The following is a 72,089-nucleotide window of genomic DNA, read 5'->3' as shown; positions in this document are numbered from 1 at the left end:
AATGGAGTTAGTAGTAGGCAAGGTTGCTGAATAGAAAAATCAATTTAAAAAGTATTCCCACAAACCAACAAAAAATTAAAAACTTAAAAGATATCATTTATGACAGCATCAAAAACACAAAGATACAAGAAAGATTAACAAAATATATGTATACAGTATTTCTATGAAGAAAATTAAAAGACTTTATTCAAAGATACAATGGAAAGACAACATTAACTCACCAAAAAATGTACTATTGTAAAGAATTTGTTCACAGATAAAATACAATCCCAATCAAAATCCTAACAATTTTGTTTTGTTGAAATTCTAAAATTTGTAAAGAAGTGCAAAGAAATGATCACAGCCAAAATCTTGAAGAACAAGGTATAAAAAGACTCATTTTACCAAATATCAAGACTTTTAAAAGCTTTAGTAATAAAGACAGTGTGTTACTGATATATGGGCAAATTGATCAATAGAATAAAAGAGAGCCCAGAAATAGATTCATGTAAATATGAACATTTCATAGATAACAGAAATGGCATGTTCAACCAATTGAGAAAGATGACTTTTCAAGAAGCAAGGGGAAAAAAAAGAACCTGGATACTTACCCTCACCCACAAAACAAAATTCAGTTTGAGTGGAAGACAAAACTACACATATTTTAGAACACATTACAGAAGATATTCATGACCTAAGGAGAGGGAATTATTTTTTAAATAAGACACAAAAACACCAAAAGTAGAGAAGATGGATACGTTTCACTAGGAGCAGAAAGATAAATAACTGTGAGAAGATATTTGAAATAGTTATAACCAAATGATTAAGTAGTCTCAGTATAAGAAGGAATTTTATTAACCAAAAAAAGTCAATAAAATTGTTAAAAATGGGGAAATGATTTAAACAGCAACTTTTCAAAAAGGGGAAATCCAAATGTTAGATAAATTTGTAGAAAAAAATAATTAACCTCATGGAAATGCAAATTAAGCAACAATGAGGTACCATTACAAGCCTAGATTTTCCAAAGTTTTAAAGTCTAACAATACCAAATGCGGAACCTTTTAATGCTGCTGGTGAAAGCACGGATTGACATAATTACTTTGGAAAAGTTAGGTATTACCTAGTAAATTTGAAGATATACATATCCTATGACCCACCAATTCCATTGCTGGATGTATTCTCCAGAGATCATACACACGTACAACCTGACATATATACAAGGATATTCATAGTGGCTTTGTTCAAAATAGCAAAAAAGGTGAAATGCTCCAAATGCCTTCACGGAAGAAATACATAACAGTGGTAATATTAATAGTAAACACAGTAACAAAAACTATAGTCATATGCATCGTCATGGATGGTACTAACTGTTCAGCAAGTCACAAAGAAGTGACATTTCTATTTATTAAATTTTATTAATGTTTACTTCTACCTGTTCTGACTATTTTTAAGGAATGAAGACATCAGTACTACTCAAAGTGTGGTCCCATATTGATCCATATTGATCAGCTGTCATTGGCTGATGGAGAGGTAAGCATATAAAGTGAGTAAACATTCATAAACATTTAGAAATGCTGATAGTAATCTGACAGTGCCAATACATTCAAGTACATGACTTTGTATTTATGAAAGTATCAGTTTATGATGGTTTAGAAATTATGTTTATAAGCGTGAGAAGTAGTATACTTAACTGGTAAAAATACAAAGAAAAGATTATTTGCATTACAAGCAGAATATTGGTTCTCTCTCTTGGGGTGATTCAGGAAACTGACCAGGAAAGGATACATAGGAGCTTTTTAAGGTATTGGCAATGTTACATTTCTTAACCTGAGCATTGGATATATGAGTATCTGTTTTATAACTTTATTTCTCATTAAATTGTACATGCTAAATGCTCTCTTCTATATGATAGATTTCACAAATGTAAAAGTGTTAAAAATTTGTTATAGAAAGTACAATACCAATTTCTTTAAACAATACACAAGTATCTATAAAAATAACTGAAATACACCAAAAAGAATGATGAAATTCTGGGTAGACTTTGTTCTTTGAACCATTATTAATCAAATTCTTATGCTGCTGCCTTTTCAAGACAGTAGTGATCATTAGGAATCATCCAGCACTAATAAGCATATGCCAGACCAGTGTCACTTTTGTATCTGCATTTCAGGAAGGAAGCTGATTCCTAATGATAAAAATAGGGTAACATCCTTGTATTTTCCTCCAGAATTTGGAAACTCCTGAGATGGAGAAGTTACTCAGGAGATCAAACATCACCTTTATTGTTAACAAAATTAAAGAATATGTGTTTCAACCTGTAGCAAGAGGGACGGGTTAATACCCATATCCCTAAACTGGAGATTAAACCACTCAATTGCTGGCATAATCACATAACCAGGGCTTCCGCTGTGGGGAGATGATGTAAAACTCCCTGAGAAATAAGTCTTTTGACCTATATATTCTCTTCTTCCTCTAGCACCCTGTAAATACCTTAGACCCTTAGAGTCCACTCTGCTTCATTACCTGTGTAACATCAGTTGCTCATACAGTTATCCTATCTACACCATCTAGGTTATGTTCCTGGAGGTCAGACTGTCTTATTCATTTTTTTTTTTTTTTTTTTGAGACCAAGTCCTGCTCTGTTGCCCAGGCTGGACTACAGTGGTGCAATCTTGGCTCACTGCAACCTCTGCCTCCCAGGTTCAAGTGATTCTCCTGCCTCAGCCTCCCGAGTAGCTGGAATTACAGGCATGCGCCACCATGCCCCACTACTTTTTGTATTTTTAGTAGAGACGGGGTTTCACCATGTTGGCCAGGCTGGTCTTGAACGCCTGACCTCAGGTGATCCGCCCACCCGGACCTCCAACAGTCCTGGGATTACAGGCATGAGCCATTGTGTCCAGCTGGTCTTATTCATTTTTGAAACTTCTAGCAGACCGTCATGTGCATGACAGACATTCAAACACTGTATTTGTGTCATGTATTGTTCATGTAAGAGCCACATGAATAGAAGCCATAGTAAGGACTTTAGGAACTAAAGAAAGATCAAGAGACCAGAATTAGACTAATGATAAAAAATATAATTACTAAATGCTTGTATATGCTAGGCACTGATCCTCGGTGTTTAATAAACATCTCATTTCATTCTCATTATACCAGATGGCATCACCTTAGCAGCAGATGGAAAACAGAAATATATAGTTAATAAAATCCAAAGTCACACAACCATGACTTGAACTTGGCTGTGACTTCAAAGCCAAAGCACTGAACTGCTACTGAGCTGTAGTGAATTCAAGATAGCTAAGCCTTCAGAGAACTATCCTTAATTGGTTTTTTGTAAGGCAATATTTCATAGTGCTTGAGAAAGAGGGCTCTGGGGCCAGACTGCTACGGTTCATATTCAAACTGTGCCAATTACTGTGTGATATGAGATTTCTTAACCCCTCTATGCCTCAGTTTCCTCATCTGTAAAATGGAAATAATACATTTCATGGAAACATTGCAAAGATTAAATGTGTCAATATAAATACTCAGCACAGCACCTAGCACAAGGTAAACATTCAATAAATGTTAACCTATATTTACAGTTATTTCCCTGTTGTTTTTGGAGAATTGTGCCCAGGAACCAGACTGTCCCCTCTGACTACCTTAAGAAAAACATTGATACAACTGGGTATTATACAACCTAAAGTTAATTTACTTAAAAATTAAGACCCCTTTAGAGCAAATGATGATTTAACTGCTTTTCACCTACACAAACTTTCAGTAAGGAATGCAAAGAGAAGGTTACCAATTAGGCAGTACAGACGTGGTATTTCTCTTTCACCTTCTTTCTTGGACAGTCCCTCAGATATTTTAATAAAATACCAAATAAATAATCACTCTCATTACAGAACTGTACTCCACGCTTTAAGTTTATAAGGAGCTATAGAAAGATTTAAATCCTGACAGAAACAAGTGAAGTCAGTTTGTTGAAAGATTTTTTTTTTATTCTACAAGAAACTGATAGGTGCAATCCTGTTAAAGAAGTTTCTTTTCAAAAGTAAATGAAAAACCCCTCTGAATTCTTTATATATTAATTTAATTTTTTGAAAACAAGAGTCATAGGGCCTGCTTTGTCCTATTTAACTACAAATGTTACACATTTACAAACTGAAACAAAAATGCATAGTACAGAGATTTAAATGAAATTTTCGAAAGAATAAATTTGCTTTTCAGTCCACTGTATTTTCAAAGTTGATTATCACCAAGCTTGGATGAAAGCTGTGAACCACAAACCATTTGTTTCTTTAATAGAAAAAAGAATGTGTAGATTATTAGCAAAGTAATACCTTAAAATGTATCTTCACACAGTTGAAATTTTAGTATAAACTTGTATATCAAGTTGCTTTCCATTATTTATTGTACTTTAAAAATATATACAACTATGATGTTCAAATATGTATTCTGAGCCAATATGTCCAAACATAAATATTTGGGAAATTCAAACTGCTGCAGCAAGTTAGGAAAGGATTAAGGAAAGATGATGAGCTACAAATTATGTAGTTGGAGGAAGAAAAAAATGTTACTTAACATTTATGTCTGGATAGGTATGTATTTTCTAATTTACATATACATATCCAGTTGAGTATAGACAACCATCAAAATGTAACCAGTTACACAGAGACTAGACTAAGCTCACACTATTTTCTATAACAGGTAACAGCAGTGATTTCAAAAATTTTAATATCTCAATAGTTTCACCAAAAATTATTTGTGGTAATATTCTAATATTCTGAAGTTTTTAGAGGCACAGATTAAATGAGTGCACTATCTATGCCAAACTCAGCAAGATCTATACCTTACTGTTTAATTATGGTATAAGTATCTGAACACAATAGCACAGAGAGGCAACCAGAAAAGGACATTTTACATATGCCCATGCTGATCAATCACATTAACATCAGTGCTTAAAACTTTCAAATTTAAATATAAAGGGACACTTATAAAGCCGCAAGACAACCTCAGTACAAAAACCCAAATTGATAAATCTGCAAAATCTTAAACTTCTTAATCCATTGATAAATATTAAGGAGTAGTTAGTTGGTCTTCAAACATCTTAAAAAATTAAAGGGTTGAAAACATGTTCACTCTTTGCTATACTGCGGCATCTGAAATTACCAAGTATGACAACTTGAATTTGTTTTGCTCTTCCATGCAAGGAGTATATATATGCATTTTAAGATAGCTTAGAATTAAGAGTTAACTTCTAGTCAGTATTGGTAAGTGACTAGGATGGCTATCCAATCAGTATTCCATGGTATCACATATCAAAGTCTCTACAATATGACAGTCTTGTCTTGTTCAGAACTCATCACTTTTGGGTAGGGAAGAGAGGCATGGCAGAAAAGCAGTTGCAATTAAAAAAAAAAAAAAAAAAAAAACAGCAGAAAAGCTTTAAATATCTACATAATTTTGAATCATCTTGTATTCTATCAGATGATACTTGGAATAAAATCTTATTTCAATCAGCTCAATCTATACAAGTTATAAGGTGCAAACACAATGTAAACCCTATAGTCTATAGAATATGCACTATTTAATACTCATTAAATAAGGAACAGTCAATGAAGATTACCAAATAGGAAACACATAGCATTCTAAATTTTTTAATCACTTTAGGGTAGCTAACCAGAAACTACAGAAATAAAATATGCAAGACAAAAAAAAAGAAAAGAAAAAAAGAAAAAAGAAAAAAGGAAAGCAACTAACTTTTCAGTGCATCACACCCATGAGGACAAAATGTACGGCACTTATGTGATACTAATACTAACAATTGTTAATTTCAGCTGGGAATGACTCACAGACATTCAAGTCATGTAAGGGCAAGAGCCAGCCAATTAAACTGTTAAAATTAAACATATCACCTTTTTTCTTTGTAAAAGCACTGAAAATGTAATGAGTACGGGTAACTCACTAAAAATTTTCCTATTTCATTTGCCCCCATTGTAGTGTCTTAAATTATTCTGTAATATTTCTACCTGTTACAAACAGTCTGATATTTAAGGCCTGTATAAACTCTTTTATGCTACTGAAACATACTGTTTTGTGTGTGCTACAAATGCCTTTATGAAAAAATAGCATAGCTGGTTATAAATCATAAACTCCAAAAACAAAAGTCTGACATTTTCTAAGCTAGTGAGAAACACATTTTACTATGATGTATCAATATTAACTAACATTCCTATGGTAGACTTTTTTTTCCTCCATAAAATTCAACAGTGCAGAATAGGGCTTGGGCTACATTTGGTTTTCTTATTAACAATTAAAAGGCAATTTTCTTCCTCTTTAACACATGTAGACATTAAATCTAAGGTTTTTAAAATATCAACTACCTATAAGAAAGTAGTTTTAAATGGTTAAAAGGAATCAAAATACCAAGGTTTAGTGTGCGAAGAGTAGATATAAACAACCCAGAACAGAGTAGATCATTGGTGTTGAATATTTAACATGAATAGCCCAAAATGAGTTCCAAAGTTTTTCCACCTTTACAAATAAAAAATGGTGTCCTTTCCACAGTTTGGGGATATGCATTGTACATCCCTCCCAACAAGTGTATGAGTAAGGTTTTAAAAATGTTGCCAATATTAAGTTCTTCAGTACCTAAAATTAATTAGAGGACAGCAATATTACAGTGGCAATGGTGCATCAATTCTCAAAACGTAGTTATGATCCAACACGAGTTGTGGTGGTTCTTTTATCTGAGAAAAAACTTTTCAGAAGAAATACCTGCCCTATGCTAACCACCAGAAGAATGAGGGCTTCTCCTACTGACCAATAGGCCACTCTTGTATTTAGATCCTCTGCTCGGCTTCGGCCTTGAGCTTCTCTTAATCGGAAATGAGTCTGATAATCGATGACAGACTTCAGAGCTTCGTGAATTGAAACACAGGCAGATTCCATCTGCAGAGAAATATTTTCAGTCAGTATGTGTAATACTTTCTGTAGACTTCATCTATCATATTCAGCTTTTCTTTCAATTTGATCTCAATTCCTCTTTTGACTAACGTGCTACTAACCTGGCATTCATTCATACATTTATGCCAGTTGTCCTTGCAATGAAATCCCCCTGCTCATTTTCACTAGGACAACTGTTAAGGCTAGAGATCTCATGAAGCAGCTGTTTTCCCCAACTGAGATGTCACAGCCATGGCATCAGTAAGGGGGCAGATGGAACACTAAGCTAACAATAGCAGAAATACTTATCAGCTAAGGTTGGTGACTACAGAATTTCCAGCCCAAGTTCTTTAAACAAGAATTAGGAGGAAGACAATGGCAGTGAGCTCATCAATAATAAGAATATAAATCAAAGCCCAAATATCTATAAAAATAAAGCACAGTACAAAAAAAAAAAAGGCCGAATTAGTCAGTTATTTCAACTGTTTAAAACAGCTACAACATCAAAATCGTTAGGTAACTTTTAAATCTGAAAGGGATATATAAGAATAGGAATGACTTTTTTTTTTTTTTTTACATTTATCTATTTGTTAAATCAGCCTTTTCCCTCATGCCAGTCAACTAAACCAATGTATGTTCCCAACAGGATGCAAGTTTCAGTTTCACTGTATAATCACTTTGTGAGCCTTTAGCTGAGAACAGCTTGCCTTTTTATACATTTATTATACTGTCTGTTTTGAGAAAGGTTAAGCGACTAGTTTTTTTGTATACCATGGTTTAATATTTTTCTACTGCTGCAAACTTAATCCTAGTGGTAAAATATGTTTTATTATTATTTTATGCAACAAACCTGTATTTAATAACAAATCTAAGTTTGTTTTAATTTTAGTTAAGGAATATAGACGTTAGAAAATAATATTTAATAAAGTTCTGCCAAAATAAGTATGAAAGGAATAATTATTAAAATATTCTATTAAAAGTGCTTTTAAAAAATGTAAGAAATTATGAAGCCAACAAACTGCATTAACCTATTAGAAGAGTCAGACGTTTTGTTGTCCTTGCTTTGTTTGGGCCCCTAGGAATGAAAAATTTGCTTGGCTCACTGCAACTTCCACCTCCCAGGTTCAAGCAATTCTCCAGCCTCAGCCTCCTGAGTAGCTGGGATTGGAGGCATACTCCACCACACCCAACTAATTTTTGTATTTTTATTACAAATGGGGTTTCACCATGTTGGTCAGGCTGGTCTCGAACTCCTGACTTCATGATCCGCCCGCCTCGGCCTCCCAAAGTGCTGAGATTACAGGCGTGAGCCACCACGCCTGGCCTGAGATGTGATTTTTAAAAAACTTTTACAGTGAAAACTTCCATACATATTCAAAAGTATTGAGAAAAGTATAATGAACCTCCACGATGTCAATAAAGATTAACATATGGCTAATCTTGCTTCATCTACATTACCCATGTATTTTCCCCGATTATTTTTAAAGCAAATCTCAGATATTTTATCACTTCAGCTACAAATACTTTTATACTTTATTTCTAAAAGGTAATACTTTTTAAAAACATAACCCCAATAGTATTATAACACATGAAATAATTTAAAACAGTTCCTTAAAGTCAGGAAATAGTGTTCAAATTTCCCCTATTGTTTCAAAATTGGTTTTCAAATGAGAATCCAAGTAAGGTTAACACAATCACTTGGCTGATATAAGTCTTCGTTAATCTTTCGGCTTTTGTCCTTGTTTTTTTCTTTTTTCCTTGCCATCTACCCCTATCCTGTGGCATTTCCCACTTACTGGATTTTGCTGATTGCATTCCCATGGTATTCCTTTATCCTCTGTATTTCTTGTAAACGGGCATTTAGAGCTAGAGACTTGATGGGATTCAGATGCAATGTTCTGGGTGGGAACGCCTAGTAGTCAGTGTTGTGTACTTCTTACTGCAAATTATTCATAAGGCACATAATGTCTAGTTGTCTCTCCATTTGTGAAAGATCATTCACTCTGATCTACTAAGTATTAAGTTCCCCACCAGCCTTTTACTTAATGGTTTTAGTAGTGACTGGTGATCACTGCCTACTCTAAATCTATCATTTTATCAATGGGTAAAAAATGGTGAGAGTAAAACTCTTATCATTTATTCTGCATTACTAGCCAGTAATTTTATTCTGAACTTACTAGCTGGTAATTTGCCATTTTAAAATATGAAAAGTTGCTTTATAACTATCCCTATTATATGAGACATTATCTTTTTGAAAGTAGAAAAATAAGACTAAGAAAAATAAAAAATGTAGCGTGGATAAAGAAGGGTATGATACTAACTGCTTTATTATCATTCATTTCTTGTATTTAACCACTTAGGTTTTTAGAACAAGCCACCTTATACAAGTTAAAATTTATGAAGCAATGGACACAGGTTAAGGTAACGGCCCCAAAGAAATATCATTTTACAAAGCAAAATGTCTTTCACACAGGACCTTAAAATAAAGAGAACATTTCTAAAATTAAGAGTATTTGAATTTATCTTGCTAATTCTTACAACAGGTTTATGAATTAAGGCTTTTACACATTCTTAAAGCTGTCTCTTTCACCATGACTTTGGCCAAGAGACTAAATAGAAATTGGGAATGCTAAAATACCGGTTTAAGATTTTTAACAAATAAGTGGTAAATAATTCTTTTTCATGCCTAATTGAGTAACTTTTAGATATGATCTAAGCCCATACAGGTTGAGTATCCCTTATCCAAAATGTTTGGGACCAGAATTGTTTGGAAGTTCAGATTTTGGAATATCTATGTATACATAATGAGGTATTTTTGTGATGGAACCCAGGTCTAGACATGAAATTCATTTATGTTTCATATACACCTTATACATGTAGCCTTAAGGCAATTGTATATGATATGTTCAATGATGTGTCATGAGATCAGATGTACAATCTTCCACTTGTGGCATCAGGTTGGAGCTAAAAAAGCTTTGAATTTTGAAGCATTTTGGATTTTGCTGTATTTGAACTAGAAATAAAGCAGTCCTCATCACCTAAGCAATAGCTGTTCACTGGGTTTGAATTTTTTACGCTTTCTCTATTTCTCCAAAATAAATCCGAATTTAGCTTTTGTAACTATTTTTGTGAGATGACTTACCATTAATCTTCAATATTTCACCTAAAGTTACAGCACAAGTTACTGTTACAGTAGCTTAAGTAACACTAAGTAATGGTATAAAGGCTATCATGTGGTATTATTTCTCTACTAATGTAGGCATCATTTTGCTTCCAGTTATACCAGCCTGAGTATGACAGCAACATTCCTTCAGGGATTAAAGAAAATGCTTCAGAAGATTGGAACACTGCTCAGCCTTCCCAAACTTCTTTTACCACTGATGTTTCTACCTTAGTGATCTTCCTCCTATTTTAATGCTTCTTTTTCTTTACACTTAAAAGTTCATAAAATCTTTCAACATTATTTTTCACTATAAAAGTTTGAAGTTCTCTGTGAAATGCCTACTATGTAAGATTAAGATAGATTTTAAAGATTGTTAGTCTCGAAACTCCATGCTCATCAGTTAGTGCATGATATTAAATTATGCTTTTTTCCTCCTTTTAAATATACCAACATTATATTGCTGATTTTTTTATTTACCTGTGTAAGAGCACTGACTCGGTTCTCACTAGGAAACAAAGGTGGGTCTTCTCCAACTTGAAAATCAAAATATACAGTTTTATGTGTGAAAGTAGAAAATTCATTGCTGAAGCAAAATTTGTATGTCCCATTTTTGGAGGCTGTGAAGGTAAAACTATCATACTGTTTCTTCATCTCTTTGTATAACACTTTACCATCAGGATCTTCTAATCGACAGTCTACATCATAGTGACCACCAGTAATCACCTGTAAGAGATTAAAAAAAAAAATTACTTTGAAAAGTTTGAAAAATTAATCAGATTTAATCAGATTTCCTAATAAAATGACAATAAGGAAATGGGCAAAGGACTTTTACTATCACAGACAATTTTACATTTTTTAATTTTCACCAGTGGATGGAAGTTGGGAGGAGATTTTACTTCAACTAAACTTTACAGAAACTGAACAAGTTTCCTCCAACTTTTATTCACTTTGAACTAACCAGACAACTCTGCTAATTAATGTAGATCTATTAGATCACTTAATTCTCCCAGCAACCCTACAAAAGACTTTCTTCCTTCCATTTGACAGACTGAAAAACTGATGTTAAATATGCGACCCATTTAAGAGTATTCATCCAGTTAAGTGGGAAAGGCAGAACTTGAACTCCAAAGTCATATTCTTAAGCTTACTGTCTGCAATATTTTCCTTCTGAAAATTTTCTCACCCACTTTCCTATTAGCATCATCCAAGCACACACACAGTGAAGTAATAAGGTAGGCCAGTTCTTAGGATTACACCCCATTCATACTTCTATCATAGAACTTAAGTTCATTTTACTGCCAAATTACAAGTGGATAGTGTTTATTAAGTTTTTTTATAGTCAGTTATATGGAATTTGATATATATTTTGTTTTGAACTACACAAGTTGAGTAATGGAGTGGGCTATTCTAAAAGTATATAATCATTTACAACCTTGTTTTCAGGAGACACATAACTGATTAAACAAAATATTGTTGAAACACTTGTGATTAAAGCAAAAATGAGTAACATAAAGGACAACAAGTCTGTTTATTTAGAAAGCCAGTACTTAAGGGCAAACATACTGAATGGAAGGCTGGAGGTAGTTCTGAACAGAACTGTAGAACTACTTTCAAGGGCTTATGCTTAATCAGTTACACTTCCAGCCATTTGGGTTGTACGAAGAGAGGAGGCAGAGATTTTTCCTGCGGTAACTGGATAAGTATTTTAAGAGACAAAAGGGGGAAAGGATTAAAGAGAAAGGCTTCCTTACATGAGAAAGAACTGAGTAAGAAGAAAGAGGGAGTGGAGAGAGGTGAAGAAACAGAGGAAACGTATACACTTGTGAAAGAGATGATTAGGAAGAGACATTGGGTTGAATGAAGGGTTAGTGATTGGGTAGCACAAGACTGTTATTTTCAACCTTGAACCCTCTGGGTTAGCATACTGACATTCTAGGTCAGTAGAACAGAGTTCAAACTGTGGATTTAAAAGAAGGATCTGTGACCTGTGTGACCTTTTCTCACTTAAGAGAGAAGATACTAACTGAACTATGTTACAGATGATTTTGATAATCAAATGAAAATAATTATACACTTAGGAAACTGTAAAAATATATAAATGTTAATATACAGATAAAATGTTTTGATATAAAAGTGTCTTATCAATTGGGGATTTACCAATCCCCATCCTCACCGAAAAGTAACTTTTTCTCCAGGTGAAAATAATAACTTCATTTTGCTATACTGAATTATTCATACCTGACCATTGTATTTTGAATAATCAAACACATACATACAAACTGAATAGGACCAGAACTTATCATCACCCCACTTCTCTTCCATCAAACTTAAAACAAGTAATCTTGTTAAGTATCCCTTTAAACCTGTCCAATCACCTACTATTGAAACTGAGGATCATCCCGAACTAAGTGTCCCTATCTATCCATACCATCACACCAATCTCTCAATCTTTTTGCCCCTCTCAAATTCACCACATTCCTAAACCACAATCCAGACAGGACTATTGCCACAACTTCCTCAAAGGTCTTCCCAGTACCCAGTATCTTCTCCCTCTAACTCAGGGTTTCTCAACCTTGGCACTATTCCCATTTTGAGCTGAATCATTCTGTGTTGTAGGACCCTCTACTGTACTGTAAGCAGCATACCTGGTCTCTACCTACTAGATGCAGGCAGCTGCCCTTCTAACATGATGCCAAATGTCTCCTGGGACGGAGGGGTGCCAATCTCCCCATCTTTCCTCATTCCCCATTGAGCAATCACTTAAAAACTTTTTGATAATTACCTGTGGCCTGCAGAAAAATCAAAATCTGTTAACAATGGTATACTATTCACTGTTCTTCCTCCCAGGTAGCTTCAGAACCTCTTTTATTCACAGCCTTACTCGTTCTATGTTCCCAAAATACCAGACTACCAGAAATTCTCTGAACAAGTCTTTGCTTTACATCTGCACTGACGGTGCAGTTCAACAGGGTTTGCTAAAGAAGAATCACAGGGATCAAAATGACAGTGTTTGCAAATCTACAGTTTATTACTGTATGTTATAATATCATAAATCTACAGTTTTTAATATTATATGACTATATATGTCTATGTAAGCTCTCTGAGGTCAGAGTCAGTCTCTGGGAGGTAGTATAATAAAGTGGTTAAGAATTTAACTTAGGACCGAAAAGAGTCCCAAAAGGAAAAGAACATAAAACATCCCAGCCAAAGGCTGTCTCACAGCAAGAGGTCTGAAAAGGTCAGGGGTGGGCTCCTTTGTCTTCCCTCTGTTAGATCTGTGGCCAGGCACATACTCTCTCAGATCTGGAACCACCCAAGTGTGCAAACAAAACACCCTGGAACCAAGGAACACAAAATGGAGTCTTGACCACATTTTTAAATATTTCGCTGGTCACAAAGGCATATTCCTGCTATGGAGCTAGTCTCAACAACAGAGCTCTGCGTTGGGGGTGTGGTCTCACCAAGACCAAGAGCAAATCTTCCATCTCACTGTTACCAATAAATAATGTTGACAAACTGGTACAAACTGCCCCCAAAGCCCTTGGACTCACAGTCACAAAACTATATATTAATAATTTTGTGACTATTAATATATGTAACTATAGTCACAAAACTATTATTATTCAGTGTATTTCAATGTCATGCACAAATGTTGGCAATGTAGCTCAGGCTAATTTCAGGCCTGCTGGAACTGTCATGAACGTACCTGCCTAGGGCCCCTTCTTCTCTCCTCTGCTCCCTTGTAGAGCAACGGCTACTTATCTTGCAGACTCAGCTCTAACATCAGCTCCTGAGCTAAATTTCCCGATGATCCTTCTGTCTTCTGCCAGCATTATACCTAGTGTGTACCTTTATTGTTGCATTTAACATTTTGTGACTATATATGTCTATACAAGCTCTCTGAGGTCAAAGTCAATCTCTGGAAGGTAGTATAATAAAATACTTCAAATTCAATTAAATTGGAAGTGTGGATTAGAGAGTTGACACTGGGTACTATAGAATATAAATGATTTTCTTTAAGGGAATATTTTTAAGGAAGAAAGTTCAATAGGCCTTCAATATGAGAACGGAAAGAAATGCTAGAGGGAGCATTTCTGGAATTCATACATTTTAACATCCGGTCTTAACATCTCTCACTCCAGGTTTATTAGAGGCAAGTCAAATGCTGGGCATCAGCTCCCTGGAAGCGATTTTTGAATTAGCCTAAGAACAGGGAAACACGGACAGGAAAGTGCCATCCCTCAACTGAAACCCCCAACCCTGGAGCCGCGAGTTGGGGCCCAGGGACTGCTGGGCCCCTGATACCTGGAACTCCAGGGTGCACTTGGTGCCCTGAGCGATGTCCTCGTAGAAGCACTGCTTGGCGTTGTCAGGAAGCTCGAAGGTGATCTCAGAGGCGCCTCCGGGTCCAGGCACCAGCAGCAGTAGTGCGAGCAGCCTGCAGCCCCAACGGCCCGCGGCGGCCGCCCAGCGCTGCGCGGACCCCAGCCGCGGCATCCCGAGAAGTCGGCGGCGGCCTCAACCGAGCTGCAAGACGCAGGGTCAGGTCTGCGCGGACTCACCGCGCGCAGCAGGCCTCAGCGCAGGCCGCCCCGCAAAGATACACAGCAGAGCAGGTTCGCGCCTGTGGGAGACTCGGGATCAGAGCTACCCTCCGGGTTCCTATAAGGGGCGCAGAGGGGCGCACCTGGAGAGGTGAAAGAGAAGCGGAAAAGGACTATGAGGGTCGGAAGTGGGGATTAGCCCTTGGGGGGGAAGGGGCGGAGCCTGAGACACCGGCTCCCGTGACCCGGATGTGTTCTCCTCCGGGGACAGGCGTTGGAGTGCGTACGTGGAAGCCCGCGAGGCGTTGGCTCTTCTTCCGTCGCAGCCTGGGACGAGGGGCGGAGCCAGAGTCGTGAGCGGAGAGGGGCGAGGCCAGGAAAAGGGGAGTGGCGGCCGCGGTGGTTACAGGCTATTGGCGAGGGTAATTACGCTCCACTCACTCGCTTTTTTTTTTTTTTTTTTTTTTGAGACAAGAGTCTTGCCCTGTCACTCATGGTGGAGTGCAGTGGCGCGATCTGGGTTCACTGCAACCTTCGCTGGGAACTTAGCGCTGGGGAGCATCGAGGGAGTGGTAAAGGGCTCATTTTGCTCTAGGGTGCTAATCTTTGGTGGTAGAGAGCTTTGCAATTTGCAGAGGTTTCTCATAAGTAATAATAAATATTTGGACAGGAGCTGGACATGGAGTGCGAATTCTAAGAGCAGACTGCAGGAGTGCTTAATCCCTGTTTTGCCACGTACTGGATGTGACGTCCGGCCACTTGCTTAAACTCTCTGTCTCAGTCTGTGTCTGTAGAATGGAGGTAATAACACCTACCATAGAGAATTATTACAAAGTTTCAATATTTGGAAAAAGTACTTAGAAGTGGTTGGTACATAGCAAGCACTAGATGAATTTTTGTTACATAAATTAAACGTCTTCGAGCACGCCTTATTATCAAGCACTGTGCTGAGCACATTACATATATTATGTCATTCCATCCTTCAAACAACCTCATAAGATAGGTATTATTACGCCTTTTCACTGATGAGAAAATTGAGGATCAAAAACATTGAGTAACTGCCTATGATCACACCACTGATGTGTGTTGAAGTGCTTAAAAATAATAGTATTAATAAGTAATATTAATAATAACAGCTAACAGGTGATGATTCTTACAGTGCATTATACATTTTCTCATACATTATACACACGAATTAGATATTCTTCCTTTTTAAATGATTAGATGAGGGTCTAGTCAGCAGAAGATGAGTAGAGGGTTTTATGAAAAGGAAATAGAGGCAGAGAGAAAGCAGGCAGACAGGGAAGTGAGAGGGTGAGAGTAGGGGTGGGTGGGTAGTGGGGTATGAAGGGAAGAAGATGCAGGGCTGCTGTGCAGTCCTCCAGCCGCCTGAAGTGCCCAAAGTCTCCACAGTGGGGAAATGAGGGAAGAAGATTTGAAGTCAAGGTTCTTAGTTATTGGATAGGGATCTGGGGAAGGTTGAGCCTTCCTGAGAAATGGGCCAGAAACCGAAGCATTATTTGTCTTGGTGAGTGGGAAGAAATCTGAATTCGAAAAGAGAAAACATGGGTTCTATTTACTAATTATGTGACTGGGAACAAGTAACATTGATCTTTTAAATAAACCTCAATTTCTTCATACATCAAATGGCAATATAAACAGACACAAAAGGATGAATAAGATTAAAATCACAATGCAATACATTACATACCACTAGATAGGCAAAAATTTTAAGTGTAACAATAACAGATATTGGTCAACTTACAGAGCCACAAAACCTCTTACACACTGCTAGTGAAAAAGCAAATTTGTTAATTAAGTTGGAAAACAGTGTGCTATTATCTAATAAAGTAGAATATATGTATACAAATACACAACACACACACCTATATTCAGTGTGTGTGTGCATATATATAGCCTGGAATATATAGCCACCGCCTGGAAATTTCACTTTACATGTATTTATAGAGTATATGCTTTAGAGCAGTGGTTCTCAAGTGTTGCTCTGAAGACCCCCCGAGGCCTCTTGAAACCCTTTCAGAGGGTATGTAATGATCTGTGTGAAGCTGGATTTTCATTATATATTTCAACCAAAACAGCACAACAGAGTGAATATCAAAGGAAATGAGCACCCAGCTTCTTCTATAAATCTAGATTATGAAAGATTTATAAAAATAAGGTCACTCTTCTTGCTAAATTTTTATTTGGAAAATATTTTTATTAAAAGATGTGTTATTTATGTAAATCTGTGCAGTGAGTTGAATTGTGTCCCCCTAAAAAACACATGTTCAAAGTTTCAAACCCTCCACCCTGTGAATATGATTTTATTTGGAAATAGGGCTTTCGCAGATGTAATTAAGTTAAGGACCTCAAGATGAGGTCATCCTGGGATTTAGGGTGGGCCCTAGATCTAAAAACTGTTATTTTTATGGTATGGTTTGGCTGTGTCTCCACCCAAATCTCATCTTGAATTGTAGTTCCCATAATCCCCACATGTCATGGAAGGGACCCGGTGGGAGGTAATTGAATCATGGGGGCAGGTTTTTCCCATTTGTTTATGTTTCCCATAAAACAGTATTCGTGTTTATAATGCACTATTCATGTTTATAAACATATAATGCACGTATAATGCATTATTCATGTTTATAAACATTGTTCCTGTTTATAACAGGTAGTTAGCTACATGAGATCTGATGGTTTTATAAAGGGCAGTTCCCCTGAACACGCTGTCTTGCCTGCTGCCATGTAAGATGTGCTTTTGCTCCGCCTTCGCCTTCCACCATGATTGTGAGGCCTCCCCAGTCATGTGGAACTGTCAATTCATTTAACTTATTTTTCTTTATAAATTACCCTGCCTTGGGTATTTCTTCATAGCAGTATGAACATGGACTAATACCCCTTATAAGAGAAGGGACGATTTCAGATGCACAGACACAAAGATACAGGGGGCAGAGTGGGGGGAAGGGAATGGCATATTGAAGACAAAGATACAGATTGGAATGATCTATTCCCAAGTCAAGGAACATCAAGGATTGCCCATAGCTATGGGAAACTAGGAGAATGGCTTGGAACAGCTTCTCCTTCAGAGTTTCCAGAAGGAATCAACCTTGGCAATACTTTACTTGCAGACTTCTGGACTCTACAGTTCTGAGAGAAAAAATTTCTGTTGTTTCAAGCCATCACATTTGTAGTAATTTGTAACGGGATCCTTAGGAAACTAATGCAACATGTAATGGGTTTATTGTTTATTTTAAATGAATTATCAAATATTTTAAATGTCTCAGATCTCAATAACCTTTATTGGACATTTTTTAATTTTAAAATTTTTATTTAATCTTTAATTTTTACGATTCTGAGGCCCAGCTGGGAACATGATGGCTCACACCTATAATCCTAGCACTTTAGAAGCCTGAGGTGGGAAGATTGCTTGAGCCCAGGCATTCAAGACCAGCCAGGGAAACATAGTGATACCTCTTCTCCATAATAAGTTTTTTAAAATTAGCCGGGCATGGTGGCACATGCCTATAGTCCCAGCTACTTGGAAGGCTAAGGCAGGAGGATCACCTGAACCTAGGAGTTTGAGGCTGTAGTGAGCTATGATCACACCACTGCACTTCAGCCTCAGTGACAAAACCAGATCCTGTCTTAAAAAAAAGAAAAAATTCTGAGACTAAAAAGTATGAGAATCACTACTTTCAAGAAACTCATGCACAGGTATACCAGAATACGTATACGAGACTACTGAAAGCCAAAGCCTAGTAACAGTCTCAACTGGAAATACCCCAGATATCTATAAATGTAGGTATATGTAGGTATATTCAAAAATGAGACATAACATAGCAATGAGAATGAACATATTATAGCTACACAGCACAACATTGCAGAATCTTACAAGCATGATGCCAAAGAAAGTGACAGAAAAAAAATCAGCATATAAAGGCTGACAACAAGCAAAACTGAACAATCCCATTTTCCCTAATATGTGGCGAAGCTATACAAAAAAGCAAAGGAACGATTATCTCAATAGTCAGGAGAGCGGGGAAGGATGGAGTAATAAGTGAGAGGCAACACAGAGTGGGAAAAGTGGGGGCTTCCATGCTGCTGGTGATGCTCTTTTTCTTGACATAGGTGGTGGTTACGTGTATGGTCACTTTGTATTTACTTATTATTATATGGTTTATGTACTTTTCTGCATGTATGTTATATTTCACAGCAAAAGAAGGAAGATTTAATATACTGGATGTATCAGTAGTTAGTCATTATTGTGAGAAAAACACATCAAAACTTGTAGCTTAAAACAATCTGCATTTATAGTTTACCGCACATTACAGCGCAGGTCAGCTGAGTGGGTCTAGTCTCACCTGGGCTCACTCATCCTCAGTGGTCCGCTGGGGATTGGACAGACAACTTTGCTGATCTTGGCTGGGTTCATTCGTATTTTGGCAGGACAACTGGCTATAGGCTGGTCTAGGATGGTGTTGGCTGGGAAAACTGAACTCTTCTCCATGTAAGAGTCTCTCATCCTCTAATGGGCTAGCCTGGGATTATTCATGTGATGATCCCAGGATTTCAGGAGAGAGACTGTAAAAGGCCCCTTGAGGGCTAGGCTCAGTACTAAGCCCTGTCACTTCTGTCTCATTCTATTAACCAGAAGTCACAAGGTCAGCCCAGATTCCAAGGATAAGGAAGAGTTATGTCTGTCAGGGTTTCACTAGAGAAGCAGAATCACTGGAAGGCTAAATAAATAAATAAACAAGTACAGAGATATCTTTGGGTACACATATATTATACGGTGTGTGGGAGGCTGTTGCTTCTGTGTCTGGTGCTAGAGCCTGAAGTCTGAAGATAATTACCATAGTCAAGAAGGAAAGATGGATGTGAAGTGGAAAAATAAAGAGAAACTAGAGCCTGTGAGAATGGGCCACAAGTACAGCCATTTCTCACTGCCTCCAAGCCCCGACCTTTCAGCAATAGGTGAACTGCAGGAAAAGCTGTCTTTCTTCTTCATGGAACTGAACATATACCTGGCCTGGGAGTCAGAAGACTTCAGGCATAAAAAAGAATATCACTGCTGCTTCCTTACCTCAGATAACACTGACCTTTATCTATGCAAGGAATAGAATTCTAGGAAACAGTAGCTCTGAATTAGCTAATTTAATACAATACAAATCCACCACAGACACTTTGCAAAGGTGAGTATGGGGCCAGGGAAGAATTGTGTTCATTTTTGCGCTGAATTCACTCTGCCAGATAAAGACAGAAAACGAACTAAACAAGATTCTTGTCCTTGGAGGGTTCATAATCTAGAAAATATGAATTTAATTTTGTTCCAGATTTTTAGTGTTTTTCCTTTACTTCCCTGGATTATTATAAGGATCAGAAAGAACATATATGTGAGAAAGCTTTATAAAATACACACATTAATATAATGTTTATGTAAAGTACACACTTTTACTAAGAACTACAAAGTGTTACAAGGAAAAAATAACCCATAATTTGGTCAGTTTACAGTGAAAACACAGCAATGGGAATTTTGACCCAAATGTAATCTTTGAGACTAGATTGTCTCATATCCCCTACTAATATATAGACTTGGGCAAATTAGCTAACCTTTCTAGTACAGTCTCTTAATCTATAGAACGGGATAATTGTAGGTGGCTGAAAGGATATTGAATGAGATAATGAGGAAATGTCTGTACAGCACACAGCAGAGTGCTTGAAATACAACAGGGACTCTAATTATTCCACAAAGGGCCATTATTGAAACAACAACTCTCATTTTATTCCTATAGATATGGGGTTTCCTATTATTTCTGTATGTTAGAATATTAGATTAGGTTAAATAACACTATAACTAACATAAATATAAGATAGAGAAGTTTCAGAGGACAAGGTTTAGGTGGAGGAAAGGACCATAGCCATGACCTCCTTGGTGTCAGCATCAGATGCACATAAGTGAAACTCTGAGATAAAGCATTTGCCGCCCAGAGATGGAGATCCCCTATTTAGGCAGCTCCTGACATAAGGGAGTGAAGACTAAAAATGTCAGCATATTTACTATTACACCTAGAGCTTACACTCATCATTATCTGAATCTGAGATATTCCTGAAAACATTTTGGATAGCAATTTTGGGAAGAGTCAGCCTATATTCTATTTCCTATTATTTAAATAGGAAAAATAATAATCTATTCCATATTCATATAAAAATATCTAACCAGTTGTTCTAAATATCACCAGCAATATTCTTCAACTTATACAGCAACTCACATATATCTTCATAATATAGTCATGTGCTGCATAACTATACTTCAGTCAACAACAGACTGAATATATAACAGTGATTCCGTAAGATTATTTTTTTCAGGTTTTAAACATAACCTTTATTTTTTTAAAAGTTAATGTGTGCATTATAGGAAACTGAAAACATGAGAAGGAACAAAGTCACCCACAATCACAAGCAGTTTTCTAAGATTATAATACTGTATTTTTACTGTACCTTTTCTATGCTTAAATACACAAATACTTGCCATTGTGTTACAGTTGCCTGCAGTATTCACTGCAGTCACATGCTGTACAAGTTGGTAGCCCAGAAGCAATAGGCTACACCACAGAGCCTAGGTGTGTAGTAGGTTGTACCATCTGGGTTTGTGTAAGTATATTCTGATGTTCACACAACTATGAAATCGCCTAATGATACTTTTTTAAAAAAAGTCTGTCATTAAGCAATGCATGACAGTATAAGCATTTAAAGCACTAATTATCTAATTTCCTCAACACATAATGAGCTCATCAATGGTATGTTCATATGCAGCACTCAAGGATACTCTACAGTATCAGATATAAATTATGTTTTCCTTCTACATTGCAAAGAACATGCACTGTAATGTAAATAAACAAGGACACACTATGTTAAAGATACATCATAACACTTAGCAAAATAACTTGATAAAACAAGGCAATTAAGAAATACTTGTTCTCGATCAGCCTGGTCAACATGGTGAAACCCCCTCTCTACAAAAAAAATATAAAAAATTAGCCAGGCATGGTGGCACATTGTGGCTGAGTAGCTGGGACCTACTTAGGAGGCTGAGAGGGAAGGATCACTTTAGCCTAGGAAGTGAAGGTTGCAGCAGTGAGCCGAGATTGCACTACTGCACTTGAGCCTGAGTGACAAAGTGAGACCCTGTCTCAAAAAAAAGAGAAGGAAGGAGAAAGAAAAGAAAAGAAAGAGAAAGAAAGAGAGAAAGAGAGAAAAAGGAAAGAAGGAAGGAAGGGAGGGAGGGAGGAAAAGAGGGGGGAGGGAGAAAGGAAAAATAAAAGAAAGAGAAGGGTTACTTTCCAATTGCCCGGGTGAGATTTGGTAGTGGGAAGAGAGAAAGGGGGCTGTGATCTTAGTAGCAGTTTGGTGATGGGTGAAGTTTGAGGGAGAATGAGTAAATGAAGGAGTTAAGTCATGCAATACGTGCCAGAAGTTTGTCCAGTTCTAAATTTGAGCAGCAGATAAACAGTCTTCTCACCTTGGCACTCAACAGTCAGTCAGTGACTAAGAAGCAAGGCCTGCAGCAATAAGACAAACCCCAATTGCCTTTTGTTGAATAGGCAGTCCTTCAGGATGGACAGCATTCCCTTAGTTTGCAGATTTAAGTTCCTAATAATAGGATTGTACCTGTAAATGTATTTTGGAGTGTGATACTTCTGCTTATGTCATAATCACTGCCACTTATGATATCAGTCTTTCCTGTGCATGCTCTAAAGTATATTTTAAACATTGGGCACTGAGTATTCAGGGTTGCTTTTCTTTTTCTTCCTCTTCTGCTAACCAACAGTGATTATTAAGTTGGACAAATTTCAACATTTTCCTTAACTATAGACACACACACACAAAATATATAAACCTTGGCAACTTCTGTGATTTTTTTGTTTTGAAACTATGACTGCCCCAAAACATTGTTAGCAACTAATGGCAGAATAGATTTTCTAGAATATATTTTTATTTAATAATATGGAGAAGATGCTATCTATAATGTGCAACCCATTTAAATAATGAAAGCAGGGACTCGTCACTCGGGAAAAGGTTGGAACCAGGTCTGCAGTGTACTCTGCATCCTCTCCTTTAGATATCAAAGTAATGTACATGCTTTGACTGACAGATGCATGGCAGATTCATTATAGCAGGCTTTGATTCAGAGTGAATTTGCAGAGAAATTGTTTGCAGTCTTTAGATGACGAGAATTCAGAAAGTGAAAGATACCTATCTTTTTGCCCAGTTCCACAGATTGCTCTGTAGTGAAGACTTGTCTGATATCCCTGATATTTAAGAGAAAGCCAAATAGACACATCAATGCATTATTTTTCACAGTTCCTTAATCTGTTTGAAGAGATAGATACAAAGATATACACAAAGGACACATTTTCAGACATTTGTGAATTCCTAAATCTATGAGCACTTCTGCAGCGTATGATTTTTCTACAGCAGGCAATGCATTTGAAGTTTAAAAATTCATGTGAAATTTTCATTTCGTTACTAAGAGTGATTGCCTACTTGATAGTGTATTGAATAGAAAGCAAAACCACAAGGAAACCTTGATGTTGACCAGTCACACAAATCATATTTGTGTCTCAAGAAAAGAACAAATTGTCATAAGCCACTAGTCCTCAAAAGCCACTTACCAATGGCTGACACTGAAAACACGAAATCTCTGGAAGCCAGGAATCCAGGCTACTAGATTGTCAGCTCCTCAGAAACCTCTGTAGTTGGACCATGTTGCTCACCTTCCTGCAGAAATTCCTCAACATTGTAAAGATTTCAGATTATAAACATAATATTATGGGGCAATATTTTAAATCCTCATTTAAAAAGGAAGTTGAAGACAGTAACAAACACACCACCTTCCTTAAGAAAACTTAAGCATTCTCCAAAATGTAGGGAGCAACAGAGAAGGAAGTTTCTTTTGTAAATGGCCAGTGAACCAGAAACCACACTGTGGACTTGCATATTCATGAGCTCACTTTCAACTCCCTCCTACCCCACCAACACCACACCGGCCACTAGGCGGTGCTGCTCCCATTCTAATATTTCTGCCCAGGCACCAATAATGGATTGTTCCTCTTTCATCTGAGATTTATAGTAGCACAGCTACTATATTTTTTGAAAATATAAAATATTTTTAAAATACTTAAAATATTTAAAATATTTTATATAAATTATATAATTTATAATGTATTATAATATATAAATATATAATATTTAAAATATTTTATAATTTATATAAAATAATTTATTTATATATTAAATGTATTTAATATATTTATAACATTTTGTATGTAAATATTATAAATATATCATATTTATAATATTTATATTATACAATATTTATTGTATACAATATTTATAATATTGTATATTATATTACAATATTTATAAATATGTCATAAATATATAATATTTAAAATATTTTATAAAATATTTTGAAAATAAAAATATGTTTTTAATATTTGAGCGAAATTTTGCTAAAAGCACCAGGATAAAAAACTCGAGATGAGAATGAAAAGTTATTAGTGAACGGATCACACAATTACATTGACAACTACTTCTGAAAGGTCATGTTATGGGAAATGTGGGCATTTTCCTAGGGCAGTGCAGAACCATGAAAGAGTTTTAATCGTGAAATAACCTAACTTCTATTGTCAAAAGAGCATTCTGACTGGCATATGAAGACTAAATTAGAGAGGTGTACTACTTCTCCAACTCTCTGACATCAGCTGGGTTTCCAATAATTCCATTCAATTCTCATACTATCTATCTAGAGTTACAGTCAGTTCCCACAGGTTAAAGAGCTTAGTCCCAGAAGACTACCCCCACGTCAGATACCAACACAAGTTCCAGGCGACCTGTACTTCTGATTGATCATCTATAAATTGAAGATTCCCACAACTCCCTGCTCAGGTTTCACAGTTCACTGGAATAGCTCGCATTACTCAGAAAGGCACTTTACTTACCATTACTAGTTTGTTATAAAGGATGAAACTCAGGGACAACCAAATGTAAGAGATGCACAGGGCAAAGAAGGGAAGGGGATGCAGAGCTGTCATTCCCTGTCTGGGCACATAAACCTCCTAGCATACCACCCCCCTGTTACCTCGAGATGTTCACCTACATGAAAGCTCCCTGAACCTTGTCATTTGGCAGTTTCATTATGTAGGTAGGAGGGGTTGATGACATCTTTGGCCATTGGGGATTAACTTAAACTCTAGCCTGTCTGCCCTCCCAGGAGATTTGGGGGTTGGGCTGAAAGTTCCAGGCTTCTAATTAAGACTTAGTCTTTCTGGTTACCGTGGCCAATCTTAAAGCTATATAGGGACCCACCAAGAGTTACTTCACTAGAACAAAAGATTCCACCATCTCCCATATTACTCGGGAAATTCCAAGGATTTTAGGAACTCTGTGCCAGGAACCAGGCACAAAGACCAAATATTTTTCTGTGGCACCACAGCCGCTGTACACCTGTGCTCTGATTGATGAATCATAGTGATATTTGGGGTTCCAAGAATCGGTATTAGTCAGTACATAATAATCTTCAAAATTGAAGTTATTTCTCCAGTGCATGGTTTCTGAGGTAAAGGTTCAAAAATCCCTTGGGGGAAGACTAGCAGTATGATCACAGTAGGGGCCTTTCTCAACAATATCCAACATCTTTTTATTCAAAACATTCTAGGTGTGGAAACCGACTCAGGTCTGGAATTGGATGGAAGACTGGGATTTTCTAATGTGGAGGTTCAGAGCAGATGTCTGTTAGCCTTCAGCTTACTTGGTGTTCTGTGATTGTATGAATCAAGGACTTTAGTAGGTTGCTTATCAGTTTTATTCATGTAGACCCCACAAATTAGTCACAACCAGAAATCTCTGCATATTACCCCTTTCTTTAGGTCTAATTAACAAACCCACTCTGCTGCCTTTGCAAATTAGCAGAACCGCATTCCTTAAGGCACTGTTCTGGGAGATCCTCTTTATCCCCCTGAGTTCAGGAGCCCATTTTTATTCAGCTTTTCCCTCAAGCCCTTCCAGCTTACTCAGGACAGACAATAAACCACGTTTTAATGATTCAAGTGCACTCCTCACCAATCTGATTATCGTGGCAAGTGTGAAAGGAGAGCCTTCTGGGCTGCAGGGTGGTGAAGGTGAATGGGAGGGATGCCTCTCGTATTCAGTTCAACATGGATGTCCTCTGAAGTCTTCGAATTTCTTCCTCAACCTCATGCAAAGGAATTTGCTGCCTTTTCATATCACTTAATGAGCCATTCATTGCAGGCTTGTATTTGCTGGTTCAGCCAGCACACTTTTAAAATCACAGTGGATTGCCTGAGCCAGCTCAAGGAATGGCAACACCTGCATCAAAACATAAGCTATCTGAAAAGTTCCCTCCCAAACAAAGAACCTTCAAAATCTATTTTCATTAACATTCTCCAGATTTTTTATGGCATGACACGAATTAGTAAATGCCTGCAATTCCTTGTGAATGGAACTCTTATTTATTTATTTATTTTTTCTACTCTGGTTCTGTACTTCATTTGTTTTGAATTCTGGTTACCAGCCAAGCTACAATAAGACTTAGGTAATGATTCTTAGCTTTCTTCTGCAAGGGAGGTGAGCTACCATGGCAAAGGCAAGCAGTGGTGAGCATTTCAGAAGATTTTCAGGGCCCTGAGTGTGCCCAAATGTTGCTCTTCTAATTGTCAGGGTCTTAATTTTTCTTGGTGATTGTCCTAATTTAACCAGATATTGTGAAGTTTTAAATTCAACCAACCTTGTAATAAGGCAGCCCAGTAATTAATCTCTGCGTTTGTTTTTCAGGAACCTCAGACTCCAGCAATCTTTGGAAAGGTTCTGAGTGTTGTGCTGTGCTTTTGGGGAAGAATTTTAAGATTTGAACATGCCTTTCTTTCATTTTATTAGTTACTGCCTTCAAGAACAATTCTCCTGCCCCCATACACCAGAGATTTGCAAGAGAATATAAACCCTCAGAGAAGAGCTGTCTCATCACTACCTGCCATGGGTTGTCACCTTCACATCCTGGAATCTGCACATAAGTTTTACTACCTTTTGTCTAATGGTGGCTTCTTCCACAAGCTTTTCCAAGTTATTAAGAACAGCCAGTGGAGCACATTTTAGTGATTCCAGTGCTGCTGTCACACCATTCTAATTATCATGGCAAGAGAAAAAGGAGAGGCTTCTGAACTCTGTTGTGATAGTAGTGAGAGGGTGAGTGGCAGAGATGCTTATTATAGAACCAATCCAACATGAATGTCCTCTGAAAATCTGGGAATTTCTTTCATAACCTGATGAAAATGAATAATTGAAGTTTAAAAAATATCATTTAATACAGTCAGTTCTTTTAAAACCACCATGTTTCCCAGAGGCACTATTGCCTCCCTCTAATTCTTTGATACTAGTATCTGAATTAGTCAGAGTTCCTTGGCTGCAAGCAATAGAAACCAGCTCTGGATCACCTAAGCTGAACAGGGTATTTGCTGAAAGAATACTGAGTCAAAGCACTACTCAACCTCAGGAAGGACCAGAATCAGGGAAGCCCCACTTAACTCTGCAGATGTCTAAGTGTTCCCATTGGATGACTCAGGTCCAACAGTCTTCCGTTCCTGTGTCCCCACTCAAGAGTCAAATTCGCCAGAGCATATGATAAGCCCAGCTTGGAACATCCACTCCTGTGGCAGGGTAAAGGAGGGAAATGTCTCATCACTGGTACATTTCAGAATCACAAGCCAAAGGTGTCCTCTGAGTTAGGTCCCTGCAGTGACCAGATGGCACATACATATGAACATACACACACATCCACATGCATGCAAACACAATGGTGGCCTTTTAACTTTCCATTTTAAATGCAAAGATCAGAATACTCATCATGAACTTTCTGTTACATGGTCAATCTGAAGTAATTTTGGGAAAATATTTTACAAAGACAAAGGATTGAAATGTATTTTTACCTTATACTTCAGTTCTTTGGTAATCTAATTTACTATTACCTCTCACCACCCCTTGGGCAATGGTACAAAGAGGGCAGCCAATCTCCGACTTGTCCAGCTGCTAGAAGTTTAGCCAGTAACCACTATACCTCCACCCACCTTGCTTGCTGGAAAGTTACATGTTGAGACTGACCAATGAGCTTAGAACAGTGGCATATTGAGCATCATGTGCCAAAGGTAGCATTGACTTCAACAAAGGAACTGATGGCAGGACAATTCTGGCTAAGGGATTCTGTGGGGCTATGAGCTTCTCAGCCCAGATACAGGGGTTCCTGAGTTTCCTTGCTTGGTTCAGCTCCTGTGTTTGTAAGGCTAGACCTGCAATGACTGTTCAGTAGATTTAGAAAAAGAAGGGGCTGCTCATTCTGCCACATCCCCTGTCTAGCCCTTGAGACTACCCTGACAGTCTGAAAAGGCCTCTAAAGCTGTACCCCACCTGTACTTGATGCAGCTGGTATTCTTGTAGTCACAAGGGGCTTCTTAGTGGACCTCAATCTGTAATAATTAAAGTAGTGGAGGATCGGGATTGTTATTTTTGCTTTTAGCAAATCTTTAATTTTTATTTTTCAGATCTTGTTGCAAATCTTTAGAGAGGAAAAGTGAATTCCCAGTATCTGAATGGCTGAGAGCAAGTCATGCTAAGATTGGGACCTACTTTTAACCAGCGGGAGTTAGGCAAGAAGGTTTCTGCATAGAGATTGCTCTGGATAACATAAATGAATGAGTGGAGCCCCCCTGTTTCACTCTCTGCTAATCCTGATACTTTCCCTCAGGGGCCTTGAGCACAATCACTACTCATTAATTATTTCTCAGCTTATTGGTCTTATGCCAGTCTAATATGTTCTAGCTGGCAAGCCCATGGGAGTTGGAACTTTTCTACATTTACTCACCATTGGATCCCAAGCACCCACCTACTGCCTGGCACACAGAGGGCACTCAGTGAATATTTCTTGATTGATTATGTAGCAGGGTTATACACTGAACTCACACTGGATGTAAAGGTGCAGAATTGCTACATTTTCTGAAACTGTTCTGCTCTGGCCTTCCTCATGAATACCCCCAATGTCTTGGGCCATACCTTATCTAGGGTATGAAGATACCTTAGATGTGACAATTGAAAGAAGTTGCTGGGCATGGTGGCTCAAGCCTGTAATTTCAGCACTTTAGGAGACCGAGGAGAGTGGATCACTTGAGGCCAGGAGATCAAGACCAGCCTGGCCAACATCGTTAAACCCTCTCTCTACTAAAAATACAAAAATTAGCCAGGTGTGGTGGCACGTGCTTGTAGTCTCATTGACTCAAGAGGCTGAGGCACGAGAATCACCTGAACCTGGGAGGCGGAGGCTGCAGTGAACCGAAATCACACCACTACTGCACTACGGCCAGGGCAACAGAGTGAGACTCGGCTTCAAAAAAAAAGGGAAGAAAGATGTTTCAGTTTCTTTTAGTTTAAACAGTGTAAGTAGACAGAGCTGGTTTATAGTGTGTGTGTGTGTGTGTGTGTGTGCGCGCGCGCCATCCTCTTTAGGTAAATGCTTAGTCTTCCTGAGCACTTTGTCCCTTTCCTGTGACCTTCTCTAAAATTATATCTGGGTATAGGACCAGGTGCTTTGACAGAAGGATGAAATCACTGAATCCAGGAAGTGTCCTCTGGAGTGTCCTCTGGTGTCCTCAGTGGTGTCTCTTGAGTGCTAGCCACATCCTGCCCTGCAGGCATGAGTGGCTGATGCCTGAGGCTGCTGGAGCTCTGTTTGTGATCCACAGGCCCAGTTCTTCTAGTTGGGTCAGGGCCTGGCAGTGCCTCTGCTGCAGCCTCACCTGGGCTTTTGCCAGTGCTGTGGACCCTCTGAATCTCTGCCACATGCCCCATCCAAACCTTGACTAAGCAATCTACTGCACAGCCTCTGAAGCAGGATGACTTCTTTCCTCACCATGCCAACACCTACTAAGGCTGCCTGCTCTCAACACAGGCTTCTTCACAGGGTCCCCTGTGTTGTGTAGGAATCTCTGGGTCCTGACACCTGGAAATTAATAGAGAATTGGTAAAGTTAATCCCAGCCCTCTCTCTGTCTAATGAGGCTACACAATAGATTCGTAAACCTCCCCGTTTTGTGGGGCAAATGGAGAGAGAATTGCCTCTTTCGTGTTCCAAACATGAGTTGGATGAGCATCTGCCCCTTAATTCATCTACCATGCTTCCAGTTAAAGCCTGTAGAGGAGAACTGGGGCTCCCTGCCTTTTTCATTCTCTTCCCATAATTTCCCAGGCCTAGAGTTTTGGGCTGCCTACTCTTATGTCATGTTTTCCTCCAACTTGACTGCAGCCTCATAGCTAAAATAAAATGGCAGACAGCATGCTGTAGAGAAAACAGTGCCCAAGCTACAGATGAGGAATTTTAAATTGGGAAAGAGTAAAAAATTATTTATTTTGTAAATAGATGGCTCCCTTCAGGCTTTCACTAATATTACAGTTTAAATTTTATTTTGCTATAAGATGCAAAATAGATGCTATGAGAGCATCTAATGTGGAAGTGAGTTATCGACCTACTCAGGGCAGTCAGAGAAGGCTTCCAGGAGGAAGTGAAAAGCAAGCTAAGGACTATAGATTGTGCTAAAGGAATAGTGAAGGGTTTTCCCTGTGGAAGAAACAGCATGCCTAGGTGTCCTGTGGTCAGAAGGTGGCCCATTACTATTCATTTTACCTTCAATGATGGTTGATTGTCAATTTAACATATGAGAAGGATATAATCTGACCATAGACTGAGCTAGGGCTAATGAGGACAAATGGCAAGGAAGACAGTTTCTAATTACCATCTCCTGTATAGTTCCAGTCTAATGGAGAACGATTTGTTAAATTAGTAGAGCTTGGTATCTTTTTGTTAAATGATTCTCTGATAATATTAACTTTTCTGCAAACTAGAAAGTAGAAAATTATTTTCTTTTTTTGAAAACAATGATTTCAAGGAGGCAATATTGCTTAAAGCAAAGAAATATTTTTAAATTCATAATAGGAATATAAACCTGACCTTAACAATTTTTTTATAGGGCTAAAATTTTATTTTCCTCTTTAGAGGCATTGACTCAGTTTGATCTTTACAGAATATGTATGAAACACAATACAATAATCATTTAGATTAAAGAGGCTTGCGATTAAAACCAGATGGATAAAATGTTTTATTATTGAGCATTTTGATATTTATGCTGACTAAACATTACCCTCGAACTTGTCTCCAAAGGTCCTGACAAAATGATGACAGCGCAGCCCTTGTGAAAATTCCGCCCATCAGAGAGTGTGAGAACATGAGCGCAGAATTACATCTGATAATTGCTCATCTTTAATTCATTTTAGAACATGATACACATAGGTGGAAAAAAAACAAAACCCAATGACTAATGACTCATTCTTTTGTTGCCTTTAGCTTTACTTTCACAATAGCTTTTTGAAATACTGTGACTTGTGTGGTACAGAATCTGACCCCATCAAGAAAGGCACAGAAAGATTATATAACATATGTTAATCACCATCAGAATATCAATATGATTAGATAACTGCACACTGACGTTTCTGAACAGATAAAAGAAAATTTGGTATGTTGGCAGTCCCCACGTGGCAATCATTTGTTATCTGCCCAATATACAAATTTCTCAACATACAGCTGATTAAGCAAGAGAAAGAAAAATATCCACCAGTAATTTGACATATGATATACTCAGTATTGAGTGTGGATACTTCATATTTTATGTATTTGCATAATTCCAGTGGAGAATAGGGTAAACTTTTATTTTTGAGGTTATAATATTTGAGATGAAAGTGAACCTGCCCCTTATTCCTCACTCTCTGGTTACATGTGATGAAGTAGTTAATCTTCAAAGCGGGTGAATTGAGCTTTTTTCAAGCTAAACTTATGGCAAAGACACAGTTTCTGAATTATGATCTACTATACATATATATGTATGTATATGTATATGTACATGTATATTATATATATATATATTTGGTTTAAAAATTCCCTTCAGAAATTTGATGTGGGGAAAAAATAGAAATAGGACAAGATAATGTGTTAAAGATGAAAATGATAAAATGCTAAGGTGCAGAGAATAATCTCACATGAGCTTTCTTAATACTTGGGAATAAAACATAACAACATGCTGTTCTTATATAACTCTGGTCTAGTTCATGGTGTGTTGTCTGTGTATGGCACTACATAATACTGTGTTTTCCCTAAACCCATGCATGATACTTTACACTAATTTATAAAAAGAAAGTATGTTCCCATGGACTAAATGCAAGAATACACACTGCAGTAGGTAGACAAGCTCAGGGAGCAGAAGTCAAACAATGAAACTCTTCTTGAGGAACTGTGGTCACAGGATGAGGTCCTGCCACAGTATACGACCAGAGCTGCAAACAGTGGAGAACACTGAGAATCTTTGGGGAAGGTGGTATGCAGAGTTAAGCTTGGGTATGGGTGGCAAACCACAGGATGTGTGTGAGGGGCAACTATGAAGTGATATGTGAGATTTAACTCATGTGCCAAAAGTAAGTGTGGTCCTCTCTGCCCTCAGTGTTGTAGCTTAAGAAACCAGTATCCCAGGGCACAAAAGATTCTCTTGACCTCTTCCTTGGTTATTACTCATAGCATATTCTTTTGAATATACTGGGGTGGAAAATGTTTTAGATTTAGAGGGACAGATGATTTTAAGAAATTGCCAAATGCCATTGGATGGGGAGTAATTTAGCTTTTTTTTTTTTTTTTGTAGTATTGTGATTTTTTTTTCTTTTTAGAGAAAGGAGAAAGAGAAAAGAGATTATTATAAAATAATGAGGCATTTTCTTGCGTATCTTCAGTAAATTTATTTTAAAATATTATATACCTCATATACGTATGCTCCTAAGTATAAAGCATGTCTACTCAAAAATATATAATTACATAATATTACCAAGTTGTTCTTAAAACAAGAAAGGTAGCTAATTTCTATCTGGACTACAGGTCTTGTGTGATTGGTTCATATGGAATATGTTCATATACCCATGTCAAGTCTGGGGATGGATAAAAATAGGAAAACAAAATACATGGACAAAGAATAAATCTTGGTGCCAATATGCATAACAAATGAAAGCTTTAATTGCATCAAAAAATGAATATAGTATAGATGTAAGGAGCTGGCACAAACTCAGCACTCAATATGTGCGATCTGTCAGAGGATAGAGCTGCCACAAAAGCTATCATTATGAGCATTTACTGTGTACTAGACCTGCCAAATTGCTTTACACATATATCTTGCTTCTTTCTCAGGATGGTCCTATTACAGGGAAATTACTACTTTCCACTTTTAATATAGGGAGGTCTAGAGAGGTTAGATAAGTCAATTAAGGTCATACAGCTAACAGTAGCAAAGCCAGATTTTGAAACCGTGTCTGTCTAAAACTAGATTCTGCACTTTTAATCCCTTAACTCTCTTTTGTATGTTTTCTGCAAAAGTAAAAAAGGAATTGAAATGAATGTACTCTGCTTATATTAAAACTATTACACCAAAAGTCTGTTCCTTGGCTGAAACACACACACACACACACACACACACACACAAACACGGCAAACAAGTAATGATTACATCAACACTATAAAATAAGAACTAATTTAGCTATGCTTATGTATAAAAAATAAACAAATGCTATACAATGTCCCTGATGTAAACGTCCAATTCTTTCAAAACTTAATAGCTTTATAACATCATTGGCTAAGAATAGCTAAGAGAGTAGTCTAACAGTCTCTGTTCTGCTTAAGTAAACGTCTCTTCTGTAACACATTATCCGAATTCTGCTTATCTTTGATTTTTAATGATTCCCAGGCTGTTCCTGTTTCAAACTGAGACGTCGCCTTTCTGTGTGAGGACCCCTGTTGCTAGTCAGTAAATGAGCCCTATCTGCAACTACTTAAAGTTCAGATTTTAAACAACAAAAGTCATTGTCATAGAATTGCCAATGTGTGTTTTCAATATACTCACCGAGATGCCTGGCACTGAGTACTTGTTGCTCCAAGAATAGCGTCAGGCAAAGAACAGGGGCCTAGTAAAATGAGGTTAAGGAGGAAAAAAAAAGCAATTTATTAGAAGGATGGGGGTGATGTGGGTAGCTTATAGTTCCTGAAGACAAGAAACTCAACTAGCTTCCCAAGTTACTCTGTCCACAGTCACAGGATCTCTCTTGTTTCCAATTTTCTCTGAGCAAAGGCTTCATTCTCTCTCTTCTAGGCTGGCTCTCTCTGCTTATCCCAGCGTATGGGAGGATATAGCCACTGCACCAGCCCTAGTTGTTCTTCCCTTCCAATTCAAACATTCAGTAAAGACTTAGAGTTTGCATGTGCCTAATCCCCATTTGCAGGAAAATGAACAGATTGACCAGCAGAAATTAAGTTTCCATTGGGTCCAACACACTAAGGGAGGGGGCCAACACGGGAGCCCAGGAGAGAAGGAGGTGAGGAACGGTTCTCAAAGGAGAAGGGTAGGATGAGGAGAACAGTGGCTCCTGTCTCTGGGATAAATGGCTTCACTTCTTTCTCATCACTGTGTCCTGCATGCTTCTGCACTCTTGAGCAGGACAAATAAATTTTTTTAACCAGAGCCCAAGAGGCAAACTGATCAACCACTGGGCTTAATAATGGAGGTTAGGACATGTCCCATGTATTACCATTAAACATGCTCCTGATAATACCTTTTCAAGGCTACAAGGATATAGCTGTTTAACGATGGTATCCTCTTGGTTCAGAGACATAGAAGCAAAGAGGGGAGAACCAAACCTTTGTTCATGAGCCAAGAATGAAAGGAACAGCAATTGAAAGAAGTTCGTTGTATCTTACTCCCCCATTCTAGGTTGTTATCTCTTATCAGGATTTAAATCCTATCCAAGGGAAGCTCTCTCCCCCACATAGTGGAGACTAGAAGTCAGTCAACTAATTTTTTTAGAGTCAGTTAAATGTGAAATTATAAAAAATACACATATACTATTTTATTTTATGTTATGTTATGTTATGTTATGTTATGTTATGTTATGTTATGTTATTTTTTTGAGACAGACTCTCGCTCTGTCGCCCAGGCTGGAGTGCAGTGGCCGGATCTCAGCTCACTGCAAGCTCTGCCTCCCGGGTTCCCGCCATTCTCCTGCCTCAGCCTCCCGAGTAGCTGGGACTACAGGCGCCGCCACCTCGCCCGGCTAATTTTTTTGTATTTTTAGTAGAGATGGGGTTTTACCATGTTAGCCAGGATGGTCTGGATCTCCTGACCTCATGATCCGCCCGCCTCGGCCTCCCAAAGCGCTGGGATTACAGGTGTGAGCCACTGCACCCGGCCTAAACATTTTAACTTAAAACATGTAAATGCATATTCATTTGCAAATCTTTTGATGTAGCCCTGCCTTTTCTTTGAATATAGAATCATTGTTTGGTATTTAGTTCCACATTACTTGTCTAAACCACATTTATTTTTTCTGATCTCCAGATATGGTTTATTTAAAGTGGAATGAATAACGACTCATAAAAGAGTACAAAACAGTAGATGTTCACCAATTTTTCTCTTTCAAGAACATTTTTTAGTGACTTATTTTCATTGACTTTCTAAAATATTCAATGTGGTTGTCATAGAAACAATCATTCCTTTTCTTTTGCCCTCATATTTCACTGGTAAACATAATCATTAACTGAAATATGTAAATCGAGTGACAAGTACAATTGTCACGAACAGGTGTGAGAACTAGCTCTGCAGTCTCAGTAAGGAGGCAGCTCAGCTGAAGGAAGGGGAGTTTTGCACCCTGCACAGGAGCAGTGTCTTCTCAAACTTGGGTGTGCCTCAGAATCACCTGGAAGGCTTATGAATACACAGGTTGCGGTGTTTTAGCAATTCCAGGAGGTCTGGATTAAGCAAATCCAGGAGGCCTGAGAATTTGCATTTATATTAACTTATAGGGGCTGCCAATGCTTCTGGTCTGGGGACCATACTCTGAGAACCACCGTTCTAGTGCGTGACCCAGTAGCCACGAGCATTCAGCAGGTCATGGCAACAGTTTGGATGCTTTTCAGAGTGATTGGAGAGTGCCAGACAATCCAGCAGGCTAATTACATAAAGTTTGTTGTGAGAGTTTGCCCTGTGATTCTTCTCTATCAGTCTCTCATATTGCTTATCCAAATGATCCGTGGTTAGCTGCTGAGGCTCAGTCAGTCACCCTGGGCTCTGGTTCCATCTGCAATGGATGACCATGTAAATGACCATGTGCTCTGGGCTGGCTATTTAATTTTAATGAACCCCAGTTTACTTATCTGTAGAAAATGGGATGATAACATTTTTAAGGGACAAAGGACCTTGTTACTCATTGCACAGCAGACAACATGAGCATCAACTTGTTTATGTTGATTTCCTTTGCCACCAAGTCCCATGGGGTGACACAACACGGGCCATATGGATGCTATGCGCACAGGGGGTTTGTGTTATATCTAAGGAACCCTGAGCTTTGGGAATCTATTGCTTTATAGCAAGCAGTATATAAGCCTACACTTGGTGTGGAGGAAGATTGTACCTTATCTCTCAAATTTGCCAGCACATAAAATAACCTTGAGAAATTGCCCTGTAACAGAGCAATCAGTCTTGCAGCCCTACCACACCCAGAAGAAGAGTGCCAGGGGCCCAAGGGGACTGGCTGTTCCAGCACTGTGCACTTGTTCAAAGTGCAGAATTGATGTATCTAAGCATATTCCTATTTTATAACTTGACATTCATTACCAAATTGCCCTTCAAAAAACTTTTACCAAGTTACATTCCCAGCAAGGACCCATTTTCTTACGTTCTTACTACACTGAGTATTATCACCTTTTAATCTTTGCAATTTTATAGGTCAAAGACAAATTCTTGTTTCACTTGTGTCTCTGTGATCAATAGTGAGATGAGACACCTTTTTTACACTCATTAGTCATTTATGTTTTTTCTGTTGTGAATGGCATGTGCTGGTTTTCTCAAAACGAGTTGACTTGGCTCTTCTCCTTGGACCCAGGAAGAATGCAGCCTGGACCTGATCTTATGTGTGGGGTACCTATTAAGAGCAAGGCTCTGGTCTCTGTCTTGAGCTTCCCCACAGTAGTTGGGAAAATGAACCACACTCAAGTACAGGGGAACTTGCAACGCCAGCCTCTGAATCCTAAGGGAAGAATGTATAACACAATCATTTATTCAGTCAGCTATCACAGAGCCCCTTCTAGTACCAAGCATTTCTCCAGGCACCAGAGATATAAGAACCAGACATATTTCTGCTCCTAAAGCACTCACTGTCTGGTAAAGAACAGGCAAGTAGAATACAGTGTGAGGAGGAGCTATGATAATAGGAGTGTACATGGGGTGCTATGGCAGCAAATCAGGAGATAATTTTTATATTTTCTAATTTATGTAACTTTGTGAGTAATGAGAATATGTAAGATAATATACAGCTCAAAAAATTATAAGATGTTATTATTACGGATGGCATGATACTATGAGAGGATTGTAGTTTACACATACAAGAGTTGGTATCTCATTTCAGCCACTTTCTAACTGTGTGATCTTGAGGAAGTTTCTTAATAATATCTTCTTCATAGAATTACAATGAGTCATAAAAATAATATAAAGTCCAATCTATTTGTGGGGCCTGGAGGTCTACATATCATATTTATATATATTTAAAAGTTTAAATCAAGTTAGTTATAGATCAAATGCAATTTCTGTCAAAATTTCAGTTGCCTTCTTTGCAGAAATTGACAAGTAGATCCTAAAATTCATATGGATATGTAAAGGACTTCAAATAGCCAAAATAATCTTGAGAAAGAAAAGCAGTTGGAGGATTCACACTTATCACAAAACTCACTACACAACTACCTTAATCAAGACATAAAAATCAAGACATTAAAAATAGACATACAAGTCAATAGAATGGAATTGAGAGGCCAAAAATAAAACATTACATTTGCAGCCAATTGTGCTAAGACAATTCAGTGGGGGAAAGATTAGGCTTTTCAATAAATGGTGCTGGTACAACTAGATGAAGCTGAAACCCCTTTTTCACACAAATATAAATGAACTAAAAAATGAACGATGGATCTAAATGTAAGAGCTTAAACTATAAAACCTTCATGAGAAAGCCCAGGTATACATTTTCATGACTTTTTATTAAGATATGGTTTCCTTTTTTTTTTGGAGATGGAATTTCGCTCTTGTTGCCCAGAACTAGAGTGCAGTGACGCGACCTTGGCTCACTGCAACTTCTGTGTCTCATGTGCTTCCATGTGAAGAGACCACCAAACAGGCTTTGTGTGAGTAACAAGGCTGTTTATTTCACCTGGGTGCAGACGGGCTGAGTCCGAAAAGAGAGTCAGCAAAGGGGGGTGGGATTATCATTAGTTCTTATAGGTTTGGGGATAGGCAGTGGAGTTAGGAGCAATGTTTTGCATGCAGGGGGTGGATCTCAAAAGTACATTCTCAAGGGTGGGGAGAATGACAAAGAACCTTCTTAAGTGTGGTGGAGATTACAAAGTACATTGATCAGTTTGGGTGGGGCAGAAACAAATCACAATGGAGGAATGTCATCAGTTAAGGCTATTTTCACTTCTTTTGTGGATCTTCAGTTGCTTCAGGCCATCTGGATGTGTACCTTCAGGTCACAGGGCATATGACGGCTTGCTTGGCCTCAGAGGCCTGACACTCTGCCTTCCGGTTTCAAGTGATTCTGCCTCAACCTCTCGAGTAGCTGAGACTACAGGTGCCTGCCACCATGCCTAGCTAATTTAGCTGTGTTCTTAAAAACCTAAAACCCCTTTGACTCACACCTGACCTAAAACCTAAACACCTTATTTTCTTCTGCAATACCACCTGACCCCAATACAAACTCGATAATAGTTCCAAGTAGCCAGAAAACGGCACTTTTGATATCTCCATTTTACAAGATCTGGATGACTTTTGTCAAAAAATGGGCAAATGGTCTGAGGTGCCTGATGTCCAGGCATTCTTTTACACATCGGTCCCTACCTAGCCTCTGCTCCCAATGCAACTCATCCCAAATCTTTCTTCTTTCTCTCCTGTCTGTTCCTTCAGTCTCCACCCCAAGTTCTGAGTCCTTTGAATGCTGCTTTTCTATGGACTTATCTGACCTCTCCCCTTCTCCCCAGGCTGCTCCTCACCAGGCCGAGCCAGGTCCCAATTCTCCCTCAGCCTCTGCTCCCCCACCCTATAATCCTTCTATCACCTCCCCTCCTCACACCCAGTCTGGCTTGTAGTTTCATTCCACAACTAGCCCTCCACCACCTGCCCAACAATTTCCTCTTAAAGAGGTGGCTGGAGCTAAAGACATAGTCAAGGTTAATGCTCCTTTTTTCTTTATCTGACCTCTCACAGATCGGTTAGCATTTAGGCTCTTTTTCATCAAATATAAAAACCCAGCCCAGTTCATGGCCCATTTGGCAACAACCCATAGATGCTTTACTATCCTAGACCCCAGAGGAAGGTTGTCTTATTCTCAATATGCATTTTATTACCCAATCAGCTCCCGACATTAGAAAAAGCTTCAAAAATTAGATTCTGGGCTTCAAACCCCACAACAGGACCTAATTAACCTCACCTTCAAGGTGTACCATAATAGAGTAGAGGCAGCCAAGTAGCAACATATTTCTGAGTTGCAATTACTTGCCTCCACTGTGAGAGAAACCCCAGCCACATCTCCAGCACACAAGAACTTCAAAATGTCTGAACCACAGTGGCCAGGTGTTCCTCTAGGACCGCCTCCCCCAGGAGCTTGCTTCAAGTGCCAGAAATCTGGCCACTGGGTCAAGGAATGCCCGCAGCCCGGGATTCCTCCTAAGCCGTGTCCCAATTGTGTGAGACCCCACTGGAAATCGGACTGTCCAACTCACCTGGCAGCCACTCCCAGAGCCCCTGGAACTCTGGTCCAAGGCTTCCTGCTTAACTCCTTCCCAGATCTTCTCGGCTTAGCGGCTGAAGACTGATGCTGCCTGATCGCCTTTGAGGCCCCCTGGACAGTCACGGACGCTGAGTTTCAGGTCACTCTTACAGTGGAGGGTAAGTCTGTCCCCTTCTTAATCAATACGGAGGCTGCCCGCTCCACATTACCTTCTTTTCAAGGGCCTGTTTCCCTTGCCTCCGTAACTGTTGTGGGTATTGACGGCCAGGCTTCTAAAGCTCTTAAAACTCCCCAACTCTGGTGCCAACTTGGACAACATTCTTTAATGCACTCCTTTTTAGTTATCCCCACCTGCCTAGCTCCCTTATTAGGCTGAGATATTTTAACTAAATTATTTGCTTCCCTGACTACTCCTGGGCTACAGTCACACCTCATTGCCACCCTTTTCCCCAGTTCAAAGCCACCTTTGCATTCTCCCCTTGTATCTCCCCACCTTAATCCACAAGTATGGGACACCTCTACTCCCTCCTTGGCGACCGATCATGTACCCCTTACCATCTCATTAAAACCTAATCACCCTTACCCCACTCAATGCCAATATCCCATCCCACAACAGATTTTAAGAGGATTAAAGCCTGTTATCACCTGCCTGCTACAGCATGGCCTTTTAAAGCCTATAAACTCTCCTTGCAGTTCCCACATTTTACCTGTCCAAAAACCAGACAAGTCTTACAGGTTAGTTCAGGATCTGCGCTTTATCAACCAAATTGTCTTGCTTATCCACCCTGTGGTGCCAAACCCATATACTCCCCTATCCTCAATACCTTGCTCCACAATCCATTATTCTGTTCTAGATAAACCTAGCTAACTGCATAAATCCTAAATCCTTTCCCCACTCCCCTTTTCATTCCTTAAAAAACTGCCCTAAAAACTGCTCCCACACTAGCTCTCCCTAACTCATCCCAACCCTTTTCATTACATACAGCTGAAGTACAGTGCTGTGTGGTCAGAATTCTTACACAAGAGCTGGGACTGTGCCCTGTAGCATTTCTGTCCAAACAACTTGACCTTACTGTTTTAGCCTAGCCCTCATGTCTGCATGCAGTGGCTGCTGCTGCTTTAGTACTTTTAGAGGCCCTCAAAATCACAAGCTATGCTCCACTTACTCTCTATAGTTCCCATAACTTTCAAAATCTATTTTCCTCCTTACACTTGATGCATATGCTTTCTGACCCCCAGCTCCTTCAGCTATACTCACTCTTTGTTGAGTCTCCCACAATGACCATTGTTCCTGGCCCAGACTTCAATCCAGCCTCCCACATTATTCCGGATACCTCACCTGACCCCCATGACTATCTCTGCTCCACCTGACACTCACTCATTTCCCCATATTTCCTTCTTTCCTGTTCCTCACCCTGATCACACTTGGTTTACTGATGGCAGTTCCACCAGGCCTAATTGCCACTCACCAGCAAAGGCAGGCTATGCTATAGTATCTTCCACATCTATCACTGAGGCTACCACTCTGCCCCCCTCCACTACCTCTCAGCAAGCTGAACTCATTGCTTTAACTCAGGCCCTCACTCTTGCAAAGGGACTACACATCAATATTTATACTGATTCTAAATATACCTTCCATATCCTGCACCACTATGCTGTTATATGGGCTGAAAGAGGTTTCCTCACTATGCAAGGGTCCTCTATCATTAATGCCTCTTTAATAAAAACTCTTCTCAAAGCTGCTTTACTTCCAAAGGAAGCTGGAGTCATTCACTGCAAGGGCCATCAAAAGGCATCAGATCCCATCACTCAGGGCAACGCTTATGCTGATAAGGTAGCTAAAGCAGCAGCTAGCGTTCCAACTTCTGTCCCTCACAGCCAGTTTTTCTCCTTCTCATTGGTCACTCCTATTTACTCTCCCACTGAAGTTTCCACCTATCAATCCCTCTCCACTCAGGGCAGATGGTTCTTAGACCAAAAAAAAAAAAAAAAAAGAGTATCTCCTTCCAGCCTCACAGGCCCATTCTATTCTGTCATCATTTCATAACCTCTTCCATGTAGGTTACAAGCCATTAGCCTGCCTCTTAAAAACCTCTCATTTCTTTTCCATTGTGAAAATCTATCCCCATTCCACCACTCTTGACTCCCTCTTGGAGTGGATAGATGATCTTTGCTGACAGGACACACTCCAACACTTTCACCCTGATGAAGTTCTATTCTTTACTTTTATACTCACTCTTATTCTCATTCCCATTCTTATGCCACCCTCTACCTCTCCCCAGCTATCTTCACCACACTATCAATCTCACTCACTGTCTCCTAGCCATTTCTCATCCTTATTTAACAAACAATTGCTGGTTTTGCATTTCTCTTTCCTCCAAAATCACCAAGGCCTCGATTTACTTACTGCTGAAAAAGGAGACTCTGTATACTTTTAAATGAAGACTGTTGCTGTTGTTGTTGTTTTTACCTAAATCCATCTGGCCTGGTATATGACAACATAAAAAAACTCAAGGAGAGAGCCCAAAAATTCGCCAACCAAGCAAATAATTATGCTGCACCCCCTTGGACACTCTCTAATTGGATGTTCTGGGTCCTCTCAATTCTTAGTCCTTTAATATCTGTTTTCCTCCTTCTCTTATTCGGACCTTGTGTCTTCCATTTAGTTTCTCAATTCATAAAAAACTGCATCCAGGCCATCACCAATCATTCTATACAACGAATGCTCCTTCTAACAACCCCACAATATCACCCCTTACCCCAAAATCTTTCTTCAGTTTAATCTCTCCCACCATAGGTTCCCATACTGCCCCTAATCCCGCTCGAAGCAGCCCTGAGAAACATCGCCATTATCTCTCCATACCACCCCCCACGATTTTCGCCACCCCAACACTTCACCACCATTTTGTTTTGTTGTTCTTATTAATGTAAGAAGACAGGAATGTCAGGCCTCTGTACCCAAGTGAAGTCATCATATCCCCTGTGACCTGCACGTACACATCCAGATGGCCTGAAGCAACGGAAGACACATGAAAGAAGTGAAAATAGCCTTAACTGATGACATTTCACCATTGTGATTTGTTCCTGCCCCATGCTAAATGATATGATGTAGTTTCCCCCTCCCTTAAGAAGGTACTGTGTAATATTCTCCCCCGCCCTTAAGAATGTACTTTGTACGCCTATCCCAAACCTGTAAGAACTAGTGATAATCCCACCACCCTTTGCTGACTCCTTTTTTGGACTCAGTCTGCCTGCACCCGGGTGAAATAAACAGCCTTGTTGCGCCTCTTTGATGATCTCTTCAGATGGACATGTGTAACACAAATCACACATCTGACAATGAGATGTACTGTCAGAGATGTCAATAATAAATCAAATAAGCAACTGGTAAGTAAAATATGTTCCATCCCCTTGACAGAAATAACTACATAAAGAAAAAAAGAAAAATTTGTGTTAAGTCTGGTTTGATGTGATTGCAAGTTGGTAAAATATTAAACAACAAAATTTAATAACTATTGATGTGTAAAAGACATAATTCACAAAATATATTTATTTAATAAAATTTATTTTTTCTTGCTGTCATTTCAGCAAAATCATTAATTTTGCAGTGAAATTATGTGCATAATTTATCTTCTGTTGAAAGTAATGATTCTGAAGGATAACATTTAGTTGTATTACAGTGTATGAAATGTGAATATATTTTAATGAGAAATGTAAAGTAAAATAAATGTAAAAATCAAAACTTTAATTATTGTTATGTTTTAAGAAGTTTCCTTCTAAAATATTTAAAATTATGTATTAGAATTTCAAGCAAAATAGAATGTACAGTGTAGTTAATAAATATCAAAAATATAAATCAAAAGTATTTAAAGTAAAATTTTTAATTTAGTTTTTTGAAAATGTAATGAACTATCATCAAATATTATTATAAAAGCAGAACTATTTGTATTTTAGCATTTACTGTCTATCTAATTGCCAATATAAACCATCATTAAGGGATGTTACAGTTTAAGCCTAAATACATATAACTCTAAGAGAATATGAATTGTTTAAATTGCAAAATATTTGTCAGTTGATCTTTGTGCAGTGCAACTTTGTGAGTTTCCTGTTTCACTGGTACCTCTGGAATTGGGAATTGAAAGTTAATAAAAAGGAAGAATATAGATGCTGTTCAACCTTACTGGGAAAGAATACTTCTACATAAAAGAATCTATTTGATTCATGCTAAGAGGACAGTGTGAAAAGTTAATTAATTTGTCTTTTGTTTTTAAATGTTTCTACTGTTTAAATCTTCCTGCATTCTGAAGCATTATGTTTCTCTGATGTCAGTAACAGTACAAACAACAAACCTTCAAGTTTATGGACACAGTTAATTTATTTTTTCAAGGACATAGGGGAAGAGAGGTGGAGAAGAATTTCCCTATGGCCAAAATGATCCTGAAGGGTAACTGATAAATGAATTGTGTATGTGTGTTTATGATATACAGAGCCCTCTACAATGCGGATCCCAGGTGGATCTAGCTCAAGTGTAAGGGTGGTCCTATAAGGCATGACACATGGCAGAGGAGAGGTAATGAACATTTACACTCTTTATCCTACTTGATTATCAGAGGGTTGAGCACTGTAGACTCTCGTCATCTTGAAACACCTTTTCCTTGTCTTTTGTTATTCCACCTTTTCTGACTTTCTTCCCAAGTCCTCAGCTACTTTTTCTCGGTCTCCTTTGCAAGACCATCTTCCTCAACCAAATATTAATGCACAAGGAAGCTCAGTTTATAGGCCCTTTACATCCACAGTTTTAAATATGGTCTGTCTGCCATTAATGGCTACTCAGCATCTACATTTGGACATCTTTAAGGAACCTCAACTTTTAACATCAACAAGATCCAATTCATATTTTGCTGGATATTTTATGATTGCCCTTCTAGATCCACTCTTCATTCCTTTCCATCCTTATGTGTGTCCTGAAAGGGTATCCTGTAGGTATAGTCTACCTCAACAGACTCCCTTGTATTAATTTCCTTTGTATTTGGATTTCTGTTTGAAGATCCCTGGTAGAAAATCTGAGGGAGGGCAAAAAGTAAGGTAGAGGTATTTGTTCCCTTAGCTGCCTCCATCCAGAGTTACCTAGGCCTGAGGGCAGAACCTCTTGCCCAAATATCTTATCTCCTATCATGTGACTTCCTAAACTAGGTTCCCATAATTGCTCCTTCTCTTTGCCTCTTGTAAATTCTACTATTTACAGTCCCAGAGTATTGCACTATTTCTCATTGTTTACCCTACTCTGATTGCACTTTTATAAATAGTCCCTTCAAATTGCCCAATTTGACTGTACCATCTTTTTCCCACTGGGACCTTAATTGGTACAGTAGCTGATACTATGACTGGTCCCAGAAAACAAAGTAAAATCCTTAAAACCCTGGATTGGATTGTGCAATACTTGAAGAGTACAGGGGGAATGGGGTATGGACAATCCTTGACATATAGTAGTATCACAGTTACTCAAACTGTCACTGGTGATGACACAGGAGGTCAGGGTTTTGGGAAATCAAGTAGCTGTAAAACTTGATTGCTATGAGTTCTACAGATCTTAGGAACTATAATGTCATCTGGGTTGTTCTAATGGCCCTAGGGAGAATAAGTGGGGACAAGGAGAAATGAAATTGCCACATGAGAATTTATGTGGAAAATCACAGAGCCCTGATGGCACCTTTAAAAGCACATCTTAATTCCAATAACTGCAGGAGGAAGTAGTTGAGAACTAAGCTTAGGATCTGATTATAAGGGTTGCAGCATTAATTAAATGCTCAAGTTCATGAGGCTTATGATATTAAAATAGAGGCACTTATGGGGAATGACTGCAACCCTGTCCCCTGAGTCATAGAATGAGTCACACTACTGCAAAGAAAGTATGACAATGTGTTCACACCACTGGAATTCACTAGTCTTACCCATCTCCAAGAAGGAGCTGGATCACCAGAAGAGCAGAATAGCCTGCTGACCACACAATTTTGGCACCAGCTAAAAGAGAACACCTTCAAGGTTAGGGGCGCTATCCTGCAAGATATGGCAAATACCTTAAATGAACAACATCTCCCTCTATATCTTTCTCTACAAGTAGAACGAACGGGTCTGGAGACCAAGTAAACATGTGACATTTGCAAAAATGTATAATGTACAAGGCTACAAAACAAGGCTTAATAAATTCCAAAGAATGGATGCTATACGTGCAGTAAAATTAGAAACTAACATTAAAAAGAGATTAGAAACCCTCATATGTTTTGAAATTTTAAAAAAACACTACAAAAACATTCATGGGTACAATATGGCAAGAGAAAAAATAAAAGGTATAGTGTCTGGAATGGAAGTAATAAAATTGTCATTATTTGCAGATGACACGAATTGGAAAATAAAATGAACCTTGATACTTTTGTATACAATATAAAAAATCAGTATAAAATGGATCACAAACTTAAATGTAAAGGTAAAACAGTGAAGCTTTTAAAAAATACGTAAGAGAATATCTTCATGGCCTTGAGGGGGGTAAACATGTCTTCAACAGGACACTAAAAGCACTGCCAATGAGAGAAAAAAAAAATCATTGAAGTACAAACTTTTGTTAATAAAAAGAGATCATTTAGAGAGTGAAAAGACATGCTACCAACTGAGAGAACAAATTCACAATACATATATCTGTAAAAAGACACATGCAGAATACACAAAGAACTCTTACAACTCAATTATAAAAAGACAATAATGTAATTTAGAAATGAGAAAAAGGTTTGAATTAACATTTCATAAAATAAGATATGCAAATGACCAATTAGCATATAAAAAGGAGTTCAAAATTATGGTCAGCAGGTAAATGAAAAATAAAATGACATTAAGGTACTACGCTCTACACCAAAAAAAGTAAAATTTAGAAAAAAACAAACTGACAATACCAAGTATGATGGAACGTGGAATGACCAACTCTCACACATATACTGAGTGTACGTTGGTAAAAACCACTCTGAAAAATAGTTTGGAAGTATCTAATAAAGCTAAATATATGCTTATTCTATAATTCAGAAATAACTACTGCTAGCTATATGCCCAACAGAAATGAGTAAAGATGGCCAGCAAAAGAAATTTATAAGAACTTTCATACTAGTTTTATTCATAATAGCTCCACACTGGAAGCAATCCAGACATGACTTGAGAGTAGAAAGGACAAATAAGTATATTCATTCCCAGTAATGGAGAGGGGGGAAAACCTGTTGCTACAATATGAATAAAACTCACAGACATAATGAGGAGTGAAATAAGTGAGTCACAAAATGGGACACGTGGTTCCTTCGAGATGATATAAAGAAGAGGTAAGACTAATCCATGGTATTAGTCAATAGTGGTTACATCTGGCGGGGTATTTTGGGGAAAGGGGCATAGAAAAACTCCTTGGGATGCTGGAAATGTTTTATATCTTGATCTGGGCAGTAGCTACACAAGTGTATACATATGTAAAATTCATTGAGTTATTCACTTAATCATGCACTTTATATATAATAAGCCTTCATAATAATGTTTCTTAAGTCACAGAATAAAGAAAAATTTTAATGAGAATTATAAAATATTTAGAACTGGATGACATAGAAAGCACTGCATGTCAAAACTTGTTGGATACAGCTAATGCAGTACTTAGAAGGCAATTTATAACCTTAATTGCATATATTACAAAAAAGAAAGATGAAAAATTAATGAGCTATTCAAATAAAAAATTGCTAGAAGGACCACAGAGAAACTCCTAAGAAAATAGAAGAAAGAATATATGTTGAAAGCAGAAATTAATACAATATAAAACAAAAATAGTAGTACAGAAGATGATAAACACATAAAGAGAGAACGATAAATAGAAACTATGAACAAATGAAGAGCAGAAATGAGTCAGTAGCCACAAAAACAGAAGAAACAGAAGCACCATAATGGTTAGGTACCACAGGAGGAAGCATGCCAGACTCTAAGACTCAGATGTGGCAAATTTTGAGAGTGGCTATTTTGATCCAGACTTGCAGTCAGACTTCTGGAGCTACAGTGGTATAGGAATTAGGCTGCATTTCTCAACGAAAATGGTTGAGATTGTTTCTGATCTACCTTATTTCCACACAAATTCTTGCAATAAAATCTTGACCCTAGACATAACTTGAACTTTAATTCTTGCCACCTGTTACATTTACCCGACCAACACCCTTTCCCTCTTCTTTTGCTAACCGCATACGATTTAGCGTTCTGGGATGCACCCCCAACATGTTCTGATTACATGAGTCTTGTTTCCTGAGATGCAGACCTGATCCCCTTCCCAGCAAGGCCAATCAATGTCATTCCTATAGATGGCTTTTTGTAAAACCATTGGGAAGAAGGCAATCTTTTTCCTTAAGGTTACTAGCTAGGTCGAATTAAACATCAAGTTACTGAAGACTATCTTTCCAAAACAACGAAAAGAATGCCTTGCCTGAGAATGAAGTTGACATAGAGGAAAGCAGAGCAGAGATGGGGAATGAGGCAGCAAGGTGTAAGAGTGACTGATTGCTAACAATTCTTGAGGCCCTGGATCCAGCCATGGCTGAACCCATAATCAATTGCTTTCTTGCTTAAACTAGTTTGTTTTAGATGGCTGCACGTGCAACCCAAATTGCCCTAGTAGCAATTGTTGATCAGTATTAAAAAAAAAAGTCTGTCTTAACATAAAAAGAAAGGTCACCGCTCACAGGATCTTCATATAGGTTTCCCTTAGTGTTACACGTATATTTTCTGTTCAGATTAGTGCCTGTAAGATGATTCTATATTCTGCATCAACATATTCAAAGTTTTTGCTAGTTTGCAGATTCAACGTTTTTGCTAGATTACAAGTTTTAGAAGATTCACTCAGTGGGTTTAAGTTTAAATTTGAGAGAAGAATGAAATAATCTAGCAAAGCCCATGTTCATTCAGTAGAGGTAAAATACAAATCGAGCTTTTCCGAGGAATCATCGTCTTCTGTGGAGCCTCTGGGTGCAGGCTGCTAAAACGAGATTTACAATTACTGGCACAATCAAAATGCTCAGAATGATCGGGGCTCTTAGAAACTGTGTTGGACTCTCACAGTTTTCCAAACACTTGGCATTCAGCTCATCTGAATATCACCCTCAATTTCCCCCACAGAATCTGAGTAAAGAAAATAAAATCTCAAAGCCATCCGAGCCAGCAGAATGAGTGCTGAGTTAATCTCCATTTCATCCTGTGACCTACTCCCAGACTGAGTGAGCCCTCAGCCAACACTCATGAATGTGCTCTCCTCCAGAGAAAAAGCTCAGCATTCCTACACTAGAGATGCTGAACAGATTCTTTGGTGCTTTCAAAGAAAGCTCTAAGAAACATGGCTCTAAGAAACATGGCTCTAGAAACACGGCTCTAAGAAACATGGCTCTAAGAAAGCTTGTAGTTTTTATTGTTACAGTTTTGAATTCCAATTTTAATACAGTGAATTTTGACAGCAAATCTTTCTTCTTAGTTAATGCTTACCAGTGGTTAATTGTACATAATTTTAGAGGCTGTAGATGCCTGGATTACTATTCCCTCAAAAGTAGAATCTTAACTAATGAAATGTGCAGCTTCCTGAAGGAGGCTATTCAAAGAACAACCCTGCAGTCTCCAAGCCAACAAATCCTCTCACAATGACTTTGATGGATTTTGTGTACAGAATTTTCCTCTCTGACTGGAGTAGGCAAATTGCATTCTTTTCTAAGAGATGCTGAAAACTAACTACTTTTCAGTAAACAACCAATAGAAGTATTTCTTTCAGCTTGCTGCCTTGTTCATTTTATTTCTAAAAACTGATAGCACAGTATCGATATAAGGCTATATACTGAATCCATTTTACAAATATTTGATTATTGAAGTAAATTCAGATAAGACTACATATAAAGTTGTTCCAAGAAGTGAAAAACAAGAAGCATATTTGCCTATCAGGAGTATCTATGACTTAATACTTGTAAGTAACTTTTGAAAAAAACAAAAAACAAAAAACTTTTATTTATTTATTTTTTTTGACGAAGGCTCATCATTATATCTCTGGCATCTAGCATAAGTCTTTCCTGAGTAAGTGGATTAATGAATGGATAAATTTTGGTTCATCATGGGGTTGGCTTTTAAAAAATTATACTCTGACATTTACAATAAATTTATTTATTTGTACCATTCTAATAACTTTGGTGTCAAATAGTTTGCAGTTTAACCTTTGCTGTTTGAGGTTAAGTAGAAACTTTTGTTTTATTAGAGCCTCAAGATGTCTCTTTTAAAGGAATTGTTCCCTTCTTAGATTTTTGTCCAAGAATCCTAAAGAGTGGTAGAAAAGGAAAACACAATATTTATAATCTTTCTTGGAATTGGCCGGTAATTGTGTAGCCTGAGAAAATGTCCGTGTTCATTATTTGGTGGAAATCTTGTGAATGCGTAAACAGATCTTTGCATGATGCTGATCTGCAAAATTGAATTGGTCACAGAGTGTCAAAGTAGAGGCAAATCCCATTTCCCCAGAGGGACAATGCATTCTGCAGAAACAGAGTTTCCAGAGATTTACATTGTTCTACACATCATGTCCAAGTATGCTTTCCTCTATAATTTACCCCATTAGTACCACAATGGATTTGAAAAATTTTTTTTTTCTTTTTATAGAGAAAGGGTCTCACTATATTGCCCAGGCTGGTCTTGAACTCCTGAACTCAAATGATCTTCCTGCCTTGGCTTCCGAAAGTGCTGGGATTACAGGCGTGAGCCACTGCACCTGCCCCTGAACCATAGATTTTTAATCTAGAAAGAAAACTTTCTTCCAGAACTTTTAAGCAATTTGTTCAATTAATCATCTGTTGCTTTTCATGGCAACAGTTACCTTTTAGAGTGAGAATTCAGCCTGTAGCATCTAGTGTGTGTTGGGTGGGGTGGGGTGGGGGATTTGTTTGTATTTTGTTTATATTTTATAAGAGCAGCATTCCTTGCTTTAACTGTTTCAGCAACACCCAACATCCATTTCTTTAAGATTTTCTAGTCTCTCAACTTTTGCTAGCGGGCACCCAACCTACCGTCTTTGTGGCCTTCATTTAAAAAACAAAATCGGGGCTGGGCACAGTGGCTCACGCCTGTAATCCCAGCACTTTGGGAGGCCAAGGCAGGTGGATGGATCAGGAGGTCAGGAGTTCGAAACCAAGCTGACCAACGTGGTGAAACCCCATCTGTACTAAAAATACAAAAATTAGCCGGGTGTGGTGGCAGGTACCTGTAGTCCCAGCTACTCAGGAGGCTGAGGCAGGAGAATCAACTGAACCAGGGAGGTGGAGGTTGCAGTGAGCAGAGATCACACCACCGCACTCCAGCCTGAGCGAGAGAATGAGACTCCATCTCAAAAAACAAACAAACAAACAAACAAAAAAAACCCACCAAAATCTGGACACACCTTTTGATCAGGCCATTATGTCTTGATCTTTTTGAAGCATCAGAGTAACACACTATGGTAGTGATCATCTTTGCTCTGCTACTATGTCAGGAGCTCCACATTTTCTCTCATCCATTCTCACTCAAGGACAAACTGATTCCTATATATAAATAAAAAAAGCATGAGTTTTGGTATTTATTCCATGTAAATGATGACTTCATTTTTTGAAATAATGTTACTTTGATGAACGATTAAAATGTTTTCTCCTTCTTTTCTACAACTTCGTTACTGCCTTATTCCAACCTCCTGTTCATTCTCTCATATGATCTTCCACCTCATTCCTCAATGGCCACCATCCTGAAATACCCACTGGCCCTGTGGATCATCAATCAAATAGCCTAGCTTCAGAGTTCCTGACCTCCTCATTTCCAGTGATTTCCATCCACAATTTCATAAAAGTAATTCACATGGGTCATACTCTGGATTACGTCATTTAAAGTTTTTTGTTGTTGTTGTTCCAACTGATACTTTTAGCATTCATAGTATGCCTTCTGTCAGAAACCTCTTATTCTTCTAGCTCAGCCTTTCACTCACAATATATCTAATTTTACCCAGGTCCATTTATTTGAACCCCTCAATTTTTTTCCAGGGTACCACCTTTCCTTAGATGATGCTTTTGTTGCATCACTATATTTGCTTGTCTTCATGCCCTTCTATTTTACTGGACTCACAAAACCACAACCCAGATTCTATGCATCACTTTTCTCATCTGATCATACCTGTAGTTGAGTATAAATGGTGGAAATGATTGTACAATATAAGAGATTAGAAATGCTGGTGAGAGGGGCAAAGCAAAATGGCTGAATAGAAGGGCTTACCGTTCCCCACCCTCACCCCCACAAGGACACAAATTTAACAACTATCTACACCAAAAAATGCCTTCAAAAGAACCAAAAATCAGCTGAGCACTCACAATATCTGCTTTTAACTTTATATTGCTGAAAAAGGCATTGAAGAAGGTAGGGAAGACAGTCTTGAATTGCCAATTTTACTCTTCCCACATCTGTTGGCAGTGGCCATGTGACACGGAGAGAGAATCTGTGGGCTTGGGAGAGTGAGAGAGTAGCAATGGTGCAACACTGCATTGAACTCAGTGCTGCCCTGTCACAGCAGAAAGCAAAACTGGGCTAACTCAGCTGATGCTCATTCATGGAGGCAGTATTTAAACTAGCCCAGCTAAAGGAGAATCACCCATCCCAGAAATCAAACTTGAGTTCTGGCGAGCCTCACCACCATGGGCTAAAGTGCTCTTGGACTCTAAAAAAACTTGAAAGAAAGTCTAGGCTACAAATACTGCAACTCCTCCATGAGTCCTAGTGCTGAACTGGGCTCAGAGACAGTGGGCTTGGGGGGAATGTGACTTACTGAGACACCAGCCAGGGTGGCTAAGAACATGCTTACACCAACCCTCTTTTTTTTTTTTTTTTTTTTTTTGGGACAGAGTCTGGCTCTGTCATCCAGGCTGGAGTACTGTGGCCGGATCTCAGCTCACTGCAAGCTCCGCCTCCCGGGTTCACGCCATTCTCCTGCCTCAGCCTCCCGGGTAGCTGGGACTACAGGCGCCCACCACCTCGCCCGGCTAGTTTTCTTTGTAGTTTTTAGCAGAGATGGGGTTTCACCGTATTAGCCAGGATGGTCTCGATCTCCTGACCTCGTGATCCGCCCGTCTCGGCCTCCCAAAGTGCTGGGATTACAGGCTTGAGCCACCGCGCCCGGCCACCAACCCTCTTTTAACCCCAGGCTGTACAGCTTGCAGCTCCAAAAGATATCGCATCCTTCTGCTTGAGTAGAGGATAAGAAATAGTAAAGAGGACTTTGTCTTGCATCTTGGATACCAGCTCAGCCATTGTAGGATGGGGCACCAGTCAGAGTCATGAGGCCCCCTTTCCAGGCCCTAGCTGCTGGACAACATTTCTAGGCACACTCTGGGCTACAAGGGAACCTGCTGCCTTGAAGGGAAGGCCTTTGTGCTGTCAGGACTCATCACTTGCTAACTAAAGAGCCCTTGGGCCCTGAAAAACCAGCAGCAATACCCAGTAGTATCTTGTAAGCCTTGGGTGAGACTCAGACTTGCTGGCTTCAGGTGAGACTCAATACATTCCCAGCTATGGTGGTTATAGGGAGAGACTCCCTGTGCTTGAGAAAAGTGGAGGAAAAAGTAAAGGAGACTTTGTCTTTCACCTTAGGTACCAATTCAGCACAGTGAGGTAGAGCACTGAGTGGGATCTTAGGGTCCTCAATTCCAGGCTTTGGCACTTGGACAGCATTTCTGAACCTGCCCTGGGCCAGAGGAGAGCCCACTGAAGGTTGAGTCTTAGGCTAGGCAACATTCAGCACAAGCTGACTGAAGAGCCCTTGGAACTTAAGGGAACATTGATGGTAACCTGGTAGTACTCCCTGAGGGCTTGTGGTGGTGGTGGTCATGGGGTGAGGCACCTCTACCTGTGGAAAGGGAAGCAAAGAGTGGGAAGTACTGTATATCTTGGTTTGTACCAGCTCAACTGCAGTACAACAGAATACCAAAGAGACTTCTAAGGTTTTTGACTCTAGTCCCTAGCACCAGACAGCACCTCTGGACCCATGTGGGGCATGCGGGAACTTGCCACACTGAAGGGAAGGACATAAGCCAGGCTGGTTTCACCACCTGCTGACTGTAGAGACACAGGGCCTTGAGCAAACATATGTGGTAGCCAGGTAGCGGTTACAGCGGGCCCTGGGAGATAGCTAGCACTGTCCGGGCTTCAGTCTGACCCAGTACAGACTCAGGAGTGGTGGCCACAGGGACTCTCCAACCCCAGCTCCAGGAAGCTCAAAACAGAGAGTGAGAGAGACTTCATTTGTTTGGGAGAAAGTAAGAGAAGAGAACAAGAGTCTCTGTCCCATAATCCAGCTACTTTTTCTGGATCTTATCCCAGACTACAAAGGTGGTACCTTTATGAGTCTGCAAGGACCACAACATTACTGGGCTTGGGGTGCCCCCTAAAGTAGGCTTAGATCACTACAGTCAAGACCATTCAAATACTTGGAAAGCCTTGCCTAGAAGGACAAGTACAAACAAGCCCAGACTGCAAAGACCACAGTAAATATCGAACTCTTCAATGCCTAGACACCGAAGAACATCCATGAGCATCAAGACCATATAGGAAAACATGACTTCACCAAATGAACTAAATAAGGCACTAGAGACCAGGCCTAGAGAAAAGAAATATGTGACCTTTCTGACCGGGAATTCAAAATAGCTGTTTTGGGAAAACACAAAGAATAAAGAAACAAGCAGAAATTCTGGAGGTGAAAAACGCAATTGGCATACTGAAGAACACATCAGAGTCTTCAACAGCTGAACTGATCAAGCAGAATAAAGAACTGGTGAACTGGAAGACAGGCTATTTGAAAATACACAGAGGAGACAAAACAAAAAAAGAATAAAAACAAAGAAGCATGCCTGCAGGACCTAGAAAATAGTCTCAAGAGAGCAAATCTAAGAGTTATTGGTCTTAAAGAGGAGGTGGGATAGAAAGTTTATTGAAAGAAAAGTTTATTCAAAGGGAGAACTTCCCAGACCTAGAGAAAGATAGCAATATCCAAGTACAAAAAGGTTATACAATGCCAAGCACGTTTAACGCAAAGATTACCTCAAGGCATTTAATAACCAAACTCCTAAAGATCAAGAGTAAAAAAAGGACCCCAAAAGCAACAAGAGAAAAGAAACAAATAACATACAGTGGAGCTCCAATACATCCGGCAGCAGACTTTGCAGTAGAAACCTTACAGGCCCAGAGAGGGTAGCATGACATACTTGAAATTCTGAAAGCAAATAACTTTTACCCTAGAATAGTATGTTGGGTGAAAATATCCTTCAAATATGAAGGAGAAATAAAGACTTTCTCAGACAAACAAAGCTGAGGATTTCATCAATATCAGACCTGTCCTACAAGAAATGCTAAAGAGAGTATTTCAATCTGAAAGAAAAAGATGTTAATGAACAATAAAAAATCATCTGAAGGCACAAAACTCACTGGTAATAGTAAGTACACAAAAAAATCACAAAGTATTATCACACTGTAATTATGGTGTGTAAACTACAATGATCTTGGGTAGAAAGAGAACCAATCTTTTTGATGAAGCAATCAAAAATAATAACTATAGTAACTTTTCAAGAATATACAGTACAATAAGATATAGAGACAATAAAAGTTAAAATGGATGAAGCTAATATGTATAGTATTTATTAGTTCCTTTTGCCTATTTGTTTGCTATTCGTTTATGCAAACAGGATTACATTTTTGTTTTAAAATAATGGATTATAAGATACTCTTTGCAAGCCTCATGGTAACCTCAAATTAAAAAATACACAACAGATAAACCAAAAAATAATGAGCAAGAAATTAAATCATACCACCAGAAAAAAATTAGCTTCACTAAAAGCAAGACAGGAATGAAAGAAAGAAGGAAGAGAAGATCACACATACACACACACAAAAGCAGAAAACAAATAAAATGGCAGGAGTAAAGTCCTTACTTATCAATAATAACATTGAATATAAATGAACTAAACTCTCCAATCAAAAGACATAGACTGGCTGAAGGGATAAGAAAAACAACAACAACAACAAAAAACAAGACCCAGTGATATGTTACCTACAAGAAACACAGTTCGCCAGGCTGGGTGCAGTGACTCATGCCTGTAGTCCCAGCATTTTGGGAGGCTGAGGCAGGCAGATCACGAGGTCAGGAGTTCGAGACCAGCCTGGCCAACATAGTGAAACCCCATCTCTACTAAAATTACAAAAATTGGCCAGGTGTGGCCCCAGTTACTCGAGAGGCTGAGGCAGGAGAATCACTTGATCCCAGGAGGCAGAGGTTGCAATGAGCTGAGATTATGCCACTGCACTCCAGCCTGGAAGACAGAGTCAGACTCCATCTGAAAAAAAAAAAAAAAAAAAAAAAGAAACACATGTCACCTATACGAGCACACATAAACAGAAAATAAAGTAAAGAGATGGAAAAGATATTCTATATCAGTGAAACCAAAGCAGAGCAAGAGTATCTGTATTTATATCAGACGAAATAGATTTAGAAACAAAAACTATAGGAATAGACAAAGAAGGTCTCTATATAATGATAAAGGAATTAATTCACCAAAAGGATATGACCATTGTAAACATATATGCACCAAACACTGGAGCACCCAGATATGTAAAACAAATATTGTTAGAGTTAAAAAAGAGATAGTCCCAGCCGAGCGTGGTGGCTCACGCCTGTAATCCCAGCACTTTGGGAGGCTGAGGCGGGTGGATCACAAGGTCAGGAGATCCAGACCATCCTGGCTAACACGATGAAACCCCGTCTCTACTAAAAAATACAAAAAATTAGCCTGGCGAGGTGGCAGCGCCTGTAGTCCCAGCTATTCGGGAGGCTGAGGCAGGAGAATGGCGGGAACCCGGGAGGCGGAGCTTGCAGTGAGCTGAGATCCGGCCACTGCAAAAAAAAAAAAAGAGATAGACCCAAAGACAGTAACAGCTGGAGATTTTAACACCCCACTTGTGGAATCAGATAGACCTTCCAGACAGAAAATCAACAAAGAAGCATCAAATTTAATCTGCACTATAAACCAAATGGACCTAATAGATATTTATAGAAGGTTTTACCCAACAGCTGCAGAATAAAATTATTCCTCAGTACATCAACCATTCTCAAGGATAGACTATATGTTAGATCACAAAACATTCAAAAAATTTTGAATAATATCACACATTTTCTCTGACCATGATGGAATAAAACTAGAAATCAATAGCAAGAGGAATTTTGGAAATTATACAGACACATGGAAATCAAACAATATGTTCCTGAATGACCAGTTGGTCAATAAAGAAATTAAGAAAGAATTTGAAAAATTTCTTGAAACAAATAATAATGGAAACACACATACCAAAATCTGTGGGATACAATGAAAGCAGTGCTAAAAGGAACTTTATAGCTATAAGTGCCTTCATCAAAAAGCAAAAAAAAATTCAAATAAACAACCTAATAATGCATACTAAAGAACTAGAAAAGTGAGAGCAAACCAAACCTAAAATTAGTAGAAGAAGGAAATAATAAAGATCAGAGCAGAAATAAATGAATTTGAAATGAAGAAAACAATACGAAAGGATAATGAAAGAAAAAGCTGGTCTTTTAAAGATAAGCAAAATTGACAAACCTTTAGCCAGACTAAGAAAAAAGGGAGAAGATCCAAATCAATAAAATCAGAGATGAAAAAGGAGATATTACTACTCACACTACATAAATTCAGTAAAGTTGCAGGATACAGAATGAAAATACAAAAATCAGTTGCATTTCTATATGCCAACAGTGAACAATCTGAAAAGAAATCAAGAAAATAATTCCATTTACAATAGCCACAAGTAAAAGAGAATACCTAGGAATTAACTTAATCAAAAAAGCAAAAGATCTCTACAATGAAAACTATAAGACATTGATGTAAGAAACTGAAAAAGACACAAGAAAGTGGAAAAACATTTTTATGTTCATGGATTAGAAGAATTAATATTGTTAAAATATCCATACTTCTCAAAGCAATATATATTTAATTCAATCCTTATGAAAATACCAATGACATTCTTCACAGAAATAGAAAAAATTTCCAAAATTTATATGAAACTAAAAAGACCCAGAATATCCAAAAGCACCTTAAGCAAAAAGAACAAAATTGGAGGAATCACATTGCCTGACTTTAAATTATACTACAGAGCTATAGTAACCAAAACAGAATGGTACTAGCATTAAAATAGACATATAGATTAGCGGAACAGAATAAAGAACCCAGAGATAAATCCATATATCTACAGCGAACTCATTTTTGACAAAGATGAAAAGAACATACATTGAGGAAAGGACAGTTTCTTCAATAAATGGTGCTGGGAAAAATGAGTATCCATATGCAGAAGAATTAAACTAGACTCCTACCTCTTGCCATATATACAAATCAAATTAAAATAGATTAAAGATTTAAATATAAGACATTCAACTATGAAACTATTACAATAAAACATTGGGAAAACTCTCCAGAACATTGATCTGGGCAAACATTTCTTAAGTAATATCCCACAAGCACAGGCACCCAAAGCAAAAATGGACAAATGGGATCACATTAAGTTAAAAAGCTCCTGCACATCAAAGGGCACAATCAACCAAGCGAAGAGACAATCACAGAATGGGAGAAAATATTTGCAAACTACCCATCTGACAAGAAATTAGTAACCAGGATACATAAGGAACTCAAACAATTCTACAGGAAAAAGTCTAATAATCCAATTAAAAATGGGCAAAAAAATTTGAACAGACATTTCTCAAAATAAGACATAGAAATGTCAAACAGACATATGAAAAGGTGCTCAACATCACTGATCATCAGAGAAATGCAAATCAAAACTACAATGAAATATTATCTCACCCCAGGTAAAATGGCTGATATCCAAAAGACAGGCAATAACAAATCCTGGCAAGAATGTGGAGAAAAGGAAACCCTTGTACACTGTTGATGGGAATATAAATTAGTACAACCACTATGAAGGTTCCTCAAAAAACTAAAAATAGAGTTACTTTATGATCTGGCAATCCCACTCCCAGGTATATACCCAAAATAAAAGAAATCAGGATATCGAAGAGATATCTGCACTCTCATGTTTGTTGCAGCACTATTCACAATAGCCAAGATTTGGAAGCAACTTAAGAGCCCATCAACAGACGAATGGATAAAGACAACGTGGTGCATATACACAGTGAAGTACTGCAAAGCCATAAAAAGAATGAGATCCTGTCATTTAAAACAACATGGATGGAACTTGATTGAGGTTATTATATCAAGTGAAATAAGCCAGGCACAGAAAGATAGACTTCACATGTTCTCACTTATTTGTGGGAGCTAGAAACTAATATAATTGAACTCATGAAGACAGAGTAGAAGGATGGTTATTAGAGGGCGTGAAGGGTAGTGAAAAGTGGCGGGGGGTGGGAGTTGAAATGGTTAATGGGTACAAAAAGTTAGAAAGAATGAATAAGACCTAGTATTTGCTAGTACAACAGGGTGACTATAGTCAAAAATAATTTAATTGTACATTTAAAAATAACTAAAAGTGTATAATTGGATTGTTTGTAACACCAAGGATAAATGTTTGAGGTGATGGATACCCTACTTGCCCTGATGTAATTTTTATGCATTGCATGCCTACATCAAAATATCCTGTGTAATCTGTAAATATATGCAGGTACTATGTACCCACAAACATTTTTTAATCAGAAAACAATGCCAAAGAAAGAAATACTGGCAACTAATGATCTCAAGCCACAATGCTAAACCCTGTCCTAGCTCTGTCCTCAGTCAGCAGTTGATTTTTGACCTGACTTCACTGAGAAAATCCAAGTCATTGCAGAAGCAAACCCTTAACCCACTCTCCTAGCCACAAATAAATACATCTCATTTGCAGCTTACCCTCGTTATCTTCTTTCATGCTTTCTCAGTAAAAGAGCTGTCATTCCTTCAGAAAAAGACTAATTTATCCACTTAAGTTTTGATCCTGTCCCCCTACTCCACCTGGGGTAGCTTTATTGACCATTCTCTCTTTTCTTCATGACTTCATGACTTACCTGTTCCACTAACTCATTCTTCCACAGTAAATATTTAGTAAACACCCAATTTTTGCTCCACAACACATTTTCTGGGAAAATCTCTGCATGTCTTAGAAAATGCCACCTGTAATGACAAGGTGGCAGTGTCCTCTGCCATGGTCTTACATAATCCTGTATGCCAGTCACAGTTAATTTTCCAGGAAATATTCCTGGGAATAAAGCAAAGGTGAGACCCCCAAAGTCCTGAGAGTTGATTCACAGGTGACACAGCTTCAGAAAAATATCAAAACTCTTCCCCTGAGAGAATCAGGTGAGCTGGTTTGTTGTTCTAAACAGAGGAGAGAAGAAAACCAAAAACAGAGAAGAGAATCAAGAGGAGAAGCAAGATGAAGACCAGCTAGTGCAAGGTGAAGAGTGTTAGCCAAACTCCCAGGTTGTGGAGGAGGGGAGGAGAAGAGGAGAAGGCAAGGAGAGAGATGGGTGAAGACTATTTTAAGCACAGAAACTTATTCCTTTATTTGAAAGTGTTTGTTTGCTGTCATATCACTCCTCTGTCTTCCCATAAATCTTCATGAAACATTTTTCTGAGGGGACTTTGTTGTTGATGATTTTATAAGAAGGCAGAGGCTCACTCACATCTGCATTGCTGTAGCACAGCACAGAGATCTCTCACACGAAAGAGAGAATCAAAAGAAAGAGGTCATGAGATTGTAACATGTGGCCCACTTGCATTCCACCCCCAGAAATTTATAGAAATTATGGGAAGAGATTTGAACTTACAGAAGGCATGTAATCAAGTCAATCTTACTATTTTCTCTAAAAAGACAGAAAGAAGGCTGTGATGATGCTGTCATATGTCCAAGTACAAAATGGTAACTCACAGATAGTTCTAAAGCAGTGATTCTCAAAATAAAATCTGTCAAACATGAATGGGACTTGAGGCTCCTTTTCTTGTAAGTCTTTGACCCTTATGGGTGGCTAATGCATAATTATATAAACTTATATCACTGAGTAAATACTAAGGGTTCTTAAATTGGGTGGTCGTAATATAAAATTCGTCAGTTGCCAGAGTTTACTGAAAACTCTATTACAAAGCATCTGGCTGCCACGGAATGCTATAAAATTCCCATTGTGCCTGTTGTCCAGAAAGATTTCCATAATTCTCAGACTGAACTATATTATCTGCACCATCAATGTTAGCACGAGTGGGTCACGGTTTCAATTGCTGCTATTCCTGAACTAATAAATATAAATTAATAAGTTTTACTTTTGTGGATCATTTTGTTTTTGTGTAGTTGCTGCAATGTTACCATTTTGATTTTAATTTTGGCCCTCTGCAAGTCTTTGTTATCGTCAAGTTCTTCTTTCCAGTGGGAGATAGGAACAGCTCGTGTAGATAGGCTGTGGCACCTTTTGTCCTACATTGTCAGAAGTTTAAGCAATTTAAAAGCTACAAAATTTAGTAGCTTTCGGTAATGGCTTTGTAAGCAGTTTTTCATTCTGTGCTTCAAATAGACTGATGCTGGAGAATAGGGAAGTTGTGTTCAGTTTCACTTTGGAAAAGTTGGTAACCACAGTCTGTTGCATCCTTTCATTTGTTTGTCTAGGTTCAGTGGTAATGTCTCCTCTTTTATTCCTGATTTTAGTAAGTTTAGTCTTCTGTATTCTTTTCTTGACCACCTAAAGATTTTCCAATTTTTGTTAATCTTTTCAAAGACACAACTTTTGGTTTTATCATTACCTTTCTTCTGCTTGTTTTAGATTTAGCTGCTCTAGAGTGTTTTAAGGTGCTCCCAGTGGTTAGGCTGTTGATATGAGCTCTTATTTCTTTTTTAATACAGGCATTTACAAATTTGCCTTTATGCATTAGTTTCATGGCATCCCATATGTTTTAGTACATTATGCCTTTATTTTCATTCATCTTAGAATATTTTTAATTTCTCTTTTGATTTCTTCTTTAATCCATTGGTATTTAGAACTGTCATTTAACTTCTACATATTTGTAAGTTCCAATTTTTTTCTGTTATTGATTTCTAATTTTATTGTGTTGTGATTGGAGAACATATTTTGTATTATTTCAGTCCTTTTACATTTATGTTTTATGGCATAACACGTAGTTTGTACTAGAAAATGGTTCATAGGCACTTGAGAAGAATATATATTCTGCTGATTTGAGGTGTTCAATAGAGCATCTGTTAGTCCTGGTGGGTTTATAGTGTTGTGGGAGTCTTCTTGAACTAGTCTGCTGAGTTGTTCTATCCATTATTTTTTACAGAGATAAATGACTTTATCATTCACAGCGCAACAAGCAGCATAAGCATCCCCACATTTACTTTGGTTTCCCACAGAACAATGTGAAGCAGGTCAGGCTATTCATGAGGGTTTCAACCTCATGATTCAATTACCTCCTAAAGGTCCACCTCCAAACACCATCATACTAGGGATGAGGGCTTTAACATATAAATTTTGGGAAGACACGAACATTAACTTCAAAGCACATCACTATCCTTTTTTTTGTTTTGTTTTGTTTTACACAATACAATACACAATACAATATCTCAAACTATTTCTGTTTTTTAAATCACCCAATCCCTTTGCAAGCCACGCATTTTGGATTTCACTGAGACTCCTGAATCCAAGGGATCCTTTGCTTTCTTATTTAACTTGTTACTCTCATAAATTTTCATACTCATGACAACTTCCTCCTTCTTGAGACTATTCCCCCTAGTTTTTTCTAAAATGAAATACTTATACCTTCCTTCTTCCTGCTTCTTCCCTTCTCTTCCTTTTATTGAAATATAATTCATATAACATGAAATTAATCATTTTAAAGTGTATAATTTTTAATATATTCATTTTATTGTACAACCATTACCACATGTAATTCCACCACATTTCCATCATCCCCAAAAGAAACCTTATACCCATTAGCAGTCAGTCTTAATTTTCTCCTGCCATCATCCTTGGAAAATCCTCACCTACTCTCTGTTCTACGAATTTGTCTATTTCAGATATTCCATATACATTAAATTATACAGTATATGTGTATGGTTTTTGTGACTAGCTTTTTTCACTTAGCATGATACTTTCCAGGTTCATCTGTGTTGTAGCATGTACTGGTAGACATTTCTTTTTAAAGTTGAATAATACTGCATTGTATGGATATGCTATGTTTTGTTTACCCATTCATCAGTTGATGGACACCTGGGTTGTATCTGTTTTTTTGGCTATTAGATAATGCTGCTGTGACATCTGTGTGAATGTTTTCATTTATTTTGGGTTATACTCATTATTGAAAATAGATTATTGAAGTTTCCATGAATTATTGTTGTCTATTTCTCCCTTTAATTCTGTCAGTTTTTCTCTATGTATTTTGGTCTTTGTTGTTAGGTACTTATAAGTTTTCATTGTTTTATCTTCCCGGTGGGTTGACCATAAAATATCAACCTTTATCTTTAGTAATTTTTTTTACTGTGAGTTTTGTTTAATATCATGTAGCCACTCCAACTGTCTTTGGTTGCTATTTGCATCATACATCTTTTTCCATATTTTATTTTCAACCTATTTGTATGTTTGAATCTAAAGTATGTTTATTATGGACAGGATATGGTTGGCCCATCTTGTTTTTTATTGGATTGTTTAGTTTATTCACATTTAATGTTACTACTGATATAATTGGATTTACATCTGACATTCTACTTTTTGTTTTCTACATGCTTCATCTCTTTTTCCTGATCTCCTCTACTGTTTTCTTTTGATTTAATTGAATATTTTTAGTATAACATTTTAATTCTTTAAAATAATTTTTTAATTTTTTTCATTATTTTCATAGTAGCAGACTTAGCATATGCATTTTAACACTTCAGAATCTACTTCTAGGTTTATGCCAACTTAATTTTATCTTCTTCCCCCTTTTTGTGTTAGGATTGTTATATATAACACATACATATCATATAATGTATAAATGTAATATATATCTATTCCAAGTGTTATCTACCTATCTATGTATCTGTCTGTCTATTTATCCATCTATCATCTATCTATCTGTCTCAGCTTTCCTCTTCCAGTGGATCTGTGAACAATACTGACTTGTCCTGGCATTGATGTGTGATAATGTACACTCGACTGTAAACCTCAGGCAGACAGAGACCATGTCCATAGTGTTTCCTGCTATAGCCACTGAGTTACCACACTTGATAAAGTAGAAGCAATAATGCATAGTGTTTAAAAGTGCCACCTATAGTCCAAGAGACCTCGATATGCAGTGTCTCTGCTATCTACTAGTGTAGTGACATCCAGCATGTTACATAGCTTCTCTGTGCCTCATTTTCCTCATCTATCTGTGATATTGTAATGCTGTCATTCTTATTACTTGTCTGACACATTGTTCGTGTTCAGAGCTATTCCCTTTTATCTTATCTGTTGGAGAAGTTAACTGAAGCATCAGCACAATCCAGCCCATTATTTTACTTTTATGCAATGAATGTTTGAGGTTTTGACCATTTTTTTTTCCTTCCCATTTGGTACCCATTTTTTAACATTAAAAACAAAACAAAACAGAATTAAAGTTTCAGAAAGAAACAAAATTCATGACGAGATCAGTTTTCAGTTGTTTAGTGGCCTTTTGGTCACAGCCAGAAATGCCCAAGCTAAGAGCCCACCTGTGATCACTGACAGCCCCCACCTCAGGCAGCTTGACTTTCCTCAGCCCCGATTTGGGGTTTTGCATTTGTTTGATCACTATTTATGAATATATTCAGAATATTTCTTTTTCTGATCTATAAAGTATAAATACTTTTCCTGTCCCTTAACTTTTAACCTTTTCTTGCATTTTAATTTTCCTGAGGATATTGTCAATACTAATTGTAAGTCTCATTTAATTTGCTTCATAACTATATGGAGTTTAACTAAATAGGGTAACTATATTTACTCTCCAGGGCAATTCTGACTTTAGATTTGCCCTTGGCTGGTTTCAGATGTTTGATGACCCTCCTTTGTGTTTCTATTTGAGAACTCCTTTGTGTCTGTCTAGCTCCACAGATGTATTACCAGGCTTCATGCACTGACTGGGGAGGCGTTGACCGTTGGCTGTCTTCCAGATGAGGGTGCTTGCTTGTCTTCCTGGATGTCACCAGCTTTCTAGTATTATCTGTAGCCCAAGAGTCCTCACTCTCTTCTCTCACCTAGGAACAGATACCTCTCGTTTGCTTCTGGTCCATGGGAATGGGATGGAATGGAAAAAAGGAGCTGATCTGCATGGCTCCTCCTCCTCCCATCCCTGAGCAATTACCCTTTTGGTTGCCTCAGGGTCCAGCTGCTTCACTGCCTGCCACCTCTGAGACTGGGGCATCTCAGGAGCCCTGATACCTTTTGCCACAACATCATTGCATAGGTCTGGTGTATGACTCTTTCTGCCTTCTATCTTCCAGGACTTTTTCAGCCTCTGATTCACTACGGCAACTCCAACTCTTGTTCCAACACAGGTATAGAGTTTTTAAAAATTATTTTCTCTTGTCATGTCTAAAAATTTCAAATACAAGACAGAGACTCCTTTGCTTTACACATTTGCTTGACTATTTCCTTCCCTCAATCACCTGATATTTTTATTCTAATCTACTGGTAACATCCTTTAGGCATTGGCTCAGGTGCTGAGATGGTGTGTGGCTCTCTGAAATCATAAAGCAAAATTTTATATGTCTGTAAACACTTGCATTTTCCTACAGCACAGGCTGCTAATTCCTGTTTTCAAAGAAAGCCATGAACCAAAGAGTCTAATGATTGCACAAAAACAAAAGACAGTAAGACAATGATTTCGCAGTTTCAAGTCTTGCCTGGAATTTTAGATTTCCTTTCAAATTCCTTTCAAATTTTAGGATCTGATTACTTTTGAACAAGGGAGTAAAAAGAGAGAATCTGCTACAGCCTCAGCTGATTTTCCACATAGGTTTGGAACTGCTTTATGGGAATAATCTATGTCGTCACTTTTAGTCAAACCAGAAGAGAGAGGAAAGATAAGAAGTTAAGAATCCAGTCAAGGTAAGCCTGAGCCAGCAGCACCCTAGAATCCCACAGCACGCACTCAGCCCCTACAGTGGCCAGCAGCCCGGGTGTTAGTTGCTTTTCCTTCTCAACCCTTTGTCTCCCTTGGCAATGACTTCTTAGAGAGGTCTCCCTGTAGAAGTGATTGCAATTGCAAATTAAGAAAATGGACGAGAGAAAATAATTATTTTCTTCCGTTCTTCAAATAAGGCCTGAGGTTAAGCATATGAGAGAACAAAATAAACCAATTCCAGCATGTAAATGATCAGCATCTATTTTAATAGCTGCACTTGGGATTCTGTAAATATAATGAATAGGGGGTCAAGTAGTATGTGGCTTTTGAAAACCATTTAATGGATCCTTATCATCAGCCTACAAACAGGATCTGAATGGTCTGGATAATGGGACACAATTTAGGGATTGAGGGAAAAACTAACTTTGCTAATCTCTAGAACAATCAACAAAATCTCTGGAATTTATAAATAAGAGTGGAGAGAAAGATGAACTGCCAGAAAGCTGTTATTCCTCTGCTTGGCTTTTAGCAGAGGCTGAGGAATTTGTTTGGGTTGTTTGGGAAATTCTTGTGGTACTTATAATGTAATCAGGCAGAGGTTTTCCTCTTTTAATATATCTCTGCTTGCCTGCCAAATGCTAATGATTGCTGGACGCCAATTGTATACAGGAGTTGTTAAATGAGTTTCCCTTCACATTTCCTCTGGGGGTGTTTAAAACGGTGAGGAATCTGTCAAGAAGTATGCTGTAGAAAGCAACAAATCCCCAGTCTCCTTTCTACTCTGGAGGTACTGAGTTGAAAAAGAGGCCAGGGTTCTTCAGACTCCACACTTTCCTGACATCGCCCAGAACCTTGGCGAGGTTGCAAAGTCTTCAGGGGCCTAACCAAAGACTCTGGGATGGAGGTTCACTAGGTCCAGGAAAGCTTTCGCAGCTCGAAGACTTCTGCTTCTCTTAACTACTTCCCTCTGTTCTCCATCCCTAAACCCTGTCAACCACTAATCTGTTTTCCATTCCTAACACCCTGTCCCTTCAGAAATGTTATATAAATGGAATCATATAGTACCTAACCTTTTAGATTAGCTTTTTTCACTCAGTATAATTCCCTGGAGAGTCATCCAAGTTGTGTCCCATTTCAACAGTATTCCATGGTGTGTATGCACCACAGCTTGTTTAGTGACTCACCTATCCAATTCGGGTTGTTATGAATAAAGCTGCTATGTGAACATAAGTTTCCATTCCTTTGGACTGAATGCCCAAGAGTACAATTGCTGGGTTGTAAGCTTTAGTTTTATAGGAAATTGTCAAATTATTTTCCAGTGTGGTTGTGCCAGTTTACATTCCTACCAGCAGCAGTTGGATCCAGTTTTTCCATGACCTGATCAGTGTTTTCACTGTTCTTTATTTTAGCCATTCTGATACGTGTGCAATCACATTTAACTATTTAACTGTGATTTTAATTTTTATTTTTCTTATGGCAAATGATATTGAACATCTTTTCGTGTATACCTTTTGACCACTTTCTAGTTGGATTGGTTGTTTTTAGTGCTGAGTTTTGAGATTTCTTTATACGTTCTAGATAACTGGTCCTTTGTTGAATTCATGTAATATTTAATATGTTGCTCAGAAATACATGATTACATTTTCACTGTGAAAATAATACAATATTTAGCATCAAAATTTGAAAGTCCTCCTCCCACCCTGCTATCTAATTTCACTCATGCCACTAAGGGTCACCTTTTTTTCCCCAATTTTTAAAAATCGTGTTAAAAATACACAACATAAGATTTACTATCTTACTCATTTTTAAGCATAGTCCAGTGGTATTAAATACATTCATAATGTTGTATAACTATCACCACCATTCATCTCCAGAACTCTACCATCTTGTAAAATTAGAACTCTATTAAATAACAACCCCCTTTTGCCCTCTCCCATTATCCCCTAGCAATCACCATTCCACTGTCTCTCTTATAATTTTGATCACTCTAAGTTCTCTCATACAAGAGACTGTGACTGGCTTGCTTTGCTAAGCACAATGTCCTCAAAGTTCAACCATGTTATAGCATATGTCAAAATTTTCTTCCTTTTTAAGGTTAAATAGGCCGGGCGCGGTGGCTCAAGCCTGTAATCCCAGCACTTTGGGAGGCCGAGACGGGCGGATCACGAGGTCAGGAGATCGAGACCATCCTGGCTAACACGGTGAAACCCCGTCTCTACTAAAAAAAAGTACAAAAAACTAGCCAGGTGAGGTGGCGGCGCCTGTAGTCCCAGCTACCTGGGAGGCTGAGGCAGGAGAATGGCGTAAACCCGGGAGGCAGAGCTTGCAGTGAGCTGAGATCCAGCCACTGCACTCCAGCCTGGGCGACAGAGCGAGACTCCATCTCAAAAAAAAAAAAAAAAAAAGGTTAAATAGTATTCTATTGAATGCAGATACCACATTTTGTTTATCCATTCTTCTGTCCATGGACACTTGGAACACTTCCATGTTTTCACCAGTATGAATAATATTTGGTGGGAAGACTCAGAAGTAGAATTTGTGGAACACACGGTAATTCTATTTTTAATTTTTTAGGAACTGCTATACTATTTTCCACAGTAGCTGTCCCATTTTATATTGCCATCAAGAGTGCACAGTATTCCAATTCATCCACATTCTCACCAGCACTTGTAATTTTCTGTTTTTGTTTTTATTTTTGAGACAGAGTGTTGCTCTGTCAGCCAGGCTGGAGTGCAGTGGCATGATCCCAGCTCACTGAAACTTCTGCCTCCAGAATTCAAGCAATTCTCCTGCCTCAGCCTCCCGAGTAGCTGGGATTGCAGGCATGCACTACCATGTCTGACTAATTTTTGTATTTTTAGAAGAGATGAGGTTTCGCCATGTTGGCCAGGTTGGTCTCAAACTCCTGACCTCAGGTGATCCGCCCATCTCGGCCTCCGAAAGTGTTGGGATTGCAGGCATGAGCCATCTCACCTGGCCTAATTTTCTGTTTTATGATCATAGCTATTCTGATTGGTATGAGGTAGTATCTCATTGTAGTTTTGATTTTCATTTCCCTAGTGACAAGTAATATGGAACATCTTTTCATGTTCTTGTTGTCCATTTGTATCTTCTTTGGAGAAATGTTCATTCAAGTTCTTTGCTCATTTTTGAATCAGGTTGTTTGTTTTTCTATTGTTAAGTTTTAAGAGTATATATTCTGGATATTAATCCCATCAGATATATAGTTTACAAATATTTTCTGTAGCTTGCTCTTTTACTCTATTGACATCGTCTTTTAACGCACAATATTTAAAAATTTTTATTAAGTCCAGTTGCCTACTTTTTTGTTTCCTGTGCCTTTGTTGTCACATCCAAGAAATTATTGCCAAATCCAATGTTCTGTAGCTTTTACCCTATGTTTTCTTCTAAGAATTTTATAGTCTTAGCTCTTAAATTTAGGTCTTTAATCTATTTTAAGTTAATTTTTGTCTATGGTCGTAGGTAAAGATTTACCTTTATTTTTTCACATATGGATATCTACTTTTTTTCAGCACCATTTGTTGAAAAGACTGTCTTTCCCAGTGAATGGTCTCACATTGTTGACAAAAATAATTTGACCATATATGCAAGGGTTTATTTCTGGACGTTCTATGTTCTATTCCATTTGTCTGTCTTTATGCCTATATCACACTTCTGATTATTGTAGCTTTGTAGTAAGTTTTAAAATCAGGAAGTATGATTCCTCCAGTTTTGTTCTTCTTTTTCGAGATTGTTTTGACTATTCAGGGTCTCTTGAGATTCGATATAAATTTTAGGATAGGATTTTATATTCTGCAAAAAATGTCACTGGGATTTTGATAAAAATTGCATTGAATCACTTTGGGTAGTATTGATACCTTAATATTAAGTCTTCCAATTTGTGTGTTTTCATTTATCTGTCTTCATTAGTTTCAGCAATGTTTTGTAGTTTCTGTTGTACAAGTCTTTCACTTTCTTGGTTAACTCCTAAGCATTTTATTCTTTTTGATTCTATTGTAAACAGAATTGGTTTTGTAATTTCCCTTCCAGATTGTTCACAGTTAGTATATAGAAATCCAATTGATTTTTGTGTCTTGACTCTGTATCCTATGACTTTACAAAATTCATTTATTAGTTTTAATTTTTGTGTGAAATCTTTATAATTGTATACATATATAAGATTGTATCATTTGTGAACAGAGATATGGTTACTTCTTCCTTTGCAACTTGGGTTCCTTTTTTTCTTGCATAACTGCTCTGCCTAGAACTTCCAGTATTATGTTGAATGGAAGCGGTGAAAGCAAGCATCCTAACATTAAAGAAGAAACTTTCAGTCTTTCACCACTGAGAATGATGATTGCTGTGGGTTTTTCACATAAGGTATTTATTATGTTAAAGTAGTTTCCTTCTATTTCTAGTATTTTGAGTGTTTTTTAAATCATGCAACTGTGGTGAATTTTGTCAAATGCCTTTTCTGCATCAATTGAGATGATCATATGTTTTCCGTCCTTTATTCTGTTAACAGTGTATTATGTTGATTGATTTTTATATGTTGAATAATTCTTGCATACCAGGAATAAGTCCTGCTTGGCATTACCTTAGTCTGTTTTCTATTGCTTATAACAAAATAGCTGAAATTGGGTAATTTATTAAAAAAAGAATTTATGTTTTACAGTTATTGAGGTGGAAAAGTCCAAAGTCAAGGGGGCACATCTGGTGAGAGTCTTCTGGCTGATGGGAACCCTACAGAGTCTGGAGGCAGGGCAGAGTATTACATGGTGAGAGAGCTAAGCTTGCTAATATGTTAATGTGCTAGCTCAGGCCTCTTTTCTTTTTCTTATAAAGCCATCAGTTTCCCTCTAATGATATCCCATACATCTATTATTCCAAGAATGTATTCATCCATTCATTAGAGCAGAAGCCTCGTGATCTTATCACCTGTTAAAGGCCTTACTTCTCTATACTGCCACATTGGAAATTAAACTTCAACATGGGTTTTGAAGGGGACAGTCACTGTATGTAATCCTTTTAATATGCTACTGAATTCAGTTTGCTAGTATTTTCTTGAGGACCTATGCATCTATGTTCATCAGTAGTTTTCTTATAATGTTCTTATCTGGCTTTGGTATCTAGGATAATGCTGACCTCTTTAAAATGAGTTAGAAAGTGTTCCCTCTAAAAAAGTCAGATTTCAGCAACTTCAATTAAAAAAAAAAAAAGAAGAAGTGTTTCCTCTTCTCCAATCTTTTGGAAAAGTTTTAGAAGAATTGGTATTAATTCTTCTTAAACGTTTGGTGAAATTCACCAATGAAACCATAAGCTCCAGGACTTTATTACAAGATTTTTGTTACTGATTCAATCTTTTTACAAGTTATAGATCTATTGAGATTTTCTATTTCTCCATAACTTAATCTTGGTAGTTTTGTGTTTCTAGGGATTTGTCCATTTTATCTCGGTTATCCAACTTGTGACATCCAATTATTCACAGCATTCTCCTATAATCTTTTTTATTTCTGTAGACTCAATAGTAATGTTCCCACTTTTGTCTTTAATTTTACTAATTTGAGTCATCTCTCTTTTTTCCTTAGTCCATCTAGCTAAAGGTTTGTCAATTTTGTTGATATTTTCATAAAACTTTTGGTTTTATTGATTTCCTCTATTGCTTTTATATTCTCTATTTTACTTACGTTTAATCAAATCTTTATTATTTCCTTCTTTCTGCTAGCTTTGGGTTTATTTTGTTCTTTTTCTTTACTTTGTAGTTCATCAAATTATAAAATTCAGGTTTTGATTTGAGCTCTTTTCTGTTTTTTGACGTAAGCATTTACAGCTATAAATTTTCCCTCTTTGAACTGCTTTCACTGAATTCCATAAGTTTTGGTGTGTTTTGTTTTTGTTTTAATTTATCTAACAATATTTTCTAATTTTCTTTGTAATTTCTTCTTTGATCCGTGGGTTAAGAGGGTGTTGTTTATTCAGGAATTTGTGAATCCTCCACTTTTACTTCGGTTGCTAACTTCATCCTACGGTATTTAGAGAGAATACTTTTTATATCTCTTTTTAAATCTGTTGAAACTTAATTTCTAGCCTAACATATGGTTTATACTGGAAAATGCCCCATGTACACTTGAGAAAAATGTGTATGCTGTTGTTGCTAGAATGTTTCATATGTCTGTTAAATCTAATTGGTTTATTATGTTGTTTAAGTCTTATATTTCCTTATCTATCTTCCATCTGGTTATTCTATCCATTATTAAGAATGTGTATTAAAGTCTCCCACTATTATTGTAGAACTGTTGGTTTCTCTCTTTAGTTTTAT

At 37.9% G+C, this 72,089-nt stretch overlaps 1 protein-coding gene and 2 long non-coding RNA genes across 3 annotated transcripts in view; 1 reads left to right on the top strand and 2 right to left on the bottom strand.

The window, feature by feature from the left end:
• LOC113219709 overlaps positions 1–10,542 on the top strand; it is a 15,830-nt gene extending 5,288 nt beyond the window's left edge. The window contains exons 3-4 of the long non-coding RNA XR_003306678.1: positions 9,276–9,336; positions 10,193–10,542. This is a non-coding gene — a long non-coding RNA (uncharacterized LOC113219709). The remainder of the gene's footprint in view (positions 1–9,275; positions 9,337–10,192) is intronic.
• Positions 3,657–14,960, bottom strand: TMED7 (transmembrane p24 trafficking protein 7). Its single transcript, XM_023197578.1, has 3 exons — positions 14,384–14,960; positions 10,556–10,801; positions 3,657–6,921 (listed from the first exon to the last, which is right to left on the bottom strand). Exons 1-3 carry the CDS (start codon positions 14,573–14,575, stop codon positions 6,685–6,687), a joined length of 675 nt encoding a protein of 224 aa, XP_023053346.1. The 5' UTR covers positions 14,576–14,960; the 3' UTR covers positions 3,657–6,684.
• A 16,092-nt stretch (positions 14,961–31,052) lies between these two features.
• On the bottom strand, positions 31,053–60,028 carry LOC111527845. The gene is made up of 5 exons (XR_002726797.2): positions 59,843–60,028; positions 52,004–52,135; positions 51,052–51,190; positions 33,668–33,728; positions 31,053–31,226 (listed from the first exon to the last, which is right to left on the bottom strand). It is a non-coding gene; the product is annotated as an uncharacterized LOC111527845 (long non-coding RNA).
• Between the last annotated feature and the right edge of the window lie 12,061 nt (positions 60,029–72,089).

This window comes from Piliocolobus tephrosceles, chromosome 4, assembly GCF_002776525.5.
Source record: "Piliocolobus tephrosceles isolate RC106 chromosome 4, ASM277652v3, whole genome shotgun sequence".
NCBI lineage: Eukaryota > Metazoa > Chordata > Mammalia > Primates > Cercopithecidae > Piliocolobus > Piliocolobus tephrosceles.
The sequence above is the reverse complement of the archived record's forward strand: the minus strand, read 5'-3'. Positions and strand labels throughout refer to the sequence as shown.

What these genes read in the sequence shown, in the direction of transcription:
- TMED7 (XM_023197578.1), bottom strand. Translation starts at nt 14,575, where the DNA reads ATGCCGCGGCTGGGGTCCGCGCAGCGCTGGGCGGCCGCCGCGGGCCGT. An exon ending in AGTGCACCCTGGAGTTCCAG is followed by an intron (nt 10,802 to 14,383) that starts GTATCAGGGGCC and finishes AATCTCTTACAG; the next exon opens with GTGATTACTGGTGGTCACTA. An exon ending in GAGTCAGTGCTCTTACACAG is followed by an intron (nt 6,922 to 10,555) that starts GTAAATAAAAAA and finishes ATTTCTCTGCAG; the next exon opens with ATGGAATCTGCCTGTGTTTC.